We start from the raw sequence: 72,089 nt of genomic DNA, 5'->3' as shown, positions 1-72,089 counted from the left end.
GGAGGGCGCTGGTGGCAGACCCCTATGCCAATATGAAGATTATGAGACCCCTCCTGAAAAGGCTCCAGGACGAAGACCCCGTTTTGGAAACCACCGGCAGGCAAAACAGCAAATCGATCATGCCAATTGCGGTAAACTGTCAGCCAGCAACTCTGTTTTCCTTTTTTCTAGACGTGGGGCAGGGTTGATGGAATGGGGAAAGGCTGAGCAGAAAGGTCACCTCCAGAGGCCTCCCCCTCAGAGTTTGTGAGAGGCACAAGAGTAGGCTTGCCCTGGTTGGAGGGAGGCAGTGGGCAAAGGCTGAAATTGGAACAAAATTTGGGGTAAGGCACCCCCAAAAAGACCTGACTGAAGATTGAAGTGTCTGTGGCTTTCTTGCCAGAAGCCAAGCAGCTTTGGTATCCATCCATCCATGCACTCATTGGTTCATTTATTCATTAATCCATCCATCCATTCTTTGGTTCATTTATTTATTTATTTATCCATCCATTCATTCATTGGTCCATCCATCCATCCATCCGTTCATCCATCCATCCACCCTTCCATTCATTGGTTCATTTATTCTTATTTTTTATAATATATTCTATTGATTTTTTAACACAGTCACCTTAATATTTGGTAAACAGTGGGTTGTATGGGTTTACATTTAAAAACATTAACAATTAGTTTCTATGATCTATAATCCCCATAATAACTTTACTTGAGTTCCTCTTTTTCCCATAATGTTCTCTTTTGCCGACATTAAGTTAATACAATTCTTGTTGTTTTGATAGATAACAACTGAGTGTAAAAAAAAATTCTAATATTTCTACAGATAATAATCCAATCAATATAATATTTCTTTTCTATCTAGTCATTCTGGTTGCCTCATCATAGATCATGTTTACAGTTCTTGTTTACATTTATTTTTCCCACAATGTTCAAGACATTCTTACTGGTTAAGATTTTCTCAAAAGTTAATTACATTTAAATATTTAAGTCTATTTTTCTCATGTAAGCCATCCCAATACTTTTACCTTTCTTAAGGAATAAATAAGACTAAAAAAGAAAAAAAGGAATAAGAGTAAAGAAAAATAAACAGATAGTATACTACTTAAAATACATGTTCCTCCTAAGCTAATACATATTTATTTCCAGAATTTTTTCCATTCTTTTTGCCATGATTAAAAATATGTTTAATCTTTAAATATTCCATTTAATAAATCTAGTCATTAATCTTTTCTTATTCAAAACATTTTATCCATTGTAGTTTTCTTAAAGTCAATCACATTTATATATCTAAAACATACCCTTTATATGTAAGCTATTCCAACTTTTTTATATTATTGATATCAAGAAATAAAATAAAAAAGAGAAGAAAAAGAGAGTACTGTTACTTGAGGTGCTTATTCCTCTTAAAATAAAATTCATATCCAACATCTTTCTATTTCTTTAACCATATTCAAACAGGTGTTTCCTTTTTAAATATTCTCTCTGATAGGTCCCATCTTCTATTTTCTTAATTTTCACTTTAGCCTTTTTCTTTTGCCCAGTATCTTTTTTAATCAATATGTTCTGCTGAATCAAAGAATCTTTCCATATTCTTGTAAGTGTTACTGTAGATATAAAACGTAAGTCAAGTACAATGTCTTTGTAGGAAGGTTTTGCCCTTTCATGTTTGTTGAAAATCTTTTTCTTTCTTTTTCTTTGTTTGTCTTATCATTTCTTGTCTCTCCAATTCTCGTGGTGTTTCTGACATCTCTGCAGCCCATTTTGCCAATCTTTTTTCTTGTCCTCAAATTTGTTTTGTGGTCTTAAAGTATAAGTTGTCTTTTCCAAATCCAATATTTCTTGTGAATTTTTTTCCACTTGGGTTAAATCATACTTCTTTGTTTTGTTAGATTCCATCTTTAAGTATCCTCAAATTTGTATTCAGTTATCTGATTTATCTGCTCCTTCTCTATTATTGTTTTCTGGGATTTTTTTGTAGTAAAGTTAAATTGGAGATAGATTGGTATTTGTACAGAAAAGAAAACCTTGATTCTTGGCTATCATGGAAAATCAGAAATTTGCAGGAAGAACTTATCAAGAAAAAACAAATACCTTTCAAGAGGAGATATATGACATGCTGGAACTAATTCAAACCGATTTCAAACCACAAAGAAATTCAAAATAACTTTGAAAATATAAACCAAGCACCAAGGACCACACAGTCCTCCTCCTATTACTGGTCATGTTACTTGGTTGGGTAATGAAATGTCTGCAAGAAAGCTACCAAGCTCATAGACACCAAGGGCCTTATAGTCTGCCTCCTCCTACCTCTTCCTTGGTGCTTACTGAGCTTGGTGGCTTTCTTGCAGATGTTTCATGACTCAACTAGGTAACATCATCAGTGCTGGAAGAGGGAAGTGTCTAACTCTAATGCTAAGGCTAACTTTTCTAGCACTGATGATGTTACCTAGCTGATCATGAAACATCTGCAACAGAAAAACCCACACTCAGACAGCACCAATGACCCCACAGATAAATAACATATAAGGTGGGGCATCAAGTGCCCACTTAGGAATGAAGACAAAAAGAGGGACTTCAGATTACCAATCTCTTTGTCCCGAGTTCTGTCTCACTTGTGCTACTTGTTGCCTCCTTTTGTTCTGTATCTACACTGTTCTCTCAAAGTAGAATCTAGTAGACTTATGCACCGTGTCTCAAACATGAACATTCCTGGCTCAGTTTTCATGGACGTGAGAATTTTTTTCTCCTGGTTTGCCTACATCAAAGGAATTCCACTTTGGGACTTCGTAATCTAAGTCAGAGTTCCCCAACATTTTTGAGTTGACGGCCCAAAGGGGAGAGGGGGGAAAAGAGGGGATGGTTTTGTGGAAGGGGCAGGCACGTGTGCACGTGTGTGAGCGTGCAAGAGCACCCTTTGCTCACGGGAGTGGGGCTGAGAGCACCCATAATGTTCACATGAATGAGGCTCTGAGCACCTGCAATTCACATGCAAGTGGGGCCCCGAGCCCCCAGGATGTTCACGTGAGTGGGGCCCGAGAACCCATGACACTCGCATGGGTGAAGCTGTACACACACGCACCAGCCAGTCACTCACACGGCCCAGTTGTGAATAGGCCAAGGACTGGGAGTGGGCCATGGCCCACAGGTTGGGGACCCCTGACCTAAGCAACCTGGTGAGCCCAAAGTGACTCTCCTTTCCTCCCATTTCTAGGCCACCAATGCTCTTGTATTCATCCTCTGCTTACCTGGGGCAGGTGAAGCCATTGAGAATAAATTCCCTGAATTAATAATTGCACTGATCATGCAAATCTATTTCCTACTTGGAGGAAGCAAGTGCGGATGCAGAAAACAAAGTGCTATCCCTGAGAACTCAGGACAAGTCAACCCTTGAGGTAAGTAATCTCCTCAGCCCAATCTGGATCCTTTCTCCATTTCTAAAAACCTCAGCAGATGCCCAGTTGTGAATAGGCCATGGAGTGGGAATGGGCCATGGCCCACAGGTTGGGGAACCCTGAACTAAGTAACCTGGTGAGCCCAAAGTGACTCTCCTTTCCTCCCAGCAATGCTCTAACGTTCATCCTCGGCTTACCTGGGGCAGATGAAGCCATTGAAAATAAATTCACTGAGTTAATTATAGCACTGATCACCCAAATCTATTTCCTACTTGGAGGAAGCAAGTATGGATCCAGAAAACAAAGTGCTATCCCTGAGAACTAAGGACAAGTAAACCCCTTGAGGTAAGTAATCTCCTTGGCCCAATCTGGATCCTTTCTCCATTTCTAAAAACCTCAGCAGATGCCTACAGGTTTTTCCCCAAGTTGACTTAACGAAGAAAAAATGGGGAGGGGAAGGAGGGGCTGATTTTTTGTTGTTGTTCGTTTTGTGGTTGCTGCACAAGCTGCAAGGTGAAACCTGACAATATCCTGAAAACCAGCAGGAGCAGAGTGGTGTCAGTGTAAGCCTGGGCTTTGCAGAGGGGATGGTTTTGTGGAAGGGGCAGGCATGTGTGTACGTGTGTGAGTGTGCAAGAGCACCCTTTGTTCACGGGAGTGGGGCTGAGAGCACCTGTAATGCTTGCATGAGTGAGGCTCTGAGCACCCGCAATACTCATGCAAGTGGGGCCCCGAGCCCCCAGGAGGTTCACGTGAGTGGGGCCCGAGAACCCAGGACACTAGCATGAGTGAAGCTGTACACACGCGCACCAGCCAGTCACTCACACGGCCCAGTTGTGAATAGGCCATGGACCGGGAGTGGGCCATGGCCCACAGGTTGGGGAACCCTGATCTAAGCAACCTGGTGAGCCCAAAGTGACTCTCCTTTCCTCCCATATGTGCTAATAACAGTAACCAACCCTGCTGGTGAGTGGAGCTAAAAGGATGAATTCTTTCACTTCCAGCAGCAGGTGATGAATCCTAGTAGGGTGTTTTTGACCGCAAAGCCAACCTCGTATTCCCTAGTCTCATTCGATGGTTTTCCCTGCCAGAAGAACGAGAAATTTCTCTCCTTAACAAATCCCGAGTCTGACAGTCTTGTCTCTTGAAGGGCAACGATGTCCATCTTCAGTCTGCTCAGCTCCATGTCAATGACAGCTGTCTTACGTATGTCATCTATTTCTTGCAAATTGTCAGAAAGGCCGGGGGTCATTGTCCGAACATTCCAAGTGCCCAACTTTTGGGCTAAAATTTTCTTATGTTTGTTGCATGGTGCAGATTTATCGATCTGGTTGTCGGCTTTGACTCTAAACCCCACACACCCAGTGAGGTTAAGACCATGGCAGGGCAGCACCTTACTGCTGGGGACTGCCCAGCTTAAGGCGGGTGGTAGCTGCCCAGTGAGGTACAATGACCTCTCCCACCATTGAAAGTGGCCCCTGGCATCACGCTCTATGCCAGGGGTCAGCAACCTGAAACAGTGAAAGAGCCACTCGGAACCGGTTCCCTCACAAAAGGAAAAACTGGGAGCCACAAAAAATGTGTGTGCATGCGCGTACATGCATGCATGTGCAGAACAGGGTTTAACTGAAGAGTGGAGCCAAGGCGAGATATGCACCTACCCTGCATATTTGAATTGATTGGTTGAACTTTTTTAGTCCCACTTTTTTTTTTGGACTGCACATGGCAGAGGACTGGGAGCCGCAGGACACGGCTGAAAGAGCCGCATGTGGCTCCGGAGCCGCGGGTTGCAGACCTGTGCTCTATGCCAATCAAGCAAAGACATATAACCGGTAACTGCTACTTCCCGTGTTGTTTCAATGTTGTATGCAAAGCTGGAGTGTCCTCTCCAGAGCACGAGGCCTGGGTAGTTTAATATGGAGGATAGACTGTTACCCAGGCAGCAGATTCCCCCTCTCCACGTCACTGAAATAGTCCAACAGAACGGTGAAGCCGATATGACTAGTTCCATCTGTGTCGCAGGAGTTACCAGAACGTGATTGTACACAGTCATGAACTGCTTCCAGGACTCCGGCTCTGGATTTTGCCTCGAGGTTGAGTCCTGAAGCCTTTTTCAGTAGTAGATATAGCCACAAGGCAGTGGAGGTTTGAAATCAGAGTTTTCCTTCTCCTAGAAGATGGTTCTGCCATTTTATCCACCGTTGGGGCATAAAGCCCTCCTCCGCCTTCAAAATCATTGACCGTCTTCTCCTGTAGCCCTGGAAAGGGGCCCTTACGAGGTGCTATCAGCTGGGCCAGGTGGACCAAGGTTTTTTAGGGAGGTATTACTCCTCCAGCAGTTGTAGATAGCACTCACTAAAAGGTGTGGTAAAATTGTTTTGTTTTGTTCTCTTTAAAAATGTTTGTCGGCAAAAAAACCCAACCCGTATCATAGGATATGTTTCAATCATCCATTTGTGGAGAAGGTCTAGAATGTCTCGCATTCTGAAGATGTGTCCAATGTTGGGGTGATACAGAAGCTGAGGAACAAGAGCAGAGATGACGAGCATTAGCAGAGTAGAGGAAAAGAACTTTCCTGAGAGCTTCTACTAAGAGAAATGCCTATGGAGGTTCTCCATCATCCAGGTCATGGTTGTCCCAAAGGTGCTTCACCTGAATAGTGAATTCCTATTCACTTGAATTCCACAACCATTTGCACTATTCAGGTAACCCAGAGGGCACAGATAAACCTCCAGGTGACCTCAGCAACTCTCAGAAAGAGCGCTAACGACCAAGTGACTGCAAGAAATATAAATCCTTTCATCCTCCACCATTCAGTCAGAACCGAAGAAGCTTCTTGGATGAGAAGCAAAACATCGTCAAGGAAAAACAAAGAAAGTCCAATTGCCTTTTGAAAAAGCACCTTTGGGCCAACCATGACTCGGATGACTCAGAATCTCCACAGACATTGAGCTGAGAATATGTGACCTTGAGAAACAGTAAGCAACTGTATGTCCCAAAGTTGCTTTTTCCAGCCAACTGGACTTTCTCAGTGTTTTCTTTGAAAACATTTCGCTTCTCATCCAAGCAGCTTGGATGAAGTTCTCAACCGAAGAAGCTTCTTGGGTGAGAAGCAAAACGTTTTCAAAGGGAAAAAGAAAACAAAAAAAGTCCCATTGCTTTTTTTGGGAAAAGCATCTTTGGGACAACCATGATGTGGATGTTTGAGAACTGCCAGGCATTTAACCAAGTGGATATGATAATATTTTGTAAACACCTGAAGGATATCATTTGACCCATGCTCTCCTCAATTTGCGGGAAAGGAAATAGATAATTTCAGTTTTAAGGTGCTAGAAAAGAAAGTTAAACCAGGAGTGCTTATGGAGGAGAATTCACAGCCCTTGGGTGACCCCAAAGATCTCCCCAAATTTGCTTGGAGAAGTGAGTTCCTAGGACATCATAGGATGTTGAAGTTCAACTTATCTGGAAGATACCAAAACAGAGAGAGTTCCTTACAGCAGCAGAAAGATTCACCCATCCCCAAATCCCAAAAACCATGACAAGATTTTCCTGAGCAAAGTATACAAGGGACAAACCTGTCAGGTTCTTGGTGTGCTCTGAACTTGAGTCTTCTCCAGCAAACCTAAAGAAACCTCTGAAGGGGAAGCCGCCAAGCTCAGACCACACCAAGAACCCAACGGTTCAGCATTGAGCTAAATAGATATTCTGCTATTGGACTGACTAACCTGGTTCTCTTCCTTCTCAGGAAGAAACTGAACTGCAATATATCTCCATCATTCTTTTTGGGATGCTCTTGAGAGGGGTGGATGAGATGGACCGAAGCAACATGTCACAAAATGTCCTCAAGAGCATCGTGCCCCTCTTAATCCAGCTTTCAAATGCTCGCACCAAAGAAGGGCTGGGTAACCTAAGCTCCTGGTCTATTCATGCTACCTTCTAAATGAAACCACTCCGTATCCCATCTTAACTCAGAGCAATGTTGTTGTATCATATGGACAGTCCTGGTAGTGCAAACAGATTCTGGACAATCCTGAAGTTGTGAGGTCCTTGGTGCTCTCTGAGCTTGTTGTTTTCTTGCAGACATTTCATGGCCCAACTAGGTGACATCATCAGTATGAGGGAGGGCAGGGTTTGATCTCTGCTTATAGACAGCATGCCCTATCATTTTGATGTGGGTGTAGGTTTTCTGCTTGGCAGTTCTTTGATTAGGGCATTGTTTTCTGCTTGATTGTTTGCCTGGTACCAACAGAAGAGAATCAGGGTTGAAATGAGGGGTCCTTGGTACTTTCTGCTTGGTTGTTTTTTCTTGCAGATCTTTCCTTACCCAAGTAGGTAATATCTTCAGTGCTAGAAGGGAGTGTGGTCTGGGAGGAGGAGGAGGAGATTTTTTCCAGACATTTCATTACCCAACTAGGTACCATCATCAGTGCTAGAAGGGAGTGGGGTCTCTGTTTATATGTATCAGTGGCTAGCCCTGTCAGTGTTGGCGGGAATGTTGTTTTCTTCTTGTTCATTCCCTAATATAACAGAATTAATGTAATTAATATGTTATTGAAGACACTGTTTTTGAGGACATGAGGACTAGAAACCTTACCAAGAAAATGGCCCCTTTGCAAAAAAAAAAAAAAAAAGGAAGCTATAGTTTGTTGTCTTGTTTTCCCCCAGATAAGCAAATGCAAGCAAAAACTTCCTGAGATGATGGCTCAGATGCTGGATTTCCTGAGGAGCAAGAACCCATCCAATCGAGAAGCGGCTGCCTTGTTAATTGGTAATTACAAATAAAACCCTTGAAGAAGGGGATGAACAACCAAGACAGACGTGCAGCCTGGCGCCCTGCATGCTGACCATTACAATCCAAAAGTGCAATATTGCAACAGGCTGGAAGCTGCTGTCATTCCCTGCAATTGCTGTCAGGTTCTTCACGCTGATCTGAACAACCGACGCTGCCAGCGCTTCTGATTTTCAGAAGCCTTCTTCCTTGCTCTGATTTCCACTTCCTGTCTCCCTCTCACCCCTGAACTAAGGAGAAATTTCCTGAGAGGGAGGACAATTAATCAGTGGAACGGAAGTTGCCTCCAGACGTTGTGGGTGCTCCCTCACTGGAGGCTTTCAAGAAGAGACTGGGCAGCCGTTTGTCTGAAATGGGATAGGGTCTCCTGCTTGAGCAGGGGCTTGGACCAGAAGACCTCCAAGGCCCAATTTATTAAAAAAAAAATAATATCCCCCTTATGCTGGTACTTACCTTTAAAGCCCTACATGGCTTAGGCCCAGGATATCTGCAGGACCGTCTACTGCCGGGGACGACTTCCCATCGCCCAGTGCACTCACACAGAGAAGGTCTCCTCAGGGTACCGTCGGCCAGACAATGTCGGCTTGCGACCCCCAGGGGGAGGGCCTTCTCTGTGGGAGCACCAGCCCTTTGGAATCAACTCCCCCTTGAGCTTCGGATGGCCCCGGACCTCCGGTCCTTTCGCCGCGACCTCAAGACGTTCCTTTTCCATCAGGCTGACCTGGATTGATGGGTTTTTAAAAGTTTTATTTTAACTGTGTAATTAATATTTGGGGCTGTTATTTAATTTTTTTCTTAACTTTTGTACTGTTGGTTTTTTATTATTGTTAGCTGCCCTGAGTCCTCTGGGAGATAGGGCAGCATATAAGTCCCATAATAAATAAATAAATATACAGGTAGTCCTCGACTTATGACCACAATTGAGCCCAAAGTTTCTGTGGCTAAGCAAGGCGGTTGTTAAGCGGGTTTTGCCCCATTTTGCAACCTATTGTAAGTCAAGGATTACCTGTACTATATGTGGTCATTCCTCTCTATAATATTGGCAACCACACAGCCGTGGTTTGTTGTTTGGAAATATTTTGGCCTCCCATTCGAGTACTAATTGGATTCAACGCTACTTAGGTTTTTCCAAGAGTATAATTGTTTGCACAGTTATAGAACATAGAATAGGGTCTCCTGCTTGAGCAAGGGGTTGGACTAGAAGACCTCCAAGGTCCCTTCCAGCTCTATTGTGATTGATTGATTGATTGATTGGACTATTGGAAGACTGCTAACCTGTCACCCCTAGTCTTTCCTTTCATTAGACTAGAGACATACCCAACCCATCCCTAACCCAATTTAATTTAATTTTAATTTAATTTATTAATATTTCTATACCGCCCTTCTCCCGAAGGACTCAGGGCAGTGTACAGGGCAAGAATAAAACACAGAAATTTACAAAAGATAAAAGGTAATTAAATACATGCCCAATTAAAAAATACAGTTAATACATACTAAAAACCCCAATAAAAATAGTAAAAACCCCACCAATCCCCCCTCAGGCCAGGCCGGCTTGCTCGAACAAGTATGTTTTCAGATCGCGGCGAAAGGAGGAAAGCTGTAACCATCCTGTAAAGTCCAAAAGCAACCGTTCCAGGCAGAAACAAAGTTAATCGTGTCCTTTTCTTGAAACAAAGCAGTCAATTTAGGCATCTCTGCTAACTCTATCAATTTCTTTTCTTTTTTAATGTGTCTAGCACTGAGCTGTGCTCAGTACTCGAAACCGGATGTGGTCAGTTAAAGAAAAATTGAAGAAATTTACCTCGGTAAGTTGAAAAGTTTATTAGCTTGAACCGATGACTTTTTTCTCCATAAACTCTGTAGCTGATAAGGCTCGATTCTCGACTTGTTTTCTGGATTCATTTCAGCCCTCCGGGATCTGCAAGGCGACTCTGAAGCATCCGTGGCTCAGGCTGCAGCTCTGGCTGTGGAAGAGGTGTTTCGGCAATGCGGCCTTCACATCAGCCCGGAGCTCATTTCCAGTCAGATCCTCAGGAAATTCATCGGAAACCTATCCAGACAGCCCTCCGAGCACTCAGTGATGCCTCCCTTCCAGCTGGGTCTTTGGGCAAAGCCAGCAAGCGCTTTGCAATTCAACAAATAGCATTAAATAAAAGGCTTCATGAACATTTCTGGATCCTAAACTACTTCAGATTTGTCTTCCAATGGGCCATGATCATGCTTGGAAAACATGCGACGTTTGCCAACTTTGGGTTTAACTTTAGCTAGTCTAAAGAAAAGAAGGACTAGGGGTGACATGATAGCAACATTCCAGTATTTGAGAGGCTGCCACAAAGAAGAGGGGGGGGGAATCAAGTGCTGGAAGGAAAGGAGGAAGGAGGAAGGTAAGGTAAGGAAAGAGGAAGGAAGGAAAAGGAAAGGAGAGAGAGAGAGAGGAGAGAGAAAGAAAGAAAGAATCTAACCTGATAGCTATGAGGAACGTCCACAGTCAAGCTAACAGAAACACCTGAGTGTAAAGGAAGACTCTCAGAAGGAAATAATGATGTAACTGTTGAATTCCCATAAACAAACAAATAAACAATGCAACAGTTGATTTCCCCTACCTTCTCTTCAGGTTTCTATCCTTTCTAGCAGCAAATTCAGCCTGCCCTACTTTTCCCCTCACCCACAGCCAGTCATCTTGGCAGCCACCATTAAACCATCATCTCCCAAAGCCCTGCTCCTCCTCCCTGCCAGGCTAGGGGAGAGAATTCAATGCTGGCTCGCTTCCATCACACATCTAGGATCTAGGAAGCTTCTCTTCCTGCTTCAATAAGGATGTTTTCCAATAAACTGTCCTTATTCATAAACATTCTGGGCACCTGCCAGATTCTCCCCAAAGCGAATGCCTCCTTCTTTGGGGAAGGAGGGAAAATAAAGCCCTTTTTTATGGTTTTCTCAAAGAGATGGTTCAGCTGGACAGTCTTGAAAAGCCATCATTCCTTCTGTATCCCTTGCAAGGAAGTCTCCATCCCCTAAAGCAGCTCTTGTAGGCACTTTCTGCCAAGCTGAAATGCCAGGAGAGAAACCTTAATTGACGGACAGCAATTCCAGCAGGAAGTTGCCTTTTGCAGACATTCTGTGGTGTATTTTTCCCATGGATGCAGAGCACCTGATGTTGGTCCAGTCATGACTGGCAACTTTGTTATCAGGCTGGATGTAGGTACAATCTCCACCAGCAGCTTCATTCCAGATTGGGAAGAGACAGGGATCTAGGTTCTTTCTTTCTTTCTTTTCTTTCTTTCTTTCTTTCTTTCTTTCTTTCTTTCTTTCTTTCTTTCTTTCTTTCTTTCTTTCTTTCTTTCTTTCTTTCTTTCTTTCTTTCTTTCTTTCTTTCTTTCCTTCCTTCCTTCCTTCCTTCCTTTCTTTCTCATCCACATGATTATGGGGATTGTGCAAAGGTCGGAATTGTGAAAAATTCTTCAAGAGAAGGACATTTCCTCGGTCAAAGATTAAGCATGGAAAATTCCCAGCAGCACTCACCAGTTTTGCTGTGTGTCTGTGACTTCTTCAGCCTACAGAAATAGATTGCATAGTAACCAAAGTTACAAGGACACGGAAATATGTGACTTACGACCATTTTTCATAGTTGGTATGACCTTTGCAGCATCCCCATGATCATGTGATCAAAATTCAGACACTTGGCAACTGGTGTGTATTTTGTGTCTTCACTCTGCAGTCCTCCAATCAACAAAAAGGAAGTTGAGTTGCTGGCAGGGGATGATGGGTGGTGGGAAAAACCTGTCTCCATATTTTTTTTGTCTCCTCACAAAGCCAACTTTAAGGAGCGTCTCAGTCAATTGCCAGTAGCGATTTTTGTGGTCTCTTGTGGGTGGAGCAAAGGGGAGTGCTCCCTCATGGCAATTCGAAAAAAAGATCATTTGGGAACAAATTCGTTGTTTCCAAAGACACGCCAAGGATTCAGGCAGGGAAGATTGTGGCGGGCTTTAGAATTCTTTTAAAGCAAGAATTTAATCGCACGATGGAAGGCGAAGGGGATTTCTAGCTGTCCTGACCCGTGTAGGTGGGGTGGATCTGGCCCCTGGCAGGCAGGGGAAGATTGGGGTGGCTTCGCCTATTGGGCTCCATGCAGTGGTGGGATTCAGCCAGTTCAGGAAACTGGTAGCTAAATTTACCTGAATTCGGAGAACTGGCTGGCTTCTGGAAATCCAGTCTAGGCCTCAGAGGCCTCCCAGGCCTAGAACAGCCCACCGGAAGTGCATTGATGCCACTTCTGGAAGTCTGTTCTAGGCATCGGAGGCCTCCCAGGCCTAGAACGACCCATCGGAAGTGCATGATGCTACTTCTGGAAGTCCATTGGAGGCCTGGGCCTGCATCACATAATAGAACCGGTTGTTCAGGTATTTGAATCCCACCACTGTAATAACCATAATGTAAACCTCATAGGATGAATGCCAAGTTTCCTTTTCCCATCCAGCCAAGAGGTTCTTCTAGATTTCATTGCTTTCCTAATGTTAAGTAAATTCCTGTATTGCTACAAGGTGTGGCCAATTTTTTTAAATGAGTAGCCAAAATTTCTGGAAAAGTTATCCCATTTTAGAAAGCGTTATCTGTTGACAGAAGTAAATGAAAGGTCTTCAAAAATTTAAATATTGAAAGAGAAATTTAAAACTGAATCTGCTGAAGTGGAAATTTACTAGGTGAAGGGAGAAGATGAGAACCAGGAAAGGAGAGCACAAAGAAAGGATGTTAAGTGAAACACGTAGGCAAAAATTAGCTGGGTCGTAAGAGTGGGAAAGGAAGAAGACAAGCTATAAAAACGTCTGTAAGAGAAGATAAATAGCAAAACAGGAAAGAACCTATTTTTTTCCTAAAAGGTCACAAAAAGGGGGCTAGAACTCAAGCAACTGCGCATGTGCAATTAGTTGATTAATATTAACTGACACACCTTGCATAAGTTATCTCTTAATTTTAATGTACATGGGATGTATGATTCAGTATGTAGCAGGTAATATGTAGGAAGCGGTCGGAAAGAGTGTAACCTCATAGTACCTCAGCCAATGGGGAAAGAGGAGGGATGTGTGGCCGGGGACAGGGATGTATAAAAATGGGAATATTTTGGGTTGAAAGTTTGGAGAGAACCAAGTTTTGATAGCTTCTCTCCCCGCTTATTGCAATAAACGAAACAAAAGGCCTTCACTGTGTCTTGGCTGGTTATTGGTCAGGCGAGCTTGCCTCTAGTCATGAAGGAAGGTGGCCAGGAGCGCATAACATGTTCAATGGATATATTTGTAGAATATATGTATGCATAAAACTCCATAAATTGGAAATTAATTTCATATAATTTAAGTATGAATTTTCCAAAGCATATCTTTTTCAACACAGGGGCATCCATGAAGGAACAAGGTTGACAAATTCAAGTCCATGACCTACTGTTTCAAATGAGAAATTAATAGTTTAAAAGATTTTTCTCCTTTTCCAAATACAATTTAGCATTCAACATATATAATTAGTCTGTCTTTTAAAAGCATAATACAAACTCTGATTTCCAGCATATATGTTCAAAGCTTCATTTTCTTCTTTTTCTTTCTTTCTAAAAAGTGAGTCTCATTTTTTTCCTTCAAGAGGCATGAACTTTCATCTTACCCTGTATACAGGCTTTAAATGCATCCCAAAATAATCTCATATGATTAATCTTCTGTTCGTTATTGTTGATTGACAAAGCAACAATAACATGTTCAAATATTACCTTTCAGCATGTTCTTTTTTCCTTAACTTCAATGGCATTATACTAGTCTAGTGTATGATAAGAAACTGCAATTTAACCAATATAACATTCCTCAGCTAATTTAACTATTGATCAAGATATTAAAGATAGTCTGATTTTCTAAGGGCGACATGTTGGTATAAAAAAATGTTTTCTTGCTTATTTGGATTTAATTATTTCCTTCCATTATATTGAATTTATAAATGTTTCCATAGAGAGCCTTCGAACTCTGGGGACTAGTGCTTTTTGCCTTAAAACTTTGATTCTTATCTGCAGCTACATCCAAAATTTTTATCCATACAAAAATCCTCAGCTACATTTGGTTATAAACAAAATAGCATTGTAAAACAGCTATGTAACGTTTCAGATAAATCTTTAATTGGAACATAATAATTTATCCAGGGCATCCAACTGTTGAAGATCTATATTAATATTACTTCTTTTTCAGCAGCTCTGGCTACTGACATAAGGACAAAGTAAAGCTTAAATACAGAATTAAGGATTTACTCAGTGCTAGTCTTTACTCTGCCTGCTCTTTATCTAAAAGAGTCCTAATGTGAGGTCACTTTCTTTTGCCTTTGTCCTCAGATGAACCAGCAGGCTATGCTATTTGACTGCTTGTTTTAGAGCATTTATTTTTGGTAGAACATTTCAGTGAAATGCAATAGGCATTTCCTATAATAAATGTCCTTTCTATAATAAAGCCTGCTTTACTGATCATTCCTCAGATTGGATTCTAGTTTTTAGGAGCTCTTGCATGTACACATAGAACACTTAAACCTCCAGCTTCAACAGTTTCCAGGATTAACTATCAAAATTATGTAATACCTTAGGCCAGTATCAAAAACCTCTAGTTCACTTGTGATAATGGAAGGTTTGGGTTTGATAAAAATCACTAGCTTTCAAATTTCCATTGTTGTGAATCTGCCCAAATCCTGCAAGCTAAAGGATATTTTTCCATCAGGGAGAATTAAGAGTTTCTTGTAAAATAATACTGAAGCATAAACAGTTTCAGTTTATCAAAAATCTGTCTCTGCTTAGTTAAGCCTTTGTAGCCTTTAATACAATTAAAGTTGATGTCATTAACTGCTTTTTAAAAAATATGTCATTTTTCAGAGCGACGCTCAGGCTAGCTCCTGTGTCCTGGAACAAGGTTGCAGATGCTCAAAAAATGTGAGTCTTTGTCTTAATCAACCTAATGTTCATTTTTTTTTTTAAAAAAAGAACTTCTGTCAATAGATACAATATGAAAAGCATATAGCAATATAGAAAAAAGGAAATTCTATGATAACAACCATAACATAAGTACAGAGAAGCCAGAACATTTATTCTGATGATGCTAAAATGAATTGCCAGAGCTATCACATTCTATGAGGTGCCTTGTAACCTACTTAATTTAAAACTGCTTCCAAAGTTTATTTTTCTACAAAAATTCAGGCTAAGTATGGCAAGCGTGGAAAAGAAAAAAGAGAATTGTGGGCCAAATTTACAGCGAGATCATTCCATGTAGGTCGTATATTATAGACCGTAATGGGCGTTTATATGGTAGAATTCTGCTTCCTAAGAAAGCATTCCTTTCACACAGAAATCTATCCATTAAGATGTAGGATTTTAGCTCAGTTACATTCCTAGCATGCTAGTTTATTTCGTAATCATCAGTCTGAAACCACAAAATCTATCAAAGTCTACTCAGACCTACTATAGGCTTCGATTTTATCAGAATAAAATATTCTGATAGCTCACTCTTGGCTTGACTAAATGGAGAAATCCTAAGAGATGCAATGTCAGAATTAACAAGATCCCAGTAGCCTAAGACATTATATGGGGAGTATCCATAGAAATATCCATTGGCATTTAGCTATGTGGTGTTCTACTTTGGAACCCATGTGGTGTGCAAAATAGGAAGGGAATACTCTTTGTAATGTAGAAAATGCAGCTGTTATGCCACTATATTGTGCCATCCATCTTTCTCTTCTCTCCTTGTTATATAGTATTTTCTAAAGCAAAGAGGTAATAGCACTATATTAGACAATAGAACTTCTAATTGAAAGGAACAATTACAAGTGATGATTATCCTCATGTCTTTGGATTGCCTGAAACCTTACTCCATGGAAAAAGTGGTTTGTAAATGTCCTGGACTTTTCTACATAGAGATCTCTGGGTTCTTTTGCTTCTTGTGATAAATAGATACACTATTATGTGAAATTTATGACATTTGTAATGTGCCTGGCTTGACTTTATGGCAAACTACTGGTTTATAGGCTTGATCTGCTCTCCTGCCTTTCATACATTCCATCAGAGAGGTAGAATAATTCAACTAGTTTGACGCTCTAATATGGGAAGTGTCTTTGTTGAGAGACTATAGAATAGCTATAGTCAGGGCTTTTTTCCTCATAGAACGCTCAGAACGGAGTTCCGGCACCTTTTTTGGATGGAACCTTGTAGGGTAGGCAAGGCGGGTTGTACGACGTGTGAGTTCCGGCACCTTTTTCTTTTACAAAAAAAGCACTGGCTATAGTTATATATAGGCTACCTAAATATGATTTCTAAATAAAGTATAAATAATGAATAAACAAACAGTAGAATAACTCAGCATAGATGAAATGCAACACAGAAATCAAGCTGTCTCCAAAAGAAGGGAAAGGACTCAATTAGGTAGAAAATATTCAGGTTTATTTATTATTAAATGTATTTACTTTCACATCTTTTCCATCCAGGTGACACACAAGGGTCGAAAGTTACATTTAGCAAACCTCTTGGATAGTTTAATGACAGATCCAATATTGTGGATGTAATTTGTGGAAAGAAGATTCGAAGAAACGTATTCTCAGACTGAGCAGGAAATGAGTGAAGTAAGTTCATTTTCTGTTTGATCTGTATCAGTGCACAGAGCCATCATGCCTTTGCTTTTTACGCCTCCCCCCCACCTCCTCCCTCTTCTTAAAAGTTTCCCATGGCTTTGTTTCTAAATGTAAATGTTACACCAGAAGTAAATTCCTCCACGAGGCAAGAATGTTGTGGTTTGGAGGACTCAAAGTAATACAAGACTTCAGACTACACTGACACGTGTAAGGCAGGGTAGTACGCAAAGAGAAGGTCTCGGATGTTACGAAGTTATTTAGTAATGTAATTAGGTGTCAGCACAGTACATAAGAACAAGAACAAATGCTTTTAAAGTATGCTCCTGTAATGTGGGTTCAAATGTTTACAGAAACAAAGTCAGCTTTGAATTGCTTTCTTTAGGGCTTTTATGACCCACGTTTCTTTCATCATATACCTCGAAGCCAAACATATAAAAATGACTTTGATGTCAGTTTTTAATGTTTATTCTAGAGTGGGAAAAAAAACCCTTTGCTGATTCAAAAGCAGCTTCCTGCAAGTCTTCGGAAAAAAGATCTGAATTAATTTTTCCAAGTACTAGTCAAATTCACACTTTCTTTGTTTCGGCAAGGTGGATGCATGGTGGGCCTTCAGGTTTCAAAACCCTTTAGCTTACCTATTGACATGAGGCGGGAGGGGGTGGTCCAGCATACCTTAGGGCAGGGGTGTCAAACTCAATTTCATTGAGGGCCGCATCAGCATTGCCGTTGCCCTCAAGAGGCCGGGTGGGTATGGCTAGGGTGGGCGTGGCCTACTGGGCGGGTGTGGCTAGAGTGCGTATGGCCTACTGGGTGGGCGTGGCCAGCTCTACATTGTTCGCATCAAGGGTGCCTATGGGGGCCTGGGCAGGAGTGGGACAGATCTGAGGGTCTCTGGCAGAAGAAGGGTCTCTGGGCCAGGGCCAAGGCAGTGGGGGCCGTTCCCTCACTGTTTCCAGGATGGCTTCATGGGCCACATGAAACCACTTCGCGGGCCGAATCCGGCCCCCGGGCCTTGTGTTTGACATGTCTGCCTTAGGGCCTGTCTTGCTTCTTTCCTCTGTTTCTGCCTTTTGTCACATTCAACCTGATATCTTTCTGAGTGAGCGGAACTGCTGCATATCTCTGTATCTTTTTTATTCTTTTCCATAGTTGTGTAATGGCAGAACAGAACCATACGGACTCTTCAGATTTCATTCTTATGGATTTCTCTGTCCAGCCAGAGCATCAACACCTTCTGGGCTTGCTCTTCCTCTCCATGTATCTCCTGACAGTCTTAGGAAATTTACTGATTGTTCTGCTGATTTCCTCAGATGTCCATCTTCTGCAGACCCCCATGTATTTCTTCCTCAGGCACCTTTCTTTGGCAGACGTGGGCTTTGCCTCTGTGACTGTCCCCAAGATGCTGCAAAACCTTCTCTTCCAGGTCAGGACTATTTCCTATAGTGGTTGTTTGATGCAAATGTATTTCTACATGACTTTTGCCAACACAGATAACTACCTTTTGGCTGTGATGGCCTATGACCGCTACATGGCCATCTGCCATCCACTGCTTTATGCCACGCGAATGAGCCACAAGCGCTGCCTCTTACTTGTGGCAACCTGCTGGCTCCTGGCCTCCCTCAATTCTGTGCTGTATACACTGATAATGTCCCCGCTCTCTTTCTGCTCCTCTAAGGAGATACCCCAGTTCTTCTGTGAGTTCTTCCCTTTGTTACGACTGGCATGCTGAGACACAAGTCTTATAGAAACCATTTCTCTCATTGAGAGCTATGCAGATGTATTGGGCCCATTTGTCCTCATTGTGGTCTCCTACGTCTGCATTTTCTGCACCATTCTCAGAGTCCCATCCACAAAGGGGAAACCAAAGGCTTTTTCCACATGTGGCTCTCACTTGGGTGTGGTAGCCCTCTTCTATGGCACCCTCTGCTGGGTCTACTTGCAGCCAAACTCCAGGAGTCCAGAACAAAACATGATTTCTTCTCTCATGTACACCATGGTGACTCCCATGCTCAACCCGTTCATTTACACTCTGAGAAACACGGAGATAAAAGCTGCTCTGAAAAGATTTATTGGAAGGATAAAAACTGCAGGCTTATTCCAATTCTTTCTCTGCTCCTCAAAGTCTGCATTTCTGTGAGAGAGGGAATGGAAATCTCAGCAACCTGAATCCTGGCTATGTCCCAATCTAAATTTGTATCAGGGATATTGTACTAAGAATTATAATTTCACTCATAAACATGGACCGTCCTGTTGCAGAAATTACATAAAATGTTAAATGCTTGTTTAATGAACACCTATAGAAACAATAAGGAAAACAAATTGTTGGGTGGTTATAGCTAATGGTGCATGATGAACAGCAGTTTATGAGAATTTAAGTGGATTGGTAGACAGAGAACTAGATTTGAAACTTGAAGGCATGAATTGAAACCACAGCTACTTGATAGGTTGTTATCTCTGGCAAATGGATCCCCATTCCTCATTTTGAAAATAAGTGGTTGCACTAATGGAGCATATATAATTGTTATTATATTACTGCCAATCTTTGGTATAATCTGGGCTCAAACTGCAGTGGGTGTGGATAGTGTCTGTAAGCATATTTACAAGCTGTATAATTGTGAAAAAATCTTCTGTCTATACATAGATTTTCCTTACTTCAGTATTCAAATATTTACTAGATGACTGATGGAAATGGGATCTGTTGCAAATGCCACCTCGAACTATCTTGTTCAGGATCCCAGCCAGCTTGCCAAGCCTGATTCCATTCTCCTGTTTTTCCGTCCTCCCAATCCATCGGTTAGCAAGCCTCGTAAGGCCAGTGAACATGCAAACTATTCCATATAGGTCCATGCAAACTATTCCATATAGGTCCTTTTATGTTTCTCCAAACTTGTTATTGCTCCTGGGCTTCTGATGCTTGCCTATTGTCTGTGGGTGTGTTAATGCTTGCTATTTAAAGTTTAAGCAATAAAAAATGAATTTGCTATTAATAGGCAAAATTTCCAGTAACTTTTCTGTTGAGTGAAAGTTGAAAGATCATCCATAAAACTATTTCCCCAGTCTATAAAACTGTTAAAAACTGGTATTGGTATTAATTTTGTAAGAATTTTACTTTTCTCTTTACAAAAAAAAATAATGATAACATTCCTGTTCTTTTATATGCAAAGTAAGATCATCTGTAAAACATGTCCACTGAACTAACTGAACAGCATCAAACTCACCATATTTACAAGTAGTAGAATACCATTGTAAATGATGGCTTTTTGAAAAACTAAAAAAATGCAAATAATGTAATAAAATGATTCATACAAATAGGTTTTGATTGGTATTGTGAATGGAGATGATTACTTGAATTCCAAGATCTGAAATAGGCAGAGCCACACAGTTTTCCAGTGTTTTTTAAAGAAATGTGTTGGTTAATTTTTAAAATGTATTTACTGATAGAATAATTTGGGAATTATTCTGATGATTCTTGGACATATCGCAGTCACAAGGCAACTGTTCTGAGAGACTGAAATTAGTCTAACAATAAAATTGAGATGAAATCCATTAAGGATAGATGAAAGACAAGACTGATCCACCCAAGGAATAATTCATGTATGAGTTTTAATATTACCAGATATATTGATAACAAGCTCTAACAAATTTTCTAATGAATTGAAAATGAATGGCATTTTAATATGCTTGTTTGGAATGGATATGCTGAAGCCATGGGAGGATTTGGAATACATACAGTATGTATCTTAGACCCTGAATTTAGAATGTTGAGATGCACTTCCTATACATACAGACACACACACACACACACACACACACACACACACACACACACACAAATATGGGTAAAAATACATATGTGTGAAGAAAAATAGTCATGGAGCTATTTTCTTATAAAAATATATGTACAGAAAATGTACTTCCAATAAAACTGTTATAAAATCTATAATATTTCAAAATACTCAAAAAGTGTACATTCAAAGAGCAATTCAACAATGCATCAAAACATGTAGACAAAATTCTTTCTGCTGGGTGGTATGTAGTGAGGCTGAATAGACCTTGCAGTCTGGTGGAAAACAAATGGACAAATTCTAGAATGATTGATTAATCTTCTTACAAAAGGTTCGAGCTTACAAAAAAGTTCGAACGTCTCACAGAGGGAAGTGACTATTCCATCAACTCTCTCCCTCAGTGCCTCCAGCAAAGCAAAGACCTGAAAATAGAAGAAAATGAGATTATGATTTCATTCAGTGTTGCAGAACACTTTTTGTACATAGATCTGGACCTAGCTAAATAATCCTTGGTGGTAGTACTACAAAAAACACCGAACCTAGCCAAATATACTAATATTAAAATACCCAGAATAATGGACCTCATCAGCCTCTCCCCACTACCTACGTTTAATTTGATGGACAACTATACCAAGAAATTAGAAGAACAGCCACTCTCAGGACCTACAGCAGAGACTGTAATGCAGCATCTAGAAAGTACAGCATTTCCGCACTTACAACCAAAAGTCCCAATAGCCCAAGAAGAAAAAACAGGAGACGTTTACAGTGCAACAGCCAACACGTAGGATAGATGGACAGAAGATTAGTAGAATGAACGTGAATACCAACCATCAGCTAGAAGACACAATGAAAAACTCCTTAATTTCATAACACATGGACTGATTCAACCATAGCTTTAACTGGGAAACTGTGAGCATCAAGCAAAATCCAAAAATGCTAGCTAGGGAATTCCTAGAAGCTTGGCATTCAGACAAATCTGTTATTGATAGACAGATAGGGATAAACCACATTTGTTTTACCACTCAAACGAGACAATAAGAACACATTCAGAAGGCATCAAGGATTCCAAATTAAGGACTATTCAAGAGATATATTGTCTAATTTAGAAAGGCAATTTTATCAAATGCTCAAAAAAAATGACTAGTTTTCTTGTGGCGCAGATTTTATGGCATTTTTTAGTGTTAGAGAGTAATTAATCTCCCCGCCTCTCCTTGGTAGATATAGAAATGTGTTTAACATCTTGCATGACTGTGAGATGAGTGGCACATAAATTTAATAAAACAAACAAATTTCATTAATATGTGACATATATTGTTTCCCTCTTTTTTCTGGTTTTTTAATTTATTTTTTTTTTGCTTTTGGTAGTTTTTTTCATGTGTGTCTCATATTTGAATTTTTTTCTATTATTTTCTGTGAAGCCCACTGAAATAAAATATTTAACTTTACACATAGATCCCCTCCACCACATACAATTGCGTCTCATTACAAAAAAAGACTTGGCTCACTGTACCAGTCACGTCCTTAACTTTTAGCAGGGATTGTTTTTTCCTCAGTTGGCAGGTCCCTGCCTTGTGCAGTAATTGCAGCCTGTAATTCAGGCTTTGAATTATTAAGGTCATTACTATTGTAACTGTCTCCACACCTCAACTTTAAATTGAGAAAGAGAACAATGTGCAGAAGAACACGGTGAAACAGATTCTTGCAAGTCTTACATCCCCTATCAAGGTTATCATCCTGGATAGATTTTTTTTTGCTAGACCATTCAGACCATCAACATTTGAATGTCTTTCATAACATGGAATCCTTAGGTAATAAACATTGCTTCCAATAACAAGCACCTCCTGGAAAAAAAAACACCCCATAATTAGCTAAACCAGACATGTCAAACACAAGGCCCGGGGGCCGGATCTGGCCCGCGAAGTGGTTTCATGTGGCCCGTGAACCCATCCTGGAAACAGTGAGGGAACGGCCCCCGCTGCCTTGGCCCCGGCCCAGGCCTGCCAGGAGCCAATGTACAATTTTGTGGTGGTCATCTATGCTGAAATACATTCAGTCTTAGCTCCACAAGGCCATCTGGAAACAGGGACCAGCCCCTGCCATGTTGGCACTGCCCCCTGGGTGCACGCTGGGGAGGTATCACCCTTTGTGAGGAATGAAGAAATGCACCATCGCCTGGAAGTGGCCAGCACATGGCCCTGCCTACTTCGGGCAGGCTAGGGGCTGGGCAGCGTTGCGCTTCTCTTCAGATTCATGCCACCTGGCTCAGCCTCTTGGCACTGTGTGGAGAGCACCCCACTGCCTGCCAAAACCAGACAGGCTGGGGGCTGGGCAGCATTGCGCAGGTAACATCGACTCTCATGCTGCTCATGGCATCCCCTCCCCAAGAGCCCACCAAGCCGGATATGTGAAGTAGGCGAGGGCCATGTGCTGGCCACTTCCAGGCGATGGTGCATTTCTTCATTCCTCATGAAGGATGACACTTCCCCAGCTGTGTTTCTTGCCTGTTTTTCTCCCTCCCTCATCTCAAATATTTTCCCACCACTCGAAGGAAGGAAGGAAGGAAGAAAGGAAGGAAGGAAGGAAGGAGAGGGAGGGTTTGAGGGAAGTCCTGCCTTAGTCCTTCCCTGCTGCCCTTTCACCATCCCCTTGCCCCCCCCTGGCCTATCCTGGGTGGGGTCTCCCATCCTATTGCTAAGAAAGCTTTGGATACAAAGCCAGGTCTCCTCACATGGAGAGGGAGTATAGCTATATAGTCCCCGTGGCCCTTCCTACCACTGGCAGAATGAAGAACTACTACAGGTATTTGAAACAAAAGACCTGCTCAATCTCAGTGATTAATAATGATAACAACAACAGTGACGATGACGATGATGATGTTGGAAGGGACCTTGGAGGTCATCTAGTCCAACCCTCTGTTCAGGCAGGAAACCCAATACCATTTCAGACAAATGGCTGTCCAGTCACTTCTTTAAAACTTCCAGTATTGGAGCGTTCACAGCTTCTGGAGGCAGCTTGTTCCACTGATTAATTGTTCTAACTGTCAGGAAGTTTCTCCTTAGTTCTAGGTTGCTTCTCTCCTTGATTAGTTTCCATCCGTTGCTTCTTGTCCTGCCTTCAGGCGTTTTGGAGAATAGCTTGACTCTTTCTTCTTTGTGGCAACACCTGAGATATTGGAACACTGCTATCATGTCACCCCTCGTCTTTCTCTTCATTAAACTACACATAGCCAATTCCAGCAACCGTTTCTTATATGTTTTAGCCTCCAGATCATCTTTGTTCTATCACTTTGTAGTGATCATTCGAAATTAGAAAGGGCACTGGGTTTCCAATTATGGGGGAAGCTTCCAGTGTGTTTAAAAAGCAAGAGGTGCTTTACAGTATGCTCAGTGGAAGATGGTTGGTGTATATATTTAATACATTAATTATTAATACATTAATAAATAATAACAAATTATTATGATATTAATGCAATAATATGGATCTCTAGTACCTAAAGAAAAGAAGCCAGCATCTGTGGATCAGTTTCCAATATGGAATAAAACTTCCAATCACAAAACACATTTCAGTGTTCAAAAGAAGATTCTGTGGGTTGAAAGTGAGTCTTTACCAATTTTGTTTGAAAGTTCAGGATATAGCAATAGCGATAGCACTTAGACTTATATACTGCTTCACAGTGCTTTTATAGCTCTCTCTAAGCAGTTTACAGAGTCAGCCTCTTGTCCCCAACAATCTGGGTCCTCATTTTACCGACCTTGGAAGGATGGAAGGCTGAGTCAACCTAGAGTTGGTGAGAATTGAATATTTAGGCAGATCACATCTGTTCTTCCCATTCATTTACTCTGAACCCTAAGTATTTCATGCTACATTGCCCCAATGGAGAGAATAAGTGCTTATTAGGATTGCAGATTAAGGGTTGATTCTTACCAGCAATATGAGAACAACTCAACAGCTGCAGTGATTCACTTAACAGCTATAGCAAGAAAGGTTGTAAAATGGGGCAAAACACACTTAACAAATGTCTTGGGCTCAATTGTGGTCATAAGTCAAGGGCTACCTGTATTTATTGCACAAACAGATTTTTAAAAACCTCTCCTTATTTACTGAATTCCATCTCGACACAACCAAACTGAAACGTCTAGCAGAGAAAAATTAACCTCGTTCAGGTATAACTCTTTTTATCTGTTCTTGCAAGTGACATGTCTAATACCAGCTCAATCCCATCTTTGTCTCTCCTTCCTTCCTTTTTATAGCTGTGAAATGGCCAATCAGAACCAATCAGACAACTCAGAAATAACCCTTTTGATGATTCCCAGTAGACACCAGACTCTTCTCTTCCTGGTTTTTTTCTGTCTATCTACCTGTGGACCCTACTGGGGAATTTTCTCATAGTCTTACTTATCTCTTTGGACAACCATTTAAGCCAAAACCTCAGAGCTTAGAGCAGCGGTGTCAAACTCAATTTCATTGAGGGCCACATCAGCATTGAGGTTGCCCTTAGGGGGCCAGGTGGATATGGCCTGGGTGGGCGTGGCCTGCTGGGTGGGCATGGCTAGAGTGCATATGGCCTACTGGGTGGGCGTGGCCAGCTCTACATCGTTCGCATCAAGGGTGCCTATGGGGGCCTGGGCAGGAGTGGGACAGATCTGAGGGTCTCTGGCAGGAGGAGGGTCTCTGGGCCAGGGCCAAGACAGTGGGGGCCGTTCCCTCACTGTTTCCAGGATGGCTTCGCGGGCCACTTGAAACCACTTCGTGGGCCGGATCTGGCCCCCGGGCCTTGTGTTTGACATGTCTGGCTTAGAGGGAGAAGAAGGTAACCTAGGCAGTAGGAGTAAAGATTGTCAAGAGAAGCTACAGGGGAAGCAAAAGCATCATTGCTGATCAAAGGCAGAACTACATCAAATCCTTGGAAGAGGCCAAGGAAAAACTGTTGAAGAAGTAAGAACGGAGAAGATGGGAAAGAGTCAATGTTTCCCTTTGAAATTATCCAGAGCAGCCTCCTGCCCAAAGCCCTTCCTCACTTGCTCTTAATTGTGGCACAAAGATGGCAACATGTTTTTTTGTGTGTGTGTGTGTGTGTATGTGCTAATTACATTGCCTTCATTTACACCCCAGGTATAGATTTAACTCGTATTGAGCTATACTGGTGCTGAAATAAGAGGTTTTTTTTTTCTCTTGTTCAAACACTTATCTAATGACAGCTTTGAAGAGTATAACTTTTCTCAGGCTTTGTCACCCATTACCTTGGAGGAAGTCGGAAGTTCTTGGAAATTGAGCAGCTAATAAGTTTAAATACATGGCATGGGTCCGGATTACCTACGGCAACACCTGCGGCCGGCGTCAACTTCCCTCCGTCCAGTGCGCTCCCACAGAGTGGGCCTCCTCAGGGTGCCTCCGATCAAGGAATGTTGACTGGTGGCCCCCAGGGGGAGGCCGTTCTCTGTGGGCGCGCCGGACCTTTGGAACCGCTTGCCGGTTGAGCTCCGAACGGCCCCCGACCTTTGCTCCTTTCGGCGTGATCTCAAAACTTTTCTTTTTGAACAAGCTGGCCTGGTCTGATGGGTTGGGCTGGGTTTTATAATCGGTTTTAACTTTTAATATGTATTAATTTATTACGGGCATTGTAGTTTAATTACTTTTTAATTTTTGTATCCTGGTTTTTATTATGTATTGCCCTGTTCACCGCCCTGAGTCCTTCGGGAGAAGGGCGGTATACAAATTAAATTATTAAATTAAATTAAATTAAATAGAGAAATACAAATACTGTAGCACGGTAACTGGGAAAAACACAACTGAGATTGGACGATTGGTAGCAGGAACAACATGGCAGTATTATGACAATTTTTAGGGCAGTGGTTAAGCAAGTCGCCATGCATGTCAAGCGAATCACGTGGTCGTTAAGTGAATCCAGCTTCCCCAATGGGCATAGTTTTACCGGAAATCAGTAAAGAAGGTTGCAAATTGCAACCTCATGACTGCAGCTGGTTATAAATGTGGGACAGTTGCCAAGCACCTAAATTGTGATCATGTGAATGAGAGGGTGGTGTTACAGTCATAAGGGCATGTGTAGGTTATAAAGTCACTTTTTCCAAGGTTGTTGTATCTTTGAACAGTCATTAAATGAAGTGTTGTAAGTCAGGGAATAGCTGTACTTAAAGATAAGCAGAGAGCTCTTCAACACAGCCATAAAGAAAGAACCGGTGGCTCAAGCATTAGAAAGGAGTGATTTTCTAAAACAAGACATGATCGTTTTTAAAATGGAAAATACAGAGGTTTGCTGAGCTGTAGGACGTCTTACTTACTTCTGGAAGTTCACTTCTGCTCATCCTGAGAACCTCAGGTGGAGGAAATAGAACTGGTATCAGAGAAAGTGATTGTCTTGGTAGTGTTGGAGGAATAGAATAGAATAAGAATAGAACAGAACAGAACAGAGTAGAATAGAATAGAATAGAATAGAATAGAATAGAATAGAATAGAATAGAATAGAATAGAATAGAATAGAATAGAATAGAATAGAATAGAATAGAATAGAATAGGAAGGGACCTTGGAGATCTTCTAGTCCAGCCCCCTGCTCAAGCAGGAGAACCTATACCATCCTAGACAAGTGACTGTCTAGCGCCTCTTCTTAAAAACCTCCAGGGATGGAGTTCCCACCATTTCTGGAGGCAAGCTGTTTCACTGGTTAATTGTCCTCACTGTTAGGAAGTTTCTCCTTAATTCAAGGTTGCTTCTCTCTTCATTTAGTTTCCAACCATTGTTTCTTGTCCTGCCCTCTGGTGTTTTGGAGAATAATTTGACCCCCTCTTCTTTGTAGCAGCCCCTCAAATACTGGAATACTGCTATCATATCACTCCTATTTCTTCTTTTCTTTAGACTGGCCATTTAGTCCTGCAGCCATTCTTCATATGTTTTTGTCCCCAGGCCTTTGATCATCTTAGTTGCTCTTCTCTGAACTTTTTTCAAAGTCTCAACATCTTTTTTGTTGTATGGTGACCAAAATTGGTTGCAGTATTCCAGGTGTTAGTTTACTAGGGTTTTATAAAGCGGTACTAATACTATGCATGATCTAGATTCTATGCCTCTGTTTATGCAACCCAGGGTTGTATTAGCTTTTTTGGCCCGTGTTGCACATTGCTGGCTCATGGTCAAGTGATCGTCCACTCGGACTCCAAGGTCCCTCTCGCAGTTACTGTTTTTGAGCCAGGTCTCACCCAATTTGTACTTGTACCTTTGATTTTTCCTGCCTAAATGTCAAACTTTGCTTTTCTCCACATTAATTTTTTGCTACAATTACACCTACAAATTTGCCATTTCAAGCAAGTAATGGTCATGGTTTTGTTTTTCCCCCCCCATATCATGTCTGGTTTTAACAAGAACATAAGTGCATTTATTGGCTCATTTAAAATAATCAGTACTTCTGCATGGAATAGATTACTGTTGTCTATATATACCTAAGGGACGCGGTGGCTCAGTGGGTTAGGACGCTGAGCTTGTCGATCAGAAGGTCAGCAGTTTGGTGGGTTGAATCCCGAGTGTCGTGTAGCAGAGTGAGCGCCTGTTACTCGTCCCAGCTTCTGCCAACCTAGCAGTTCGAAAGCACATAAAAATGCAAGTAGAAAAATAGGGACCGCTCCGGTGGGAAGGTAACAGCGTTCCGTGCGCCTTTGACGTCTAGTCATGCCGGCCACATGACCACGGAGACGTCCTCGGTCAAACACTGGCTCTTCGGCTTTGAAACGGAGATGAGCACCGGCCCGTAGAGTTGGAAACGACTAGCACGCATGTGCAGGGGAACCTTTACCTTTACCTATATATACCTAAGAGAGAACATTTCATTGAAATCGTACCATCCAAAACAATAACTGCAGCCTTATAAGCAAATAACCGCAGCCTTATAAGCAAAGCTCTCAGAGCTTTGGTGAGGGCCAGTTCTACTATGTAACAGCCTAAGAAGATGCCCAGAGCAGAGGAAGAATGGTTTGGATTATAACTGCCATAAGCTCCAGACATCAGAGTCAAAAATGTATGATGGCCAGCAAACTAGGAAGAGGAACTGTTGGGTTTCTTTGAATCTCTGACATTCATTCTGCAGTCCTTAAGCTTCAAAAGAGGGCAGGCGTGCTTGCTTCCTCTTTTGCCTGAAATATAATCATAAATTATAGTCACCGATGAGAATAGTCTTGGGGGGAAAAAACCCCACGGGATATGGTTTTTACAGAATTCTGTACCATAATTTGCATTCAAAAATCTGGAAAATTGGTTGTTATTGTCAATCTTTATTCTACACATTTTTTTTACTGAAATGCTGAAAGAACCCCCTGAAATGCATCCATACTTTGGGATTTCCTTTCTACTTCTTAGCATATCTAGGAGACGGGGTTATAGGTAACTTTACCCGTTCAGAGCATGGTTGATAAGGGGGAAGATACCTAGTGCTGAAGTCATAGCAAATCAACAATTATTTAGTTAATAAGTTCTCTTTAGAATTGTATTCAACATTGACTAAACTCCTGTGGACAATTCCCTGGACCAATACAATGTTTACAGTTGTTTTATTATCAAGATACTTATAATCCAAAATATGTCACAGTAGTGCTCAAACCCTACTGTGAAATGATTGGGGAAAAAAACTCCTTTTTTGGGAGAGAAATCAACCAACAATTGAATTGAAACTTCCAGTCAAACCACAAAGGATAAGAACTATAAAAGAAATACCGGGTCATTTTTAAAACTACAATTCCACCTGCTTTGGGATCCTGTTCTCTTTCGTAAAGCTTCAAAATAGGTTCCTATGAAATCTAAGGAAAAAGAAACCAAGATCGTCTCAGTTCATTTTCAGTTTAGATTAAAACAGATCATTCACCCATAGATGCAGAAGGGGAACTCGCAGCATCTGATGAGGTGAGTCTCAGCTCTTTTCCTTTAAAAATTAGATGGATGATTTCTACCATTCCCATCAATTCCTTTGCAAGCCAAGAGGTTTTTAAATTTCAAATTGTTGCCTCCGCTAAGGAACGAAGTAACTTGATAAACAATGGCTTTACTCACAGACTCTAATCTTCACCTGCAACATAGGATGCCCTTTTGATAACACAGTGCTTGGTTCCCATCTGTTTAGGATGATCAGGTGCAAAAGAGGGTAGCAAAGTTCCGCATGTGAAACTGAAGCTATTTTGGAAAATGTTTGTCACTCAGGTGGGAGACAGAGCATTCCAAGGCAACAGGGCTCGTTGCCTTGGAAGAGTGAGGAAGATTCTCAGGGATTTATTATTTTTTTATTTTAATTCCATTTATATATATATATATATATATATATATATATATATATATATATATATATATATATATATATATATATATATATATATATATATATATATATAAATTCCATTTATATCCCGCCCTTCTCCGAAGACTCAGGGCGGCTTACAAGCTTAGCAGTAGCCTTCATTCTACGTATATACCTGCTTATTAGGGCTTTCACACACACCCCAGCGGCATTATTACAAAGTCAGCTTAATTGCCCCCAACAATCTGGGTCCTCATTTTACCTACCTCGGAAGGATGGAAGGCTGAGTCAACCTTGAGCCTGGTGGGATGCGAACCTGCACTAATTGCAGGCAGCTGGTGTTACTTAAGGAGGCATTAGCCCACTGCTCCACCAACAATCTGGGTCCTCATGACTTACACCCTGGACGGTATCTCTTTACTCTCCTACCATCCGGTAGTAGATACAGGAATATAGCCAGCCGTACCAACAGGCTGAAAAATAGCTTTTATCCGTGGGCTGTTAGGCTTTTAAATGGGACATAATCTTATGCAGAATTGACTTGGGAGGCCGGTGTGTGGTGTAGTTTGTTCACATAGTGTGATGGGATGGAGGGTTTGTTGTCACTGTGTGTTGGGGGGAGGGAGCACGGGGGGGGGGAGGCTCAGCTAATCTCAATGTACACATGTTGTACTTTGACAATAAAGGTTTATATATATATAATTCTGAAATCAGTTATGTCATACGACTAACATAGCCGTTATCTTCCTGTACCTCTCATTGCCATTTGCATTGGTGTGAGTGTAGATTGGCCATCATCAGAATACTTAAAAGGGCCAGTCTGATGTGGTGGTTAAAAGGCATAAATGGGGACCCAGATTGTTGGGGGCAATTAAGCTGACTTTGTAATAATGCCGCTTGGGGTGTGTGTGAAAGCCCTAATAAGCAGGCATATACATAGAATGAAGGCTACTGCTAAGCTTGTAAGCCGCCCTGAGTCTTCGGAGAAGGGCGGGATATAAATGGAATTAAAATAACAAAATAAAAAATAAATCAGGCCAGAAATTGTGAACCCATGAGTTCTAGTCTGTCTTGGGTGTGAAGGCAGTCTTGTGATCTTGGGCTACTGTCTCTGAACACTCGGAAGCTTGCAAGGGCAAATCACTTCTGAAAATCTTGAAAAACTGTGGAATTATGCAGGCAGTCATCAAGGAATGATTCAAGCCAAAACAACAGCAACAATAACCAAGGAGGAGGAGGAGGTATTTAAGTGTTGAGCTCTGTTGAGCCAGTCCTTAAACTAATTGATTTATGTCATCTTTATCTAACAATAATAACCTTCAAGTTTAATATAATGAATGGGATGCTTGCAAAGAGGCCAGGAAAAGTTGTTAACTGGGGTTTTTCAACTTCATAGGGAAAATATGATATATTTAACTCACAGAACCTGCAGCTGGAAGTAAAGATGGCAATGATAAATAAAAAGCAGTTCTAATAAAATACATTTCAGTGAGGAATACTTTTTTCATTCATTCCACCTCCCCCCCACTATAATAAGAGTCAGTCTGGCCTCAGCCTAAAGATGCTTTATCCAATGTTCTAAAGATACAGAATCAAACAAAATTGGTCTGATTTAAAGGGAACAACTAGGACAGTTTCAAGGATTTGACATAATGTCAAATGCGACTCAGATTAAACAGCTACAAGGAATTCATTTTATGAATTTTAATATGAAAAGAATAAGATTGTTGGCAGACCTAGAGTATTAATATTTCCCATGAATCTCCAGGGTAAGGTTTGAAGGAGTACTTTATGATTTGGATTGCAAATATTCTATCAGCCCTCAAACAGAACTTGAATAAAAGAATAATAGCATTGGAAGGGAACTTGGAGGTCTTCTAGTCAAGCAGGAGATCCTATACTGTTTCAACGTGGTTGTCCAATCTCTTTTTAAAAACATTCAGCGTTGGAGCACCCAGAAATTCTGGAGGCAAGTCGTTCCACTGATAAATTGTTCTAACTGTAAGGAAATTTCTCCTTAGTTCTAGGTTGGTTCTCTCCTTGATTAGTATCTCTCCATTGTTTCTTGTCCTGCTTTCAGGTGCTTTGGAGAATATATTGACCCCTACTTCTTTGTGGCAGCCCCTTAGATATTGGAATACCACTGTGATATCATCCCTACTCCTTCTTTTCATTAAACTAGACATACCCAATTCCTGCAACTATTCCTTATATGTTTTAGCCTCCAGTCTCCTGATCATCTTTGTTGCTCTTCTCTGTACTCTTTCCAGAGTCTCAACATCTTTTTTACATCGTGGTGACCAAAATTGGATGCAGTATTCCAAGTGTGGCCTTACCAAGGCATTGTAAAGTGGTATTAATACTTCACGTGATCTTGAATCTATCCGTCTGTTAATGCAGCCTAGCATTGTGTTGAATTTTTTGGCAGCTGCAGCACACTGCTGGCTCATATTGAAGTGATTGTCCTCTAGGACTCCAAGAATGAGCAAGGTACCGGTTATACTATACCTGTGCATTTGTTTTTTCTTGCCTAAATGTAGAACCTTACTTTTTTCACCATTGAATTTCATTTTGTTAGATAGCGCCCAATGTTCAAGTCTGTCAAGATCCTTCTGTATCTTAAGCCTATCTTCTGGAGTGTTGGTTATTACTGCCAGCTTGGTGTCGTCCGCAAATTTGATGAGTTCCCCATCTATCCCCTTATCCAAATTATTGATGAAGATGTTGAAGACCACTGGGCCCAGTACAGAGCCCTGGGGCACTTCCCCCCATGTAGATGCAGTTCCATTGAGGACCACACACTGAGTATGGCCTGTCAGCCAGCTACGAATCCATCTGGTGGTGATGCTGTCTAACCCAGGGCTTTTCAACCTTTTCACCCATTGTACCACTTTTAGGATATGGCAACATCCGAGTACCACCAGTTGCCTAGCAAGGTGTCAAAAACTTGACCCCCCCCCCAAAAAAAAGGAAAATAGTGATGAAGTACAGGTAGTCCTCAACTTACAACAGTTTGCTTAGTGACTGTTCGAAGTTACAATGGCACTGAAAAAAGTGCCCCCCAAGCCACAGCCGAGCAAGACACCTGCCTGCCCGCCCGGTGGTGCTCTTCCTCCTGTCCGAGGTTTTCATTGTTGTGAGCATTTCTGTTGAGGATTGGCAGTATTCCCCCCCCCTCTGCTGGGTGGTTGCAGTAGGTTTTGGTCACTTCACGTGACCCTGGGACACTGTGACCATCATAAATATGAATCAGTTGCCAAGTATCTGAATGTAAATCACAAGACCCTGGAGATGCTGCAACATTCCAGCTGATCAGTGCTTCTTCTGGGCTCAGCAGAAGCACCGGGATAAGCGCCTAGCTCCAGCTGGAGCCTGGCACTGATCCTGCTGCTTCCCCTGAGCCCTGACAGCCCTGAAGAAGCGCTGATCTCGCCACTTCCGCTGAGCCCTGACAGCCCTGCAGCTCCAGCCATCTCTTGCTCAGGCTTGTGTGGTGCTGCCACCAGTTCAGCTCATTCCCCTCCCCCACTAGCACTTTTCTAGGATGGTTGCGTACCACCTACCAGGTGCCAATGTACCACAGGTGGTATCCGTACCACTTGTTGAAAAGCCCTGGTCTAACCCACATTATTCTATCTTATCAGGTTGTGATCTTCTTTATCAAATGCCTTACTGAAGTCCAAGTAAATTATATACACAGCACTCCTCTGGTCCACTAATTTTGTCACTTGGTCAAAGAATGTGATAAGATTTGTCTGGCATGATCTGTTTTTGACAAACCCATGTTGGCTTTTGGTAATGACTTTGTTTGCCTCTAGGTGTTTGCTGATTTGTTGCTTCATTATCTTTTCTAGAATCTTCCCAGGTATTAAGGTCAGGCTGATAAGTCTGTAGTTTCCTGGATCCATTTTTCCCCCTTTTTTGAAGATGGGAACCACGTCAGCTCTTTTCCAGTCCTCTGATAGTTCTCCAGTGCTCCAGGATCTTTGAAAGATATAGTTCAGTGGTTCTGAGATCATATCTGCCAGTTCCTTGAGAACCTTGGGGTGTAGTCCAACTGGTCCTGGTGATTTGACCTTGTCTAGGCTGGACAGGTGTTCACTTACCATTTTCTTGCCTATCTTAACTTGTGTTTCTATTCTGTTTTTTATGGCACTGGTTTTGGTAGGTTGGACTGTTTTTCCCCTTTGTGTAAAGACAGATGCAAAAAACGAGTTAAATAGTTCTGCTTTCTCCCAGTTGCTTGTCACCTTCTTGCCACTTTCTCCCACTAATGGACCAATCATTTCCTTAACCTTTTTTCTTATTTTTTTACATTTTGAAAGAAGCTTCTTTGTTATTTCCTGAAATTGTCAATTTATAATTCAGTGAATTGTTGTTAGTGGTTAATTTATATTCATAGATATGCTTTGAATCTTGTGTGGATAATTGAGATAGATTCTATAAAAGGTAAGATTGTACTAGCTTAAAATCTGTAGGTGTGGGTTTGTATATGTGTGTTTCAGTGTGCAATACTGCCATATCAACCCAAACGTAAATAAAGCCAAAGGGAAAGAAGAAAAAACATCCAGGCTGAGACCCACATTAGAAATAAAATTATCATGTACAGTACATCTACAGCCTCCCCCAGGAGATCAAAGAGAAATGTTCAGTTAAATCAAACATTAATCTCTTTCTCATTCGTTTTCAGCTGTGGAATGGCTAACCAGAACCAAACCGACAACTCAAAAATAACCCTTTTGATGATCTCCAGTAGACCTGAATATCGGAGACTTTTCTTCCTGCTTTTTCTGTCTGTTTATTTGTTGACCCTTCTAGGGAATTTTCTCATTGTCTTGCTTATCCGCTTAGACAACCATCTCCTTCGGTCCCCAATGTACTTCTTCTTGAGCCACCTCTCCCTGGCTGACATCATTTTTGTTTCCACTACTGTTCCCAAAATCCTGATAAATCTGATGTCTCAGACTCAGGCCATCACCTTCAACGAGTGCTTGACCCAGATGTATTTCTTTCTCGCCTCTGGTAACACAGACAACTTCCTCCTTGCCTGCATGGCTTATGACCGCTACGTGGCTGTCTGTCGCCCTTTGCATTACATCACTGTGATGAGCCACAGGTGCTGCCTATTTTTGGTTTCTGGATGCTGGATTGTTTCCGGTCTCCACTCTTTACTCTATACACTTTTGATTTCACGCCTTTCTTTCTGTACCTCTGTGGAAATCCCCTATCTTTTCTGTGATGTCTATCCTTTCCTGGAATTCTCCTGTTCTGATACAAGGCATATAAAGTTCTTGGCACAGACGGAAGGGGTGGTGGATTTGCTGGGGCCTTTAGCTGCCATCATTGTCTCCTATGCACTAATATTCTCCACAATCATTAAAATTCCCTCAACCGCCGGGAAATACAAAGCAGTTTCCACCTGTGGCTCACATCTGGCTGTGGTGATCTTGTTCTACAGCACTATCAGTTGCCTTTATTTCCAGCCTCCCTCTGCCTACTCAGCCCAAAAAGGCACTTTTATCTCTCTCTTGTACGCAGTGGTGATACCAATGCTGAATCCCTTCATCTATACACTAAGGAACCAGGAGGTAAAGTCAGCAATAGTGAGACTTCTCGGTAGGGTGAGAACTTTCTTAAGAAAATAAGAACAGACCAACATTTCCATGGTTGCTGTTGTTTTTTTTGGGGGGGGGAGTGGAAGGTACCAGGGCCATCATCATTATCTCGTATGCAAACATATTCTCTACAATTATCAACATTCCTTTCAAAACCTAGGAGGCCCGTGGTGTAAACCTCCCAGAGCCGTAGCCTTATTAATTTTTCTTGCAGCAAAATCATCTAAAAATACAGAAGGACACCTCAAAAATAAAGAAACTCATTTGTGATTTGGGATGCAAACTTTGTACTTGTTTTATAGGACCCGACTCCAAACTTTTGGCATTAGAGACCCGCCTCCCTCCCAGGAGCTATTTAGACTATTTGTCAAATATCTCCAGGGCTTTCGGTACAAAACCTCTAATGCACTTCTTTCTGCTCGTTGCTGGAGTCTTGAGACTTTCAACCAAGTCAGATCCGTCTGGCTTTCTTCTATTTTAGCCAGTGTTTTGATCCACTATTGAAGATCATCACACCCGGGAGAAAAACTAAGGGCATCTGCATAGAGGTAGGCAGGAGTAGAATTGCTATCTTTAAGGTTTGCTGCAGTCTCTGGTGTTTTGACTTGCACATAATGCTACCAACGCTGTCTTACCTCTAAAGCCATATCCCGCTTGATGGAAGCAAACAGAGAAGTTGCATGTGTTTGAACCCTTTAACCTAAAAATGAGGAAAACAGGGTAGCCATCATTCTAACACAAGGATAACCTAGCATGAAAGATGAGAAGGAATAATGCTTGAACTTCTACTTTTTTCTGTGTCCATGAATAAGCATGACCTGTTTTGGGGTTACCAGTTAATCCAAAATATAGCTAGTATGCATCTGGATCTACGTAAGGATTAAAAAAAATCTGTTTGAGTTGCATACATATGGAAAACAGTAGATTACTTTTTCTCATGTTTAGGGCAGGAGTTTTTAATCTTTTTATAACTTGGAGTTCTTTGAGAGAATGATGAATACTATGTATCTTTTCTCAGAAAAATGTATTTAAATCTCTCTCTCTCTCTCTCTCTCTCTCTCTCTCTCTCTCTCTCTCTCTCTCTCTCTCTCTCTCTCTCTGTGTATGTATGTATATACACACAGACATACACAAAGGAAAGTTTCAAATTGTTAGCCTAAATATTTATTAAAAGATAACAGTATAATAATTTTATTATTAATTAATTTATTAAATTAGTAACCATTTAATACCATACTGTACTAGGTTTATTAACATAGTTGGAGTTTGTGCATTGATGCTTTCTAAGCAGCAGCAGTGAGGTGAAAAACACACAATCAGCTCTCACATCTTTTAAGGGAGGGACGATAGGTAGCTTTTGGAAAAGGGTGCCTTCTTCCCATGGGCACATTGCAGTGCCTTTTCAGAAATGTTCAGCATACAACAATTTAGCAGGTGAAAGCTCATACTTTCCCCCTCCCCCCCAGACTTTCATCTCAAGGAAAGGTGCCTCTGTGTGGGTTCTGGCTAGTTTGTGGAGAAGGGCCTGGGGAATAAATGCAGTTTCAAGGTAGAAACATTTCTGAATGTCTCCATGAATTTTTAAGAATTTTTCAAGTACATTAGAAGCTTTACCATTATTGAAGGCACTGAATCTGGGAAGGAAATATCTCTAAAATGAGGTCCCAATACGTCACAGGTTATTTTGTTATCTTTTATAGCTGTACAGCCTCTAAAAGCAAGGAGATTTGTGTGATAAGAAGGAAGATTTATCTTTATTAAAGGATTTTTTCCCATGGGTCTAAGCATCACATACATTTCAGATTTACAACCATTTTTTGCAAAGCTCATAAATCTTGTAGAATGTGAAATTATTGGGGTGGGGTGGGGGGGAAAGGGTGATGTGAATTAGAATTCCAGACCAGTGAAAAGTGCCCAAGAAGCATATATTGAATAAGCTAAATGGTAAACTTAAGGAATTATTGAGTTGAAATTAAGGAAAGGATGGGATGAAAAATTGGTTATGATCATGGTTTTTGGTTTATGGTTTTAGCCCATAAAATGTATAGATAGATTTGTTTCATCTTTTTTACATCACAAATCATCTTTGACAGATGCTGGTATGGTAATAATTACAGATCATCACATTTCCCTCTATACAATGTAAATGAGATCCTGTACGGCCCTCAGTCAAAATTTGAAATCGCTTTTAGCAGCAAATATTTCCAGCTCTTAATCAGTAAAAGAAACCCAGCAAAACTGGCTTTAGGAAAACCCTCTGTTATCAGACACGAAGAAATTGGAAGCATTTTTAGGAATCAATGTATGAAACATTGGGATGTTTTAAAATACTATAAAGGGGAAAATCTGTTCAGACTAAATCTGAAATGCAACAACTTTCAAACAGATACAAGGTAAGCCAAGTAACCAATTAACCATGCCACATTTGAAGGGTGGGGTGGGGGAATAAAAGAATATGACCTTATAGAAATACACTGGACTATAATTTCACTGATAAATCTACGTAAAACAAAAATATTGTGAAACTATTTACAAAAATTCATAACGGCAGACTCATATTCAATATAGTGAGTGATGAAGGGACCCTAATACTAGCTCTAGGGTGACAGGCATATCTGTTCAGTCTCCAGTAAACACAGCTTTGTTATTTTTTATCATAATGTAAATACCACTCCCAAGTTAAATATATAGAAGATCAGAAAGAATTTGGCATAAAGATAGCTGAAACTGTTGCCAGAAGAGATTCATTTGGGACAATATAGAGTAATACAAATAGAGGAAATTGCGGGTCTGATCAATGCAGAGTCCCATAAATGTTAACAAAAGAGCTTCTGTTAACCACAATGTGTGAAATTTGTCAAAAGAATTATTTCCCCAAATCATGAAGAGAATTATTGATTGCAATCATCAAAGCTCAAAGGACTATTGTTTATGAAAATAAGGTGGAGCTTTTAATAGAAGTGGATGGTAGCACACAAATATTCTACATCAGTTATACAGTAGTGGCCAAAATTGTGGACACTTTTTGGGAGAGGTATACAGTAGAAATGCCACCTTTGGTTAAGTTTCTTCTAATTTCTTTATAACTGTAGCTTTGTTCACTTAATAATACTATTTTACATCGCTTTCTGGGCAACCAGTCAACTCTGCACCATTACTTTAATTTTATTACGTTTTACAAGCTCACTAAATGAAAGAACACAAAAAACCCCAACCAACTTGATAGTGACCGCATAACACACTGACAAATGTCCTCCTCTCAGCTTCAATACATGACATCAATAACTGAATCCTACTGTGATCTTATTTTTATTTATTTATTTTATTTAGATTTATATACCGCCCTTTCCCGAAGGACTCAGGGCGGTTTACAGGGCATTTAAAAAACAGTCAATACAAACGTTAAAACAAATTAAAAGAGATTAAATAGAACCCTGAAAAAATTAAAACCCAGTTAAAATTAAAATTAAAAATATTCTCAGCCTGGGCCAGAGAGCTCGAAGAGCCAGGTCTTCAGGTCCCGGTGGAATGAACGGAGGTCGGGGGCAGTCCTCAGCTCCACTGGCAGCTGGTTCCAAAGGGCAGGCGCACCCACTGAGAAGGCCCTATCCCTGGGTGTTGTCCGCCAGCAATCTCTTACCGGCGGTACCCTGAGAAGACCCTCCCTGTGGGAGCGCACTGGACGAAGGGAACATGATGCTGGCAGCAGGTGTTCCCTCAAATATCCCGGGCCCTCGCCATTTAGGGCTTTATAGGTCATCACCAGCACCTTGAATCTCACCCGAAGGGCAACCGGAAGCCAATGCAGCTCGCGGAGTAGAGGTGTTACATGGGAGTATCGGGAGACCCCCATCACGACTCGCGCGGCCGCATTCTGCACCAGTTGAAGCCTCCGGGTGGTCCTCAAGGGCAGCCCCATGTAGAGAGCGTTGCAGTAGTCTAAACGGGAGGTCACGAGCGCATGAGTGACTGTGCGTAGGGCATCTCGGTCCAGGTAGGGTCGCAACTGGCACACCAGGCGAACCTGGGCAAAAGCCCCCCTGGTCACAGCTCCTATATGGTCTTCAAAAGTGAGCTGCGAATCCAGGAGGACGCCCAAGTTGCGAGCCCTATCAACGGGGGGGTAACACCTCACCCCCCCATCGTTAGAGATGGAATAGTCTGGTTGACCCGAGATGCCGGTATGCACAGCCACTCAGTCTTTGGCTCATTGCCAAAACAAGATGACACCTGATTGGCTCTCTAAACACTCTTACTCATTGGCTACAATCAGATGAAGGAAAGCTACCTGATATCAACCTAAGCGAGTTGTGCTTCCTTTTTCTGGTTATTTGGCTATATAACTTTTCATAGAATACAGTACAGATAATTGAACAAACTTTGTTGCATTACATTCTTGATTAAATTATCTTTCCATTGATATATAATTTTATGGTACTACTCAAAAAAAAGTGGTGTTATTAGCCATCAAACCTCAAAAATACACTTTTCCCAAAAGATTTCCACAATTTTGGCCACTACTGTAGCATGGAAGATAGTTTAAACTTTTCTCATGCCTTGCATTATTACTATCTATTTTGTTCTGTATCCTGATTTTGATATAAGGAAAGATAAAGGAGCACACAGTTAATGGAAGGAAGATTTATTTTCCTTGTTGAGTTTCTGCAGAGATAAAAATTCCAGCAGAAAATTCCAGTTTTGTGATTAAAATGATATAACAAAAATAGTCCTCAATTTACAAGTGGTCATTTAATGACCATTCCAAGTTACAGTGGCCTTGGAAATGATGCTTTAAAATCTGTACAGCATTCAGGCCTTCAAAAGAATGTCACAACATTTCTTTCTCCGGGTTCACATGATGGTATTTGGGACACTTGACAATGGGCTCACATTTACAATTGCAGTGTCCCGTGGTCATGTGACTGCAATTTGTGACTTTTTTGCCAGTTTCCAGCAAAAAAATGCCCTTTTAAGAGAATATATTTGGACTTATGACTGTGTGATTTAGTTCACAGCTGCTGTAAAATCAGTCATGTGAGTGCCTTGACGTACGAACATCATGACTTACAGTATGACCGAAATTCCATTCCCAATTGTTGTCATAAGTTAATGATTGTCTGTATTACATTATTTCCTTAGAGAAACGAAATAATAGCAACTGGAACTAGGAAATTAATGGCATTAAACAGTATAATTAAACTGGGCAAACAAGAATGCAATATTACATTATTGGGAAAAAGTACTTTTAAATATCATGTAATAAGGAATCAGGCAAAATTTTATTCATGTGCAGCATGTTTATCCCTATTTTTAAAATCAAAGCAACAACAGTAACAATGCTCAGAAGGAATATGAAAAATTGTACAAAATGTTAAAAAATGTTCTTTTATTGAAAATAAATATAATTTACTATGTTAAGCTTATATGTGTAGTAGATTCGTGCTTTTCCAACTAACAAATCAATAAACATTAACTATTTCTAAACAGGATATAAATAAAAGAGATACTATTACAGATCCCGTAAATTCAGGTAAACTCAGTAATTAGAATTTATCTGTTTTTCTGCTGACGTTTGCTGATATGAATCTCTGTCATGGTATGGTTCCTTGACATAGATTAGTTGATTACACTAACTTATAGAAAGTGGTTAGCATCTCTCTAAACTGGGTTTGTTGAAAAGGACTAATTAGATAGGTTGGAAAGGAAAAAATAAATATAACAATACCACCAAATAAAGTTGTGTTGATTTTAGATCAGGCTTTTCAACAATTCTGCTTGGTTGCCTTGCAGAAAGTCTGGTCCATCATCAAAATTCCCCCCCCAAATATTCGACTGTTGCTGACATCTAAAACTCAGAGAGTGCTTAATTTATTTCCTGAAATTGTCAATTTATAATTCAGTGAATTGTTGTTAGTGGTTAATTTATATTCATAGATATGCTTTGAATCTTGTGTGGATAATTGAGATAGATTCTATAAAAGGTAAGATTGTACTAGCTTAAAATCTGTAGGTGTGGGTTTGTATATGTGTGTTTCAGTGTGCAATACTGCCATATCAACCCAAATGTAAATAAAGCCAAAGGGAAAGAAGTAAAAACATCCAGGCTGAGACCCACATTAGAAATAAAATTATCATGTACAGTACATCTACAGCCTCCCCCAGGAGATCAAAGAGAAATGTTCAGTTAAATCAAACATTAATCTCTTTCTCATTCATTTTCAGCTGTGGAATGGCTAACCAGAACCAAACCGACAACTCAAAAATAACCCTTTTGATGATCTCCAGTAGACCTGAATATCGGAGACTTTTCTTCCTGCTTTTTCTGTCTGTTTATTTGTTGACCCTTCTGGGGAATTTTCTCATTGTCTTGCTTATCCGCTTAGACAACCATCTCCTTCGGTCCCCAATGTACTTCTTCCTAAGCCACCTCTCCCTGGCTGACATCATTTTTGTTTCCACTACTGTTCCCAAAATCCTGATAAATCTGATGTCTCAGACTCAGGCCATCACCTTCAACGAGTGCTTGACCCAGATATATTTCTTTCTCGCCTCTGGTAACACAGATAACTTCCTCCTTGCCTGCATGGCTTATGACCGCTACGTGGCTGTCTGTCATCCTTTGCATTACATCACTGTGATGAGCCACAGGTGCTGCCTATTTTTTATTTCTGGATCCTGGATTGTTTCCGGTCTCCAGTCTTTACTCTATACACTTTTGATTTCACGCCTTTCTTTCTGTACCTCTGTGGAAATCCCCTATCTTTTCTGTGATGTCTATCCTCTCCTGGAAGTCTCCTGTTCTGATACAAGGCATATAAAGTTCTTGGTACAGACGGAAGGGGTGGTGGATTTGCTGGGGCCTTTAGCTGCCATCATTGTCTCTTATGCACTAATATTCTCCACAATCACAAAAATTCCCTCAACCGCCGGGAAATACAAAGCAGTTTCCACCTGTGGCTCACATCTGGCTGTGGTGATCTTGTTCTACAGCACTATCAGTTGCCTTTATTTCCAGCCTCCCTCTGCCTACTCAGCCCAAAAAGGCACTTTTATCTCTCTCTTGTACGCAGTGGTGATACCAATGCTGAATCCCTTCATCTATACACTAAGGAACCAGGAGGTAAAGTCAGCAATAGTGAGACTTCTCGGTAGGGTGAGAACTTTCTTAAGAAAATAAGAACAGACCAGCATTTCCATGGTTGCTGTTTTTTTTTGGGGGGGGGGAGTGGAAGGTACCAGGGCCATCATTATCTCGTATGCAAACATATTCTCTACAATTATCAACATTCCTTTCAAAACCTAGGAGGCCCGTGGTGTAAACCTCCCAGAGCAGTAGCCTTATTAATTTTTCTTGCAGCAAAATCATCTAAAAATACAGAAGGACACCTCAAAAATAAAGAAACTCATTTGTGATTTGGGATGCAAACTTTGTACTTGTTTTATAGGACACGACTCCAAACTTTTGGCATTAGAGACCCGCCTCCCTCCCAGGAGCTATTTAGACTATTTGTCAAATATCTCCAGGGCTTTCGGTACAAAACCTCTAATGCACTTCTTTCTGCTCGTTGCTGGAGTCTTGAGACTTTCAACCAAGTCAGATCCGTCTGGCTTTCTTCTATTTTAGCCAGTGTTTTGATCCACTATTGAAGATCATCACACCCGGGAGAAAAACTAAGGGCATCTGCATAGAGGTAGGCAGGAGTAGAATTGCTATCTTTAAGGTTTGCTGCAGTCTCTGGTGTTTTGACTTGCACATAATGCTACCAACGCTGTCTTACCTCTAAAGCCATATCCCGCTTGATGGAAGTAACCAGAGAAGTTGCATGTGTTTGAACCCTTTAACCTAAAAATGAGGAAAACAGGGTAGCCATCATTCTAACACAAGGATAACCTAGCATGAAAGATGAGAAGGAATAATGCTTGAACTTCTACTTTTTTCTGTGTCCATGAATAAGCATGACCTGTTTTGGGGTTACCAGTTAATCCAAAATATAGCTAGTATGCATCTGGATCTACGTAAGGATTAAAAAAAATCTGTTTGAGTTGCATACATATGGAAAACAGTAGATTACTTTTTCTCATGTTTAGGGCAGGAGTTTTTAATCTTTTTATAACTTGGAGTTCTTTGAGAGAATGATGAATACTATGTATCTTTTCTCAGAAAAATGTATTTAAGTGTGTGTGTTTGTGTGTCTGTGTGTGTATTACAAAGGAAACCCTCAAACTATTGCTCTTAGTTATCAAAATATTAAAAGATAATAGTTTTATTATTTATTGTTAATTTATTAAATTAATAACCATTTAATACCATAGAGTACTACGTTTATTAACATAATTGGAGTTTGACTGTACATTCATGCTTACAACAATTAATGAGTGAAATTCAAGCTCATGGACCACTTCAAATGTGTGTGTGTGTGTGTGTGTGTGTGTAGCACCTCCAAGATATCTGGGGACCCCTAGTTAGGAATATTTGGTCTAGAGACAGACAGGTTTGTTCTGTGAGATGATTAGCTAAATACAAGGTAGAGATTAGAATTTGCTATGATGACTTTTATGGGCTATGCCTGGGATATAGATATATCTGTGGCTCACATGAAGGCTAGTTTGGTTAGTGATTAAAGGAACCAGGCTAAAAAACAAGAGACTTTGTGTCCTGGTCCTATTTAGGCACAGAAGTCAGCTGGGTGACTTTTGCCAGTCAGTCTCTCCAGAAAGAAGACGATAGCAAAACATTTTCCAAAAAAATGTTGCCAAGAAAAAGGTATGGATTTGTCCATGGGATTGCAGGATCAAGAATGACTAAAAAGCACACACACATCAAAAAAGAGACAGGTCAATACAATACACAGTGTCCTTAGCCTCTTCCCCAGACACTGCTGTAGACCACTGAAGTATCTCTGTTAGAGCCCAGATAATAGAAGACAGGACAGCAGATGATTGTCAGACTTTTATGATTTAGCATGTTACAGAAGGGAAAGAGGCACAGAAATGCCTAGAAATGCAATATAAAACTAGGACACATCTGCTATTTGCTGTTATCCATAGCAAATCCACAGTGGTTTGATATTGCATTGAAAGATTATGTGTGGATTATGTGTGGAACATTGGATGGCTACTCCATCCCTGAAGCAAGAACCAAACACTGAAATCTTGTAGCAAGCATTGATGTAACTTTAAGAATGTGCCTTTAAGAAAACTTTGGAATATATGGTGATACAAGTCAAAGAGACCATGGTGCTCTTCAGCCATCCTGTAGTCAGCAGAAGACAGTACTAGCCAGAAATGGTCTCTTTTCATGGCTGATCCCTATCCTGCCTCAATTGCCTTTGCAGTCCCCTGATTTCCCTCCAAATAACAAAACCTCAAGTTCTTATATATCTTGAAGCTGCCCTTGGATGTTGTTGGAATAACAGGGAAAACACTATTTTAGTATTGGGATGGTCAAGGAGAACCTAAGACAGTCTAACTGGCTATCCATGAGAAAAGGACCTTTATGGGGACCCAGCATGAAACAATGAAGATGTTGCATGTTTTTGCCATGGGTGGATGCAATGGGGAAAAACCTCAAGGAGTGTTTCTAAGCGGGACCTTTCCCATCTTTCAAAGGAGGGGCCATAGGTAGCTTTTGGAAAGGAATGCCATCTTTCTATGGGCAGGTTGCAATTGCCTTTTAAGAGGTATCCAGACAACAATTCAGCAGGTGAAAGCTCACACACTCTCCACCACCACTAGACTTTCATCTCAAGGAAAGGTGCCTCTGTGTGGGTTTTGGCTAGTTTGTGGAGAAGGGCCTGGGGCATAAATGGCATCCGTTAGAAAAGGGACCGGGTGTTGGAAAAGATAGATTTGAGCTTAGATCTGTGAGTGATCCCCCACCAGAGGATGTGATTGCAGCAGGTAAGGGTGTCTGGACTCAGTTTTACAATTCCATTAACAATTAACATTAACAATTAAATGGAGTGCAAGAAGGCTTTCTCTACTGCTCATCCCAACCCAGGCAAGCAAAGCACATGCAACCTACTTAAAAAAAAAAATCCCACATGGGACTGCCCTCCCTCCACTGGCTGGCTTCTGCCTCAGACCATTGTCTGACTTGCAAGCCTAAGAAGTGAAAGCAACCTACTGTTTCTGAGATGTCTCATTATTTGTATCTATGGGTCCACGTGGGAGCCAAGGGGAAAAAGCAGAACAAGGCAGGGAGGAATGGGAAAGGAAAGGGGCCATTGCAGGATTTTCTGTAGTGATTGTAATGCAATGCAAGCAAACAGCATCCCACAGGAAAAAGACACCTTACCATTTGTCTTGGATGCTTGTTATTGGGTATTTGGACTCAATACCAGCATTTTCATAACTTTCAAGTTCCACAACTTTACGAATTCCACAATTGCCACAAAAAAAGATTTAAAATAGGAACCAGGCCCAACCAGGCCTGTGTCCATCTAGCTCACTGCTCTGTGTTTAGTTTAATTACAGGATTCAAACAAGAGTCTTTTCCAGCTTTATCTGGAGAGTTTATGAATTAAACCTGGGATTTTCTGCACGTAAAGATCCCCTGAGAGCCAGCCCTTTCTGCCAACTTTGAAACATACTAAAATAGATACACTGAGTTTCGTGGAACAGGTACATCAGATTTCATTCTTCTTTTTCACTGAGTAACCTAAAGAATGACTTCCTTGGCTAAAATGTTCAAGAAAGGAAGCTGTTCAAATCTTCAAAGAGATTCTGATCCCAGTCATGGAGAGGACGAAAGAACTTAGAATGTTCCCGATCTGTTAACAAGCACATCAAGAAATTGATAAGAAAGACAGCCATTTGTTCGTTTTTATCCCACCTTTATTATTTTTTTTATAAATAATTCAAGATGGCTAAGATACATAATGCTTCTTCCTCCTCCTCTTTTCCCCACAACAACATAAATTCATACATTCACTCTTGTGGCTTTCTTACACTGAGTAATACCCCTAATTTGCCCATCTTTGGATTCTGATGCTGAGGTTACATGAAAGAAATGTTGAATCCCAGTAATCCCCAATTTCCTGCCTAAAGAAAAAAACAGACCTGTTGAAATTATGAACCCTTAAGGTTTATTGACTTTATTTTGATGGTGTTGGCTGAGCGTGTCTGGGCTTGGGAGCTAAACTGGGTTTGGTCTACTGTAGTCAGTACATGGATGTTAGAGAATATTACTGCTGTAGGATAGACTGGAACATTGAAAAAGATTGTCCTTGCTTGACAATATCAGGAGCCAGGTTTGAGTCAAAGATTATTAAGTTTCTATTCAGCACAAATCACAAGTCATCATGTTCAAGCAATGAACAAGGTATACAAAGGGTTAAGTATTCTTCGGTTACTCTTTTTTTTATTTAAAAAGTAGGGGTAGGGAGAATAACTCTGGATTAAATGCATTTTAGATAACAACCGAATATGATTAGGATAAACTGCACCTGACTGGAGAGGAATTGGATTATATTGCATTAAATGTAAATTGAATAAAATCAGACTTACATGAATCCTTGGAATTTTTTCCCCAGACACACGTTCCTTGCTAAGTGCATGCTCGTTTCAAATAAAGATGGACCTATCTGAAGTATTTTTTTTTTTAGAAAAAACCTGCTTTCTCTAACAACTATAAAAACATTTGGACATTAAATGTGGAAATCTCCCAATTCAGTTTGGACATTTTGCAATTGACAATTAAATTATTTTGTGAGATTTGTTTGAGAAGCTGTTCCTAGTGATTATGTTAATTTCTAATTTTATGAGGTTATTTTTTTTCTTCAGGTCTCATGGACTGTGAGAACGGAACAGACATTGAAGAGTTTGTTCTTTTGGGCTTTTCCTACAAGCCTGAACACAAATATCTCTTCTTCCTCCTCTTTCTGCTGATGTATAGTGCTGGATTCCTGGGCAATACCATGATGATCCTCCTCATCACCTTAGATGCGCGACTCCAAACCCCCATGTACTTCTTACTACGTAGCCTCTCAGTCATTGATCTTGGCTTCCTCACAGTCACGGTGCCCCAAATGCTAGTTCACATCATATCGACTTACAGGACCATCCCCTTCTATTCCTGCCTGGCTCAGTTCTTCTTCTTCTACATTTTTGGTGTCACTGATCTCCTTCTGGTGAGTGTCATGGCCCTGGATCGCTATGTAGCCATTTGTAATCCTCTCCACTATGCCTCAGTGATGAACCAGAAGGTTTGTGGGCATTTAGTGGCTGGGTGTTGTATCGCTTCTACCTTACACTCCATGCTGCATGCCGGCCTGCTCCTGCGTCTCAGTTATCGAGGGAAAAATCACCTGGCCCATTACTTTTGCGACCATCAGCCCTTGCTGCAGCTGTCCTGCTCAGACACCCGTGTCAACGAGGCGGTCATCTTCTTTGAAGGTGTCATTATCATCCTTGGACCTTTTGTCTTCATCATCCTCACCTACATTCGTATTGTAGTAGCTATAATAAAGTTCACTTCTTCTGGGAGACGCAAAGCTTTCTCTACCTGTGGGTCTCACCTAACTATAGTGGGCCTCTTTTATGGGGCCATTATTGCTGTTTATTTCTTGCCCACCTCCAGCTATTCCTCTCTGAGAGGTTCAGTTTTTGCTCTGGTGTACACAGTCATCACCCCAATGTCCAACCCTTATATCTACAGTCTCAGGAACAAAGAAGTGAAAGATGCTCTGAGAAATCTCTTGAGAAGATCCCTATTTTCTCAAAACTGACTGTGAACTTGGCTCTACCATATAGCTGCCTTCTAGCTGGCTTGAGGTGTGAGCCCATGTTGATGGAACATATTCTTGGTATACAAACGACGTTGGATTTAATGCTGGGCATCTCTTGGCAAACAGTGCAGTTGAGGAATCATAAAGTGTGGCCTTAATACTGGGCCCTTTTAATGAGAGGGAGATTAATAGGGTAACATATCTAGGCTTCATACTGTAAGGGTTGGGAATGGGAGGCACTCAGTGGTGGGATTCAAATATGTGAACAACCGGTTCTCTGTGGATGCTGCTTCTGGAAGTCCATTCAGGGCCTGGGCAACAAAAAAATTAGCTACCGGTTCTGCCAAACTGGTGTGAGCCAGCTGAATCCCACCACTGGGGGCACTGTGTTATAGTAACTTGCCTCTTTCCTCAGAGGCTGATTTCAGTCAGTGTTGAAGAGAGGGGGAGATCATTTCCACAGCCCTTCACTTGTAGGGTGCCTTAGAGCTTGACGTTTCCCCCCAATCCAGTTTCCGAACAGGAAACTGCTCAGTGAGGTTGTTCAGTACAGAGTTTGGTATTATCAGCATCCTCATGATACCTAGCTTTAAATCTCAACCCCAGGCTTCACAGGTGAAGCTCTTGACATACTGACCCCTTGTCTGGAGGTTGTGTAGAATTGGATATGGTGCAACAGACTTTGGCTCTATCTGGATAAGACTGAGTGACTGTGGCAGTTTGGTCCATCAGATCAACGATGTTTCCTCATTGGACTTGGATGGGATAATACACTCCCATTTAAGACTAGTGCACAATATGGGGGTCCTTTTAGACTCATAGATAATGCTTGAAGTCCAGGGGCAGCTGTGGTTACTGTAGAAGGACCTGTGCACAAGTTCATCTTGTGTGTCAGATTTATCCTTCCCAACTGGGAAGCCCTTCAGCAGTTACTCATGCACCAGTCTGCTCACAACTGGATTTTTGCAATGCATGGTATGAGGGTTCTGCCCTTAAAAACGATCTAGGAACTATAACTGGTACAAAATGGTGTGGCATGAGAAATAATGGGCAATTCTCAGTACAGGTAGTCCTTGTTTAATGATTATTCATTCAGCACTTATCTGACTATTCATTAGCAATAGCAGTAGCAATAGCACTTCACATGACATCAAAGGTTATGACCGTGTCACTTAACCGAGGAAATTTTGATCCCAATTGTCATCGCTAATCAAGAACTACCTGTATGACCAAGTGTCATTACTGCTACATGAACTGCATTGGTTGCCAGTCAGTTTCTGGGGGCAATGCAAGCCTCTGGTGATTATCTATAAAGCCATGTATGGCATAGAGCAGAGGTCCCCGACCTTTTGGGCACTAGGGACTGGTTCTGTGGAGAGAGGTTTTCCCACGGACTGGAGGGTGCGTGGTTTTGTGTGCTGCCTGCATCCTGCGGATGAGGCTTTGCTTATTTGTGCGGACCAGTTGCTGGTATGCTGTGGCCCAGTACTGGTCCATGGACTGGGGGTTGGGGACCCCTGGCATAGAGCCTGCATATCTGAGAGACTATGTTTGCTCACCTGATGCATTCCAGCAGAATGGGTACGCTCGAGGTCCTCTCTATTAAACATTGTCCTCTTAAGAAACCAAGGAAGTAGCCCTCTCTGTCAACAGCCCTTGCTTCTGTAACTGCATCCCACTGACATATGAACAGCACCCTCTCTCCTGCAGTTTCCAGGGTAGAGAGGTAACTCTGTCTTGGGGTTAATATGTTTGTGAGACCCTGGCATGTTATTGTTATGGTGGCTTCACCCAGGCTCTCTGTGCTGTGGTATGTTTTTAAACTATTTTTATTGTCTTTGTATTTCGTAAGCCAGCTCTATTAAAGGGGGCAACTATAACTAATTTAAATGAATGAATCAATGAATCAATAAAATATTTCACATGGAAATAGTCTTGAATTTAATACCTTGCATTGAGCTTCTCCTAATCATGTAAATATTCAATAAAGAATATCCTTGATTAAATTTGTGCACTTGTCCATCTGTTTGTGTCAGTGTTTGGGTGTTTTTTTTGTAGCTATTTCATTTTAATTGCTTCAATCACTTTGACCACACCTACTTATACATGATGGTTTTAGTTGGCAGAAGCAACTTTGGAAGTTTTGCCCCACGTGGATAAAATAATGTGCAATCCTTGACATCCTGGGAGTTCTGTGTTTTTGACCTAGATTTTGCAAAATGAAAAAATATACATAAAAATATATAAAAAAGAGAAAAATGCAGAAACGGAGAGCACATTCCAGCCAATGTAAACACTACCTAAGTTACAAATATATTAAGTTCTTTTAAATCCTTCAATGGCAATCTCGGAGTCTTAGTAGACAATCACTTCAATATGAGCCAGCATCCAGTTTTGGTCACCACGATGTAAAAAAGATGTCGAGACTCTAGAAAGGGTACAGAGAAGAGCAACCAAGATGATTAGGGGGCTGGAGGCTAAAACATATAGGGAACGGTTGCTGGAATTGGGTATGTGTAGTTTAATGAAGAGAAGGGTGAGGGGTGACATGATAGCAGTGTTCCAATATCTCAGGGGCTGCCACAAAGAAGAGGGAGTCAAGCTATTCTCCAAAGCACCTGAAAGCAGGACAAGAAGCAACGGATGGAAACTAGTCAAGGAGAGAAGCAACCTAGAACTAAGGAGAAATTTCCTGACAGTTGGAACAATTAACCAGTGGAACAACCTGCCTCCAGAAGTGGTGAATGCTCCCAACACTGGAAGTTTTTAAGAAGAGACTGGACAGTCATTTGTCTGAAATGGTATAGGGTTTCCTGCCTGAGCAGGGGGTTGGACTAGATGACCTCCAAGGTCCCTTCCAACTTTATTATTATTATTATTATTATTATTATTATTATTATTATTATTATTATTATTATTATTATTATTATTATTATTATTATTAGCTTATATTCAAAAATACTTGCTAAATTGCTGAGTTGTGCTTATTTTCTCAAATCCTAGTCACTGATTTCAATGATTTTCCTACATTTCTTCCCCAGGAAAAATGTTTCAAAAGCCACACAGTCCCTTAAACTGTAACAGACGTAAATGCCATTTCTCTCTCTCTCTCTATCTCCTCTCCTCTCCTCTCCTCTCCTCTCCTCTCCTCTCCTCTCCTCTCCTCTCCTCTTCTCTATCATCTATCTCTCTATCATCTCTATCAAATTTAAGGATTCCCCCATCTCATTCTCAAAGTTCTGCTATATTCGTATTCTTCAAAATGCCAACCCGCCATTAAGAGAATTAGATCCATCTTAATACATGTTAAAATTGTTTCCAAGAATGTTTCTCTATCCCGTTTTCTCTGCTAAGGCACCATATGGATCTGTCCTAGAAACATATTAGTCTTCTAGGTGAAGAACTCAAGTTTTGGCAGCAACTCCAGAGTTCTGAGGTATCATAGTTAGCTCTAGTTAAAAGAGCCTGTCAGAACTGAAAAAAGGTGCTTAACTTCTTTAGAATTTGTTTTAATAAACTTGCCAATCTTCATGGAAACCTCTGTATTGCTGTGTCTTTCTTTGGCCTCCAAACACTTTCTTATTTCTCCCTGGAGAGTTTTTCTCTCAAAGCTCACCCTCCTTCCTCCACCCTGCTTCCTCCAATTTCTGGAGTGCATGCTACTTGTGCTAGAGGATGGCACTTGCTTTTCTACATTTTAACTCTTGTTTTTAATAACAAACCATTCTCTGTGGTCTCCAGATGGCCTCTGCTCACCGGATATGAATTTCTGCTGCCTTGCTTAGCTGCATATGAAATGTCCCTGGTGGCTTCTGTAGCTGATCCTTAAATGAGATCCTACTGGCTTCTCGTTGGAAGCTACAGACTTTGAAACAAAACAATCCTGGTTGACTATCTTTAATGTTCAGTTGGGCTGGAAGTCTGGTTCATTGCCAAAAAATCAGTTTGGTGCCAGATCAAGAGTAATCTGTTGATACAGGTAAGTAAGAGACTGATTTATTGACAACACACCTTTGTAGTGTTGCTTTAACTGTTGTCATTTCACTCTGATACAGAATCTGCCACAGTTTCTAGTAGATAGAGGCAACTCTGAAATAAATGGGCTGAGGAAGCAATTGAATTGTTCACCCAGAGCAAAGCAAGGCATGAAATCCCATGACAACTATGTGAGATTGAGCACTGAGTACTGACATCTGTGCTGCTCAGCAGAACAGGCACAGGTTTTCTCATCCTGGTGCCTTTTAGAGACGTTGAGCTGTAATTTTCATTATTTTGCCATTCCAAACAACTGGAGATGACAAAATCCAGAACAAGTAGATGGCTTATTTTACATCTCAGACCCTTCCCAAATCTAGCTGTTTATGTTCCATTACATCTCACAACATTTGAATTAGCAATGAGCAGGCAACGTGGAAGTCGTATTTCAATAGATACTGAGAGCTTCAAATTAAGAGTATGGTTGGCTTAGAATATTGCTTTCTGAACAGACTCAGACTTCCAGTAATGACTGGGAGCATCTCCTGATTGTCTTAATTTCTCCATCTTTTAGACACCTTTCTTGAACCCTTTTCTTCACCCATCCCTAGTCCTCTATTGTCCTATTCTCGTTCACTGTTTTTCAGTAGATTCATCTTCTTTCTGGGAAGCATAACGGAGTGAATATTAGATGTGAACCAAGAGATTGCAGGTTCTCATATTCATGACATTCTGAGGTACTAACTTTTAGTGTAAACATCTCACAGGGTTTATGCCACTCAAATAAGAACAAGAAAACAAGAATTATTTAGTGTATACTACTTTGAGCTTCTTGGAAAAATATGGGATATACTGTAAATGTGATGAACACGGAATAATAGCAATCCCGTCATTCTTCCTCTTCTCATTCAGCCCCTCTCCTTTTCTAGCATTTTCTCTTGAGAGCAGAAATAAACATAGGACAAAACTTCCTAGAGCAAAATTATCAAACCTAGTTCTTTGTCAGGGTCAGGATGGGAGAGTGGGCAGTGGGGAGCATAGAAGTACGGAGACTATACTGACCATGTACAGAGTGAACTCTGTACAGTAATCTCAGTAGTTATTTCATAAGGAGTGAGAATGAGTCCTTTTGGGGGAGAAGGGTATGAATGTAAGAAAATGCATATTCTATAATGGCATTACATATTCTATAATGGCATTTGCCATCTCCGTAAACTTCACCATCCATTGTTGCATTCTTGAGAATTACATTCCTCCCAGCATGGGTGGGTTCAGTCTCTTCTTGAAAACCTCCAGCGCTGGAGCATTCACAACTTCCAGAGGCAGATTGCTCTACTGATTAATTGTTCCGTCAGGAAATTCTGCCTTAGTTCTAAATTGGATCTCTCCTTGAATGAAAGTGGAATTTCCTTAATCAGTGGAACAACCTGCCTCCAGAAGTTGTGAGTGGTCCAACACTGGAGTCTTTCAAGAAGAGTTTGGACAACCATCTGTCTGAAATGGTATAGGGTCTCCTGCTTGAGCAGGGGATTGGACTAGGAGACCTCCAAGATCCTTTCCAACTCTGTTATTCTGTTATTCTGGTTTTTCCCCCCATCCAGATTGAGCATTTGTCATGCAAAAAATCTGCATGAGAAATACCTGTTTCTTTTGCCAGAGAAATTATGCTTTTCTCTTAAAAAGTATGTGCTGTGATTGTTCTGGGTTGGGAAAATGCAATATTCTGTCTTTACCTCTCCCCACCACCCCAGAAACAGATTACCCTCAGATTTGAGAAAGCAAAGGATGATAACACATATGTTTCAAATGATGGTGTGATAAAATAGATTATTGATCAGAAAAAAAACTATCTCCTGAAATGTAGTGCATACGAGTTCAGATCTCTGCAAACACATTTTGTGCTTGATGTTGCCACACAAGTAATGTCTTGTTATACTGAGATGCACAAACCAGAATGTCTAGTTATATTGAGATGAACATTTTGTTATTTCTGTTCATCATCTTGGTTTGCAACAGAAATCTATGCTGCTTAAAAAAACAACTGGAAGAATGGAAGAGAAAGAAAGAAATGAAGAGTTTCCGTGCAATGAAGCATCATCCAATAATACCAATGTTTTCATGTTCCCCATTACTCAAATACTGTGTTCAATATTATTTCCAGCTGAAAGGAGAGAAGGATAGCTAACATCCAGTAGACCCCTCTGTCTATCAGCTGGGAAGCAGAGAAGCAGTGACTCTTTTGTTTCTTTGTCACCCCTCTCACTAGAAAATATCCTTCAGTTGAGGAATGAAAGATAACTCAGGTGTTGTCAGAAGAACCTGATTATTTGATGTTATTTCTACATTTATTTATTTCTATGCTGCCACCGCTGCTCTAGCTCAGCTAGAGGAATGTTCACCAATAGGCCAACTCTTCTCTCATAAAACAAGTGGGAGCAGCATCAGCTTCCTATCCCAACCCCACCCCAGTCTTCTTTCCTATGCTTCTCCCAATCCACAGTTCAGTCTTTCTCTAGCCAACCTGTGTATCTGGCTGGTTTTTACCCTTTGGAACAAAAACTAAATTCTACCTTATTGTCCTTCACGTGTGTCAGATCTTCAGAACGACTATACCAAAATAGTACTAGCACATTTGGTCCATGAGGAGAAAAATCTAGCAACTCTGGCTGCTGGAAAAAAAAAATCAGAGAGAGAACAGATAAACTAGAAAGAAACGAGCACAGAATATACAGACACACGTAGACAAAAAGAGAGCATTGCAATTTGTCTTTTATTAATGTTGAAGGAAAAGTCTTCATCGTGGTTCAGTCCAAGCCAGGAATAAACAACAGGGCAACTGCTTTAGAAAGAAGGTTGCAGCTTATTGAAGAGGAGAGCCAGACAGAAGGATGGCTCTGGAAGAAAAGAGAGCGAGCACATGTAGGGAGTGGGTTTTTATACCCTCTGGGGCTCTTGAGGTTGTTTCCTGTTCCTGTTTGAAGCTTTGTATTTCCTGTGTCATGTATTTTGACCTGTGTCCCTTTGGCATCTGTGGTTAATCCTGTTATGTCCTGTCTTAGAGTTTGGGTGGGGTATGTAGATTTTAGGTGTCTTTGTCTTCTTAATCTTCTAGCTGGGGGCCTCCCACCTTCCTGGATTATTTACATCTGCATTTCTACAGAGCTGGTTTCTGCTTGGGGGAGGGAGACTTGGGGCTATTAAAAAAAACTGGGCATGCTTTTCTGCCTCTTTAAGATCCTTTAAGGAAATATATTTTTCAGCCTTTTAATATTTCCTTCTCTGTGGAGCTGACTTCCCACGTTAATAAATGTATTCCTGGTTATAATAAAGAGTGGGAATATGAAGGAAAGGCTGGATGACTCACTGTTTTAATAAACATTACAAGAAACTAAGCTAACATTTAAAAATAATACATAGATTTACAAAGTGAAATGACACCAGAGTAAAAAGACAGGAAGAGGCTCTAGAAATTTATATAATTTAAAAAAAACAATAAGACTAAAAAAAAAATTATCACACCATTGAAGGTCGTCCTCCAAGGACATTTGTTGAAAAAAAAAGACCAACTGTCTTTGCAAACGTTGAAAAACAAATATTGATAACCCGGGGCTGCAGATTTTGTTAAATCCCAACAAAATGTGTAAAACATTAAATGCTGAAATATCTGAATTGAAATTTGACACTCTATAGCGGACAGTCTTTCAATCATTCAACGAGCTTTTTGCTTGTGAAAAATTGATATTACTTTCTAATTTTAACTGACTTTCCATGCAGGTCTCATGGATTGTGAGAATGGGACAGATATTGAATATTTTGTTCTTCTGGACTTTTCTTCTGAGCCTAGAGACCGGTTCCTCTTCTTCCTCCTCTTATTGTTCATGTACAGTGCTGGACTTCTGGGCAATGTTATAATGTTTGTTCTCATCACCTTGGATGCACAACTCCAGACCCCCATGTATTTCCTGCTCCGTTGCCTTTCAGTCATTGATGTTGGCTTCATCTCAATCACAGTGCCACAGATGATGGTTTGCATGATAACTGGTTCCAGGACCATCCCCTTCTATTCCTGCCTGGCTCAGTTCTTCTTCCTGTATGTATTTGGTGCCACTGATCTCCTTCTCGTGAGTGTCATGGCCCTGGATCGCTATGTAGCCATTTGTAATCCTCTCCACTATGCCTCAGTGATGAACCAGAAGGTTTGTGGGCATTTAGTGGCCGGATGTTGTATTGTTTCTACCTTACACTCCATGCTGCATGCCGGCCTGCTCCTGCGTCTCAGTTATCGAGGGAAAAATTACTTGGCCCATTACTTTTGTGATCATCAGGCCTTGCTGCAGCTGTCCTGCTCAGACACCAGTGTCAATGAGGCAGTCATCTTCTTTGAAGGTGGAATCATCACCTTTGGGCCTTTAGTTTTCATCATCCTCACCTACATTCACATAGTGGCAACTATAATGAAATTCACTTCTTCGGGGAAGCGCAAAGCTTTTTCTACCTGTGGGTCTCATCTCACTTTGGTGGTTCTTTTTTATGGGGCCATCATTGCTGTCTATTTCTCACCCACCTCAAAGTATTCTTCACAGCAAGGGTTAGTTTTTGCTCTGGTGTACACTGTCATCACCCCAATGTCCAACCCTTATATCTACAGTTTCAGGAATAAAGAAGTGAAAGGGGCTGTGAGAAATCTCTTGGGAAAGGGATCCTTGTTTCCTCCAAACTGAAATCTTAGTGAAATCTTGGCTCTGCCATAGAGCTGCCATCTAGCTGGTTTGAAGTGAGAATAGGGGGAGAGCTGCCCATGCTGATGGAACTTATTCTTCACATACTAATAGTCTCAGATTTCATACCTGGCCTCTCTTGGCAACCACAACATAGTTGAGGAATCATAAAATGTGAGCTTAATACTGGACCATTTTAAATGGGTTAATAGGGTAACTTGCCCCAGGCTTCACTCATGAATGGATGCTCACCTGAAATATAAATATTTGAAACAATGAAACAATCAAATGACAACTGATTGTTTAATATTTAGAAGGAGCTAGCCCTTTCTGAATTTCACAACGGGCCTCAGTTAATTATTTTGAGGGTTGGCTGTTTCAAGAACATCATGAATTTACTCCTTTGGCAGAAGATGATCCAACTTGCATTAGGTTCTCCTCCTAAGAGCATGTCCTAAAACGATCTGGCTAACCATTCAGATCCTGATGGCAAGGTTCTGACAGATGAGCTCTTAAAATGACTCTGAGGCATTGTTTACCTTAAAAGTCTTTTATTAGAGCCCTAAAACATCGGCAATCCTTGCTAGGAGAAGCTGGAATCTGAATTCCCCTCCCCTTAGCACAATATGTTAAACACAATTCTCCTGCTTTTCATTGCTGTCATAAATCACATTCTCCAATTAGTTTGAAGGGTTAGTTTTCCCTTCTTTAGGCAACCCGCCAAATTCTTATCTTCTCTAATTTCGGAGACAGCCTTGAGACACATTCTTCCTCCCTCCTCCCCCAGCAATAACTGATTATAGCTCTTAAAGTAAGACATAAGTTTAAAAATGAAATCTCTGCTTCTTCATCTTTTGTCAGAGCAAGAACATTCAATGTTAGCAGCGTTGACACCTGCCATGTTGGTGTATTTGGGGATAATTGGGAAAAAAACCCTCCTCCCTAACTTGAAGTTCTTGATATTATTTACTCCAAATTATGTTTTCCTCAGTTAAAAAGCTAATGAAGAGAACCTGGCACACAAACTGGGAAAGAGTATGCTTAGACAGAAATTGCTTTCATTTGGGACAAAATAGTCATATCTCTGTTCCCTTTGGGAACAGTCCCCTTGAACACAACTTCTGACAGAAAGCAGATTCCTTTCCCTTCCCTTCCCTTCCCTTCCCTTCCCTTCCCTTCCCTTCCCTTCCCTTCCCTTCCCTTTTCTCAAGTGACTGTTTCAAGAAAATAGCCTAAAAGTGGTTTCCGAGTAAAAATGAAGCTAGACAAAGTCATATTTTTAATCAAAGGAATCAAGTTTGCCATCTCTGCCATCTCCATAAACTTCACCATCCATTGTTGCATTCTTGAGTCCTTCCACCTCTGTGCATAGAGAAATATTGCTGCTGTCTGTTCCTTATAAGAAAAGGCTTCATGGTTTTTTTTCAGTTTGTTTGTTCATCAAACCTAGGAGAAAGACCTCTGGTTTCAGTTGTATGCTTACTCTGAGAATTCTCTAAATTAAAATGCACATCTGATCCAAATATTTCTTAGCTTTCTTGTGTGTCCACCAAAGTTGATGAAAAGTACCTTCAAGTTGATTACCTTTCCAACATATGCTTGCAAAACCCTTACATATTTTTGAGGATTTATCAGGTGTTAAGTACCAATGATACAACAGCTCTCTTTCAAGTGATAAAACATAATTCAGTGTACATTTCAATCCTTTACTCTTCATATCCTCATATTCTCCCATTGGTCAAACATTATATTGTATGCAAAGTTTTGCAGAAAACACTACTTTTTGATGGTGAGAAGGGGAAAAAAAGGGGCCAAGGCTGCCTTTGAAGAGGGTTAAAAATGGATTGAGAATGACATTATATATTCCTATCCTTGAGAAACAGTGATATGTTTCTCCATCCCGGAAGCAGGATATGTGGATGAACCATTACGTATAATAATATAAAAGCAATTCAGAAAGGGGTCTCTGATATGCTTCACAATGTCACAGAACCAATGCTGATCCAGAGCCTCATTTGATAATTTGTTATTTCAACTGAGCTGAATGAACTAAACCTAATTAAGTGAAAACACAAGAAGCAGTGCGATGGCCTAGAGGTGAAGACATTTGCCTCCCACTTGGAAGGTTGAGAGTTCAATTCTAGGCAGTGGCAGATATTTCTCTGCTAGGGCGCAAGGAGAAAATAACTGCTGTGAATTCTGTGTAGGCCTCAGGAAGGGCATCCAGCCGGTAAACGCTTAGCTCCACTCAATTGCCCCGACTCCACCCCGAAACAAGGGATTAAAGAGTTGTAAAAAGAAAAGAAAAAATCAAGTGACAATACAAAACACCAAACCTGTGACTATAATCAAGATCAAATTATATATGAAAAGCTAAATAAATCAAGCTAACATAAAATGAAATGTATTTAAAAACAACAAAATTTTAGTTCTCTACAACACAGGTATAATGGTTACATTTTATAAAAATTCTGACAGCTCAATATTTAAATATCAAATTAAAACATGAATACAATGTTTACTCTGTGTCTTAAGAATCAGTCTGAAGGCTTGAGAAGTGACACATTTCAGCATGCTAACATTTAGAGTCTAGCACACATGCATCTTTCCAAAAATACGTAACCATCTTTTCAGTAGTCCCAAGGGTGTTTTTTCAAGAGGCAACTGGACTTCCTTGTTTTTCTTTGAAGACGTTTTGCTTCTCATCCAAGAAGCTTCTTCAGCTTTTGAAGTGAAGAAAGCTGAAGAAGCTTCTTGGATGAGAAGTGAAACCTCTTCAAAGAAAAACAAAAAAAAATCCAGTTGCCTCTTGAAAAATCACCTTTGGGACAACTGAGCATCTCCATAGACATCTTTCCAGCAACAGTTCAAGCACTACAGAAAGTCCTCAAGCTATGACCACAATGGATCCTAGAATTTCGGTTGCTAAGCAAGACCATTGTTAAGTGAGTGGCACCTGATTTTATGACCATTTTTGCCACAGTCCAGTTGTTAAGTGAATCATATGGTTTTTAAGCAAATAGGCTTCTCCCATTGACTTTTCTTATCGTAAGCCAGCTGGGAAGGTCACAAATGGTAATCACATGACCCACCCACCCACCTAGGGCACTTTAACCATAGGAAATACATGCTAGTTGTCAAGACACACACACCCCAATTTTTTTTTATTATGTGACAGTGGGGATGCTGTGACTGTTGTGAGGACCGGTTATAAGTCACTTTTTTCAATGCTGTTACAATGTTGAACCATCACTAAATGAATAGCTGTACATTGAGGATTTCCTGTATATACGCAAAATAAACAGGTTCCAAATTTTAGGGATACACTATAAAAACACATCAATATCTTTGAACCTTAGCTTCCTCGCATGAATCTGAGCCACCATACTAACAATATGCAGCAAATAAGAAACAACTGATTAAGATAACCAAAGCATGTGTACTGGTATCCCTTGAAAATTACTGCATCTTCAAAACATCCACTGTGGAGTCCAATAAAGCCCCCAAAGATTCATTGTTGTCTTTAGATAATGAGGAACATATTTTTTTAAGACCTGGGCCAGAAGACTTAGGAAAAGGAGCAGTCTTGGGTTCTTGAGGATCTCCACACTTTGGCAGTCACTATCCCAGCTCCTTTGTTCCTCATCCCTCTGTCCAGCAAGAGAGGGCAAGATAGCTTCTTGCTGCTACTCACTTTTCAAGACCTTGTTTTAGCTCAGTGGGTTAGGACGCTGAGCTTGTCGATCAGAAGGTCGGCAGTTTGGCGGGTCGAATCCCGAGTGCCACGTAACAGAGTGAGCGCCTGTTACTCGTCCCAGCTTCTGCCAACCTAGCGGTTCGAAAGCACGTAAAAATGCAAGTAGAAAAATAGGGACCACTCCGGTGGGAAGGTAACAGTGTTCCGTGTGCCTTTGGCGTCTAGTCATGCTGGCCACATGACCACAGAGACGTCCTCAGACAAGCGCTGGCTCTTCGGCTTTGAAACGGAGATGAGCACCGGCCCCTAGAGTTGGAAACGACTAGCATGCATGTGCGGGGGAACCTTTACCTTTACTTATTTTGGTATGTCAGTTGCAGTCATAACACATACTTTGAAAAAGTTAACATTTCACTGTACTGAATCTCTTTTTGCCTATTGATTGAGGTAGAGTCAGCTTCACTTCCCTATTGAAGGAAAAGTCTTCATCATGGTTCAGTCCAAGCTGGGGATAAACAACATGGTGACTGCTTTAGAAAGAAGGTTGCAGTTTATTGAAGAGGAGAACCAGAAAGAAAGATGGCTCTGGAAAAAAGAGGGAAAGGGGCTGAGCACATGTAGGGAGTGGGTTTTTATACCCTCTTGAGCCTTTTGTTTGGAGTTGTTTCCTGTTCCTGTTTGAGGCTATTTCATGTGTGATGTATTCTGACCTGAGTCTGGGTGTGCCCTTTGGCATTTGTGGGTTAATCCTATTATGTCGTATCTTAGAGTTTGGATGGGGTATGTAGATTTTAGGTGTCTTTGTCTTATTAATCTTCTAGCTCCAACCTTCCTGGATTTACATCTGCATTTCTCTAGAGCTGGTTTCTGCTTGGGGGAGGCAGACTTGGGGATATTAAGAAAAACTGGGCATGCTTTTCTGCCTCTTTAAGATCTTTTGAGGAAATATTTCTGCCCTTTTAATATTTCCTTCTCTGGGGAGCTGACTTCCCACAATCCCCCTTTGTGCCATAATAGTGTGGGTGACACACTTTCACTGGCACAAGATTAAAATTGATTTGATCAGGAAAACCTGGTAAACAAGCTTTAAACTGTTAAGCCAAAAAAAGGGAAATATATTAAGAAAAAGATCCCTGCAGTGGCTCCCAAAAGGGGAACTTCCAACCCATAAAGTTCTAAAAGTCAGGGCAAAATTTTTGTTAGGTGGAAAAGAAATTTATAGTTTCCAATATTCTGTGCCAATTATTTTCAAATGTTGGATGTCACTTTTAGCTTCCAGTCAGGTTTGCACATTCCTCCAAAAATTCTTCACACCCATGGTTTGCCTCAGTACATAACCACTGGCTGCCCATTTTCAAGGGTTGTTTCCTGCCTTAGCTCTTAGTTCAGTGCCTCCAGGTTTGTCATGTCCAATTGAGGTTAGCCAGTATGCAAGCCAGGCTATTAAATCTTTTCTTAAATTGCACATAGTGCAATTTAGGTCTCCCAATCTGAGTCCACCAGTTTTATTTTATTTTATTTTATTTTATTCAGGGCTTACATTTGGAGATATCTTTCCTGGTACTTCCCTAGTCAGGGCATATGAATTGCAAATCAGCTGGTTCCCTCCCCCTTGGAAGTTGCAGGAAGTTGTACATGCAAAGCTTTGGAGCCACAGAGCAAAAACCATCCTGGGGAACTTTACTGAAGGTAGGTGGAGGGGATAGACTCAGTGTGATTATGAATGGTGTGTGTGCATGTATGTGTATAGCTACTAATACAAAACAGGCAATACAAACATTCTGGATAAATTTTCCTCCCACCAGACAGAAATCCAAGGTGTTCAGGACTTGCTGTGCCAATTATTCCCAAATGCCATCTCTCCATAAATACATTCAACTATACAAATGGGGCAAGAAAGAAAACCTTATAATGAATTTCCACCCTCCCCACATAGTCTTCCTAGTTTTCTTCTGAGGCTTCATGTGGGGACCAATGGTTCCAGGACTCCTTCTTTCCTTTGCAGCTTTCACAGGCGTCTGGGGGAATGGTAGGACCTGGGAAGATCTGTTCCACTCTGGTTGCATGGTGGCTTTTTAGTGGATGGTTGGATTCAAAATCCAATTCCATGGCTAAAATGGATGGAGGCAGTGTCTGGGTCAGTGTGCTCTGCTTCCAAAGGTTGGAGGGTCATCTATGCAGGGATGAAAGACATGAGAACAAGAGCTCCTCCCCCATTTCTGGGTGGACTCTCCCAGGAGAGGCAGACAAAGTCATGGTGAACAGAGGATAAGAAAAGGAGAAGTAGAATAATAATAATAATGGGGGGGGGATAGCTTGCAGGCAGAGTTTGAAAAGACATTAATACTGCAGTGGTTAAAGAAACAGAAAGGCAGACAAAATGAGGACATCACAGATGAAGACAAAAGAAAGGCTGGATTCTGGTAAGAGAACATACATGAAAGGTTTCACTTCTGAACTTGAACATTTGCAACATGTTAGGACTTAAGGACTTGCAAGTTGAAAAATGCTGGTCATGTTTCAGGAAAAGGATAGACAGATAAAACCCAGTAAATGCAAGAGTGAAACTTTCCCAGCAGATGAACTTAAAGCATTCCCTCCTGCTAACTTTGGTCTGTACAGATTAGAGAAAGGAAGAAGAACGAAAAAACCAAAAAAAACAAACACATTTTTCTTCACTCTATTTGTTGGCCAGAAAAACAGAGTGAGGATATTTTACTTTTGGTGGCTTAATTTAAGCAGAATTTTAAAGTTCTTTTCTCCTTGGATTAGAGACAGTTAACAGACACATTTACCTCACACACAAAAACTTTCACACACACACACACACACACACACACACACACACACACACACACACACACACATATATATATATATATATATATACATATATATATATATATATATATATATATATACACACACACACACACAAGACAAGAGAACAGAAAAGGAAACAGAAATCTTAGTTTTACACATGCTAGTCATTCCCACCATAAATCTCAGTTAATTCAAATTAGGGAAGGCACAAATCTTAAACATACCACGTGGTTGAGAAGAAGAAGAAGAAGAAGAAGAAGAAGAAGAAGAAGAAGAAGAAGAAGAAGAAGAAGAAGAAGAAGAAGAAGAAGAAGAAGAAGAGGTGGAGGAGGAGGAGGAGGAGGAGAAGAAGAAGAAGAGGAGGAGGAGGAGGAGGAGGAGGAGGAGGAGGAGAAGAAGAAGAAGAAGAAGAAGAAGAAGAAGAAGAAGAAGAAGAAGAAGAAGAAGAAGAAGAAGAAGAAGGATTCACTATTTCTTATTTTCCCTTTAAGCACCTTTATTTAGCCAAATTGGTTTCCCAGCAAAAGCCTGAGCAAAGCCCATTCTTCACAAATTTGTCTTGGTCGCTTCCTTTTTCATACCATCCAGGATGGCCACTCACCTCTTGTCCCACACCTCGAGCAAATCTCCAATAGGTGACCTAATTCTGACTCTCGAACTACAGCTAACCATGTTCCCGTTTCCAATGTGGTGTTCAATCTGGTTAGTTAGGTCCCTAGTGGCACTTCCCAGCCACTCTTATTGTCACTATCCCTGCCACCCTGCTGTCGCTTTTCAGACCAAAAGGGAGTCTGTGGAGAACCTGCCGCTTTCAGCTCCAACAGGTACACGGCCTCCTAGCTTACGGCCTTCAGTTTTCAGTACTCAGGAGGAGTCTGGGAGGACCTGTGCTTTGTGCACTAGTATAAGCCCCTCTTTCAGATGAGCTTTGCTTACAGGGCTTCACCAGCTGGTTGCCCAAATCCAATTCTCTCATTCACCCATTCCATTCAATTTTCACATAGCCTCTTCCTTTTCCCTAACAAAAGGTCCTGCGCTCTGGCCAAACTCCCATGCTTTTCAGGGTTTGCCACTTGAACAGATCCTTTCTGCAGTTAGGAAAGGCCAGAGGGAGCAAAATCCAACTGTGATTGGGAAAAGGGTCTTCTCTCTCACACACACAGAGACATACACACATTTCCTTCACTCCCCTGGGCTTTAAAGTTACAATTTAGAGGTACTCACCTTCACCTTCTTTCCAAAGCAGCCCTTGAGCTCAAACCCCAAACTCCCTTTACTACCCTGGCTCCACATGGGCAGGGCCTGGGAAACCCATCCACAGACACAAGGGGTCTCCTGCCAGCAAGATGGGCCTTACCAGTCTCAGTCCACTGGAGAGGTCAGCATGGAGTCCCATTCTGGGGTGCCAAATTGTTGAAGGAAAAGTCTTCATCATGATTCAGTCCAAGCTGGGGACAAACAACAAGGCGACTGCTTTAGAAAGAAGGTTGCAGTTTATTGAAGAGGAGAACCAGACAGAAAGATGGCTCTGGAAAAAAGAGGGAAAGGGGCTGAGCACATGTAGGGAGTGAGTTTTTATACCCTCTTGAGCCTTTTGTTTGGAGTTGTTTCCTGTTCCTGTTTGAAGCTAATTCATGTGTGATGTATTCTGACCTGAGTCTGGGTGTGCCCTTTGGCATTTGTGGGTTAATCCTATTATATCCTGTTTTAGAGTTTGGATGGGGTATGTAGATTTTAGGTGTCTTTGTCTTATTAATCTTCTAGCTCCAACCTTCCTGGATTTACATCTGCATTTCTACAGAATGTTTCCAAAATCCAGGATGCATGACTCCTAAGGAAATGAAATTTGGGGACGTTGTGGCTGCCTCAGTGCTATTGGCTGTTGCTGCTGCTGCACTGATGGGATGCTGCTGTGGTCATGTGATCTTCACTTTCAATGTTCTGTGACAGTTTCCCAGCCAGTTTTGCAATCCTTTGCACCCTCCCCCAACTAGCCGCAGCCATTCACCTGCCTGCTGGAAAGAGAAAGCAAGATGAATGGATGGATGGATGGATGGGTGGGTGGGTGGGTGGGTGGATGGAAGGAAGGAAGGAAGGAAGGAAGGAAGGAAGATTTCCAATGCTCCATGTCAGAATCCTATAACGTAACTCAATGGGGAAGGCAGCAGGAAGTTGGAAGTCACTCCTGTTCCTAGTGCTTTTTTGCCCACCTTTGGTCATTCTGTTTCTCTGTCTAGGTAAGGAAATATCTCTAAAACAATGACTCAACAAGGCACAGGTTGTATTATATATTACAACTATAAACATTATTTATTATCTGTAAAAATATTACTGCCCATCTTGCCACACACTAACTCTGGGCAGGTTACATTAAACAGCTGGCACCAAGATTAAGCATCCACATGCCAACCTATGGTTAAATCCTCTCGTCCACCTCACCCTCAAGATTTCCCTCATTTTATCCCCAGCACATGAATGAAAAAAACTGAAGCTGGCATTAACTGTACAGTTAAAGAAATATCATCCACCTTATCCTGACACCATTCAAGGCCAGTCTCAAATAATGTAAAAACTGTTATTTTGGAGGGACATCAGATGATTGGCATTGACTGAGAATAGAAGCAGGAGAGAGACTAGCAGTGAGCACTGCAAATCTATTTCTTTCTCTTTTTTTGCTGACTCATGAATAGGTAAATAGCCCTGTAATATGATAGTGGGGAGAGCCTAAGGGATTGTTTGAAATGACCTCAGTGTCTTTCCACTCTGGTGAAAGAACAAACAAAATGAGTTTACAATGGAACATCAATAGGAAGAGGGAGACTCATTGTCCAAGATAGAGAACTCTACAGTTTAGATCAGTGGTTCTCAACCTGTGGTCCACGGACCTCTGGGGAGCCGCAATATTGTCACAGGGGTCCACAAAGGCTTGAAGAAATATTATGATTTAAATCTTGAGTTAAATCTCGGGGGCTCGTGGTCCTGGTCCTTGGCCACAAAAGGTATTTAAAGGGGATCCATGGTGAAGAAAAGATTGAGAACCACTGATTTTAGGTCAAACCTGGGTAGTCCTCCCACTTCCTCTCACTGACTGAACCTCAAAAAGTCAGTGCATTGCACATTTCCTATCTTTCCTTGTCTCTTCCTATTTGTTTTGTTGTTATTGATGTTGTTGTTGCCCAACTCCCACATCAAGCATATGAGTTTTGATTCAGCTTGTTCATTTCACCAGTCTGTCAAAGCTTCTGCGCCCATTATAAATGAGGCCACAGCTTTGCAGGTACACAAGGGAGATGGAAAAATGAACTGAGCAATGGTAAGGGGTCATACCATGGCAACATGGCTGCCTTTGCCATACCAATAGGATCATGTCTTCTGTCCCTGGTGAAAAATGGATCATTACGGGCAGTCCACTCTTGCTAATCACGTCACTAAGGGTCTCATAGAAGGAAGTGGCATTTATTCTGAGACTCCCTGAGGACTTAGTGGTGATAACTGATACATTTCTCATGGTTTAACATTCAGCACAATACATCGCAGGAAAAGGACTCGCTACACTCCCACTTTCCTGCACAAAGTTCTGCGAAAGGCTCCTTTGACATCATCATTCCGCAAGCTATAGATAAAGGGATTGAGCATAGGAATGACAACAGTATACATGACAGTGGTAACCCTTCCCTTTTCAGCTGAATATTTTGCTGTAGGCTGAAAATAGACCCCAATTACTGTGCCATAAAAGAGGATGACAACAGACAAGTGAGCCCCACAGGTTGAGAATGCCTTGCGCCACCCAGTTCCTGCTGGCAGCCTGAGGACAGTGACCAAAATAAGGGCGTAGGAAATCACAATGAAGACAAAAGGACTCAATACCACCAAGGACCCTTCGGTGAAGATCAACATTTCAATTAAGCTGGTATCAGTGCAAGATAGGGCCAGCACAGGTAGGTGGTCACAGAAGAAGTGGGGAATCTCCCGGGAACCACAGAAGGAAAGGCGAGACATGAGAATAATGTGTAGCAGAGAGTGAAGATGTGAGATAATCCAAGAACTGGCTACAAAGACTCTGACTCTCTGGCTCATCATAGTGGTATAATGTAGAGGGTTACGGATAGCCACATAGCGGTCATAAGCCATGGAAGCCAGGAGGAAACTGTCAGTGACCCCAAAGGCAAAGAAGAAATACATTTGAGTCAAGCAACCAGCGTATGAAATGGTTGTGGCTTCTGGCACCAGGAGGTTGGCTAACATCTTGGGGACAGTGACTGAAGTAAAGCAAGCATCCACCAAGGAAAGATGTCCCAAAAAGAAATACATGGGAGCACGCAGCTGGGAATTCCGAAGGATCAGCAGGATAATCAAGAAGTTCCCCAGGATACCCACTGTATACATCACCAAGAAGATGACAAAGAGGAACTTCCGCTGTTCTGGATTGGAGGACAAACCTAGGAGAATGAAGTCTGGGTGAAGTGTGTGGTTTCTGCTGTCCATGTAACTGGGAGTCTGAGAGGAAAATTAGATTAGGGTTCGTCAAGCCTTTAAAATAGTTCAGTTGAGGGTATGAGTAAGTAACATCGAAGGACAAGATAATCAGGAAAAGTCAAGCAAAACAATTTATTCTGCATTTTTATAAGAGTATATATTCCCATATAGTTACCAGCATAGAACAAAAGTGTAACACTAGGCAAGCCTTAAAAAACATCTAGAACAACAAATCAAATATAAAATAGGATACAACTATATTTTTTCAACTTTAGGATAAAGCAAACACATTAAGTACTTCAGTATTAGTCCATCTGAAACTAGAAGGGGACACCGTAGTAAAATATATCATTTTACTTCATTATAGCTTCCATATAGACCAGAAGCTGGATCTATAGTCTGTAGACCCAACCTCTGTTCTGGGTCAAGATAATTTGCTGAAAATGTTGGGCAAAATATAGCTGAATATTTTACAAATGTTGATATTATCAGAAGTGCTTTCTTTATGCTAATTATAATTAGTAATTGGAGAAGGAGGAATAACTGAAGGATTTATACTGGAGGTTGGCAAAGTGATGACTATGCTATAAGTATCAACCAGTGGTGGGGTTCAGCCAGTTTGCACCAGTTTGGCAGAACCGGTAACTAATTGTTTGTTGCCCAGGCCCAGAATGGACTTCCGGAAGCAGCATCCACATAGAGAACCGGTTGTTCACATATTTGAATCCCACCGCTGGTATCAACCTTAGACCTGCTGCTTTGCAGTATAGCTCCATTGGTTCTGACCAACATGGCAATTGTAGATCTAAAGAACATAAGGCTGTTTTTCTCTTACTTTCTTTGCTTGGTCCTCCCTTTGCCTCCCCTTGTGTTCCCTTGTATCCTCTCCCCTTCTCTTCCTTCTTCTTTATTAAACTCTCCCATAAGCCCTTTGTTTCAGAGGTGGAGAGCCTATAATTCTCCAAATGTAGTTGGATTACAACTTCTACTTACCCCTGGCTATTGTTCATCTTAACTGGGAAAACTAGGATTTGAAGGCCAACTAATCTGGAGGTCATAAGGGACGTGGTGGCTCAGTGGGTTAGGATGCTGAGTTTGTCGATCAGAAGGTCGGCAGTTTGGCGGGTCGAATCCCAAGTGCCGCGTAGCAGAGTGAGCGCCTGTTACTCGTCCCAGCTTCTGCCAACCTTGCAGTTCGAAAGCACGCCAAAATGCAAGTAGAAAAATAGGGACCACTCCGGTGGGAAGGTAACAGCGTTCCGTGCGCCTTTGGCGTCTAGTCATGCCGGCCACATGACCACAGAGACGTCCTCGGACAAGCGCTGGCTCTTCGGCTTTGAAACGGAGATGAGCACCGGCCCCTAGAGTCGGAAACGACTAGCACGCATGTGCGGGGGAACCTTTACCTTTACCTTTAATCTGGAGGTCATAGATTATCTGTCTCACTCCAAGGTTTCTAATTGGCTTTTTACCAGTATTTTTATTCACTTTGTTCTAGACTTTGAAAGCCTACCTTTCCAATGCTTAGTCTGTATGGTGCTTTCATTTTTCATTTGACTTGATTTGATAATGAAGTACAGTATATGTCTTTATTCAAACTTATCTTTTAATCTGTTTAATTGCAAATCATCCAGAGAGTTTTGTCTGTTAGGAGGCTTTAAAAATTAAATAAATAAAGCAATCCAAAGCCATGCACTTCCTTCACTACAATTGTTGTTCCCTTACTTTTCCCCCCAGTGTCTCCTCTTTTGTCGAAATCTAGTGTACCCGGTGTTTTTCCTTCTTCACCTGTGGCATTGTATTGATAAAAGAATGCATTTATCTACCAATTTATCCTTTTCCATGTTTCAAAGTAGAAAACAAAATAATTTATCCCCTTATTTTCCACCTTTTTGTAGCTTGTCTGTATCCCTGTCCATGCAGATCAAAGCAAAATGTAGCATCATCAAGTGTGTGGAGTTTATTTCACTATCAATCATTCCCTTATTTCTAACATTTGTGATTTTCCTCTTTCAATGGCTTCTGATACCAACAACTCTTTATGAATTTAGAAACTCAGCTGCACAAGTTAGCAAACCACTCAATAAGTATCATAAAGGTTAGCTTACTCTGCTCATCTGAATTAAGGTCTCCAGTGGTAGTTTCACCAAAGAGGAACAAACCCAGCAGAAAAGAGTATGGATTTCTGTACCAACTGATAGACAGAAATGGGATGTTAAAGATAGAAATGTAATTCTAGGGGGGCGGGTTATGTTTACCATTGCCATAAATCCTCCCAGGGCATCTTCCCCAGAGCTCAAACAGATAAACGTTAATTGCTCAAGACTCACTCTGGGGCTGGAAACATGAGATAGCAAACATGTTTATTTTACTCTTTGTAAAAAATGCTAAAGCTCTCCAAAGTACATCAAAACACAGCTACACACAGTGGTTCAGATAGATAGGTATTGTGACCAAAATGTTTCCTAATTGGCTCCACAGAGCACCTTCCTTCAACTGCAAGATCTTATCACAACCTCTCTCAAACTGGAGCAGTCCTGATGTACAGTGTTCAACTCCCATCACACCCAACCAGGTTGGATACCACTAAATTTGGGAGAAGTAGTTCCCAGTAGTTCCCAAGCCGCAAGTAAAAAGCCGAGCCGGCCGACATTTGACAGTTGACAGCTGTCAAATGGCCGCCCGAAGCAACGACGCACGCGCACCGCCCAGCCAGCCGCCATTCCCGTTGACAGCTGTCAAAAGGGCTGCCGGGGGCCAACGCGCACGCGCCAGATTTGACAGTTCCCGGAACTGTCAAATCTGGAAGTCTTCAACCCGGTCCTCTGAACTGAGCTAAGCGCTCAGCTGAGAGGAATTCCCTGACAGCCGCAGAGCTGTCAAAGTACTGTTAGATGATTGGCCATTCTCCGAACGGCGGGGAAATACCGCTACCTGATTGGCTACGCTGTTTGACAGTTCCCTATATAAACCCGGATTGTTTTGACAGTCAGCTGCCGGGAGCTGAACCAAATAAACGAGTTTACCTTGCCTGCGGTCTCTCGCCTGTCTTTGTAAAGACAATTTACCTGGCGACGAGGATGGGATCCCGGTACTACAGAGCTGCCTGCTGAGCTAGCCTCCGCGAAGGAGTTCCGATCCCTCTCGCTGAAAGTCACTGCTGAAGCCACATCGAGGGCAAAGGAACCCTTCGGCAGTTTGAACAGCACCGTGGATCCAGACCATGGCAAATTTAGGCCACGTCAGAGAGTTTGACGTCCGCCATCCCGAGGGATGGGAATCGCACTGGGGACAAGTTGAAGGCTACCTCGTATTCAACAAGATAACGGAGGATCGCCACAAGGCTGCCGCCCTCCTGTGTCTCAGCGGGCCTGCCGTCTACGACATCGCCGTAGGGCTCTGCAGCCCAGACCCCATCGCGACCGTCCCCTATGCCGTACTAACCGACCGCCTCAGCAAGCACTTCATGCCCCGGCGGTCCGAGCTGTACTGGCGCCTCCATTTCGCCCGCCGCCGACAGCAACCGGGCGAAATGACCACGGCCTTCATCGCTGGGGTACGTCACGCTGCCCGCAGGTGCCAATTTCCCGACCTGGAAGACCGTATCAGAGATCAGGTCATCGTCGGTCTCTCCAACGAGCGGCTCCAGCGGAAATTGGTAGCCAGACCCACATTAGACCTCGCTCAACTCACATTAGAGATCATGGCCTATGAAGATAGCCACCGTGAAGGCTCCCCGACGTTCAGAAGCAGCCCGGCCGGGTCAGTCCACTACGCCGGGGAACTGGACGGCGAGCAACCTGAACCCTTCACCGGCGTCGACGACATCATGTCCCGCTTCAGCAAAATGGGCACCGACCCCGGAAAGAACCGCAGGCCATTCAGGCCAGCCGCCTCCGGCCCAAGACCCACCTCCACAGGCCAAAAATCTAAGTGTGCCAGCTGCGGCGGGGCTCACGCCAGAGCCACATGTCGTTTCAGAAATGCCAAGTGTCACGGATGCGGGAAGACCGGGCACATTCGCTCCGCGTGTCGCAGTTCGAACCGGGAAACCCTCCACGAGCTTGAGGAGATTCCGGCAGGTAGGACCAGGGTCCCCCTTTTTGCCAGGGAAATTCCCCAGCCCTCAGTATTGTCCATTCGGGCTCAACGAAAAATTTCGCCCATCCACCATTTACAGCCCAA

The 72,089-nt window shown here is 41.5% G+C and overlaps 6 protein-coding genes across 6 annotated transcripts; 5 read left to right on the top strand and 1 right to left on the bottom strand.

Annotated features, from left to right (window-relative positions):
- Positions 1 to 17,956: 17,956 nt before the first annotated feature.
- On the top strand, positions 17,957 to 18,937 carry LOC310634913 (olfactory receptor 1F1-like; the record flags this gene model as incomplete). The annotated part of the gene is given in 2 exon segments (XM_083353450.1): positions 17,957 to 18,526; positions 18,530 to 18,937. Coding segments are annotated over 2 exon segments (978 nt in total).
- Positions 18,938 to 34,569: 15,632 nt separating this feature from the next.
- LOC310636934 (olfactory receptor 1F1-like) lies at positions 34,570 to 35,517 on the top strand (the record flags this gene model as incomplete). Its single annotated transcript, XM_083357108.1, has 1 exon — positions 34,570 to 35,517. The coding sequence occupies one exon, from the start codon at positions 34,570 to 34,572 to the stop codon at positions 35,515 to 35,517; it is 948 nt and encodes a 315-aa protein (XP_083213234.1).
- A 6,199-nt stretch (positions 35,518 to 41,716) lies between these two features.
- LOC310636936 (olfactory receptor 1F1-like) lies at positions 41,717 to 42,664 on the top strand (the record flags this gene model as incomplete). The annotated part of the gene is made up of 1 exon (XM_083357110.1): positions 41,717 to 42,664. The coding sequence occupies one exon, from the start codon at positions 41,717 to 41,719 to the stop codon at positions 42,662 to 42,664; it is 948 nt and encodes a 315-aa protein (XP_083213236.1).
- A 4,612-nt stretch (positions 42,665 to 47,276) lies between these two features.
- Positions 47,277 to 48,215, top strand: LOC310634912 (olfactory receptor 1B1-like; the record flags this gene model as incomplete). The annotated part of the gene is made up of 1 exon (XM_083353449.1): positions 47,277 to 48,215. The coding sequence occupies one exon, from the start codon at positions 47,277 to 47,279 to the stop codon at positions 48,213 to 48,215; it is 939 nt and encodes a 312-aa protein (XP_083209575.1).
- A 7,693-nt stretch (positions 48,216 to 55,908) lies between these two features.
- On the top strand, positions 55,909 to 56,911 carry LOC310634911 (olfactory receptor 1B1-like; the record flags this gene model as incomplete). Its single annotated transcript, XM_083353448.1, has 1 exon — positions 55,909 to 56,911. The coding sequence occupies exon 1, from the start codon at positions 55,970 to 55,972 to the stop codon at positions 56,909 to 56,911; it is 942 nt and encodes a 313-aa protein (XP_083209574.1). The 5' UTR covers positions 55,909 to 55,969.
- Positions 56,912 to 66,977: 10,066 nt separating this feature from the next.
- LOC310634910 (olfactory receptor 1K1-like) lies at positions 66,978 to 67,988 on the bottom strand (the record flags this gene model as incomplete). Its single annotated transcript, XM_083353447.1, has 1 exon — positions 66,978 to 67,988. Exon 1 carries the CDS (start codon positions 67,911 to 67,913, stop codon positions 66,978 to 66,980), a length of 936 nt encoding a protein of 311 aa, XP_083209573.1. The 5' UTR covers positions 67,914 to 67,988.
- Positions 67,989 to 72,089: the final 4,101 nt, after the last annotated feature.

This window comes from Vipera ursinii, assembly GCF_947247035.1.
Source record: "Vipera ursinii genome assembly, chromosome: 2".
NCBI classification, from domain to species: domain Eukaryota; kingdom Metazoa; phylum Chordata; class Lepidosauria; order Squamata; family Viperidae; genus Vipera; species Vipera ursinii.
This window is presented reverse-complemented; position numbering and strand designations above follow the sequence as displayed.